The sequence below is a fragment of the Leptosomus discolor genome, chromosome 1, assembly GCF_034619465.1.
Source record: "Leptosomus discolor isolate bLepDis1 chromosome 1, bLepDis1.hap2, whole genome shotgun sequence".
NCBI lineage: Eukaryota > Metazoa > Chordata > Aves > Leptosomiformes > Leptosomidae > Leptosomus > Leptosomus discolor.
This window is the reverse complement of record NC_141391.1, coordinates 155,477,008-155,547,379: the sequence shown is the minus strand read 5'-3', so window position 1 is coordinate 155,547,379 and position 70,372 is coordinate 155,477,008. Positions and strand designations below refer to the sequence as shown.

At 48.1% G+C, this 70,372-nt stretch overlaps 2 protein-coding genes across 4 annotated transcripts in view; one reads left to right on the top strand and one right to left on the bottom strand.

Moving 5' to 3' along the window:
- The window catches only part of LOC104348278 (uncharacterized), a 23,274-nt gene extending 281 nt beyond the window's left edge, over positions 1 to 22,993 (top strand). Inside the window, exons 2-19 of one of the 2 annotated variants that reach the window (XM_086467953.1) lie at positions 319 to 436; positions 1,735 to 1,909; positions 2,508 to 2,619; positions 3,607 to 3,713; positions 4,537 to 4,663; positions 5,221 to 5,341; positions 5,612 to 5,697; positions 6,786 to 6,910; positions 8,175 to 8,234; positions 12,909 to 12,975; positions 14,127 to 14,221; positions 15,885 to 16,013; positions 17,487 to 17,601; positions 18,394 to 18,531; positions 19,037 to 19,041; positions 19,224 to 19,388; positions 19,810 to 19,898; positions 22,798 to 22,993. In XM_086467953.1, coding sequence (XP_086324079.1) covers positions 319 to 436; positions 1,735 to 1,909; positions 2,508 to 2,619; positions 3,607 to 3,713; positions 4,537 to 4,663; positions 5,221 to 5,341; positions 5,612 to 5,697; positions 6,786 to 6,910; positions 8,175 to 8,234; positions 12,909 to 12,975; positions 14,127 to 14,221; positions 15,885 to 16,013; positions 17,487 to 17,601; positions 18,394 to 18,531; positions 19,037 to 19,041; positions 19,224 to 19,388; positions 19,810 to 19,898; positions 22,798 to 22,993 — 2,030 coding nt within the window. Of the gene's footprint in view, positions 1 to 318; positions 437 to 1,734; positions 1,910 to 2,507; positions 2,620 to 3,606; positions 3,714 to 4,536; positions 4,664 to 5,220; positions 5,342 to 5,611; positions 5,698 to 6,785; positions 6,911 to 8,174; positions 8,235 to 12,908; positions 12,976 to 14,126; positions 14,222 to 15,884; positions 16,014 to 17,486; positions 17,602 to 18,393; positions 18,532 to 19,036; positions 19,042 to 19,221; positions 19,389 to 19,809; positions 19,899 to 22,797 lie in introns of both variants that reach the window. The other variant, XM_009953533.2, reaches the window with a different exon arrangement.
- A 10,730-nt stretch (positions 22,994 to 33,723) lies between these two features.
- Positions 33,724 to 69,385, bottom strand: DENND2A (DENN domain containing 2A). Of its 2 annotated transcripts, none has more exons than XM_086467928.1 (19): positions 69,315 to 69,385; positions 66,402 to 67,613; positions 65,111 to 65,265; positions 61,741 to 61,862; positions 59,135 to 59,332; positions 57,008 to 57,101; positions 55,682 to 55,732; positions 52,515 to 52,702; positions 51,670 to 51,779; positions 51,389 to 51,458; positions 50,683 to 50,760; positions 50,043 to 50,183; positions 47,739 to 47,887; positions 39,257 to 39,434; positions 38,396 to 38,437; positions 36,707 to 36,824; positions 35,853 to 36,092; positions 34,666 to 34,752; positions 33,724 to 33,755 (listed from the first exon to the last, which is right to left on the bottom strand). In XM_086467928.1, exons 1-19 carry the CDS (start codon positions 69,383 to 69,385, stop codon positions 33,724 to 33,726), a joined length of 3,336 nt encoding a protein of 1,111 aa, XP_086324054.1. The 2 variants fall into 2 exon arrangements, with proteins under 2 accessions (XP_086324054.1, XP_009951834.1); XM_009953532.2 differs by having other exon boundaries at positions 65,138 to 65,265.
- Positions 69,386 to 70,372: the final 987 nt, after the last annotated feature.

The following is a 70,372-nucleotide window of genomic DNA, read 5'->3' as shown; positions in this document are numbered from 1 at the left end:
GCATGGTTGCAGGCCTCTATTCACAGTAACATTAATTTAAAGTAATGTTAACAGAGCTAATGGCAACCCAGCTGCAAAAATGGTGGCAGAGGAGCACTCAGTGATGAAGAGGTTTATTATTCGTATTAACAGTAGAGATATTTTGCAAATATTTCACTTACATAAAACACAGCTTTAGTCTTCATGAAGTTATTTGTGAATTCACCCCAAAGAACAGCTGAAGAGGGGAATAAATTTATTGTGATGATGACAATTTTCTTTCTATAAAACCACTCAGTAGTTGCTGCAAGTAATTCAATTTTCTGTGTTTATCCTCAGGTGCTTATTTCAAGATTCAGCCATCTGTACAGGAAGCCCTGACAGAGGGGAGACCAGTTGTAGCCTTGGAAAGCACCATCATTACGCACGGCATGGCCTATCCTCAGAATCTGAGGTGGTGAATTTTGATGTTACTCATTCAACAAAGTTGTAAGAACGAGGCATATAACTGGTGGATCGGTATCAGTATTCTTGGTCAACCCAAAACCCTTGTGAGAGCAAATGGAAGCGTCAGGTTGCTAGGCATGCAGAATACGAGCTTTGGTGTAAACCGATTATATCTGGACTTCTACGGAGAGCAGAACCATATGACACATATGGGGTACCTATTTATCTCCTTATCCAACACCTTAAATTTCTGGTTTCCTTTAAAATGCGGCAGCAGATAGTGTCATCACGTGCTCTAAGACAGAGCTACCAGCATTTTTGGCTGCATAGTTTGTGCAGACATTGAAAACACTCTGCAGTCTCTTTTGGTAAAGCAAAAAGGACAGGAACGCAATAGTGAAGTGTGTTTCTCAGCACCACTCAGAGCAGCTACTGTGAGAGCTGCTGGTCCCTCGCTGCCTTCTGTGCCCTGCATAAAAAACCCCACGCCTCTACCCTTTATTTATTGATGTTCAGTAGAGTTGTGTTTCACTGAGTTACAGTGCCGGAAATCATTGCACTTCCCTCTCCATCCTTGCTTCCAGAAAGCACAGGAAGGTTTTGGTATTGATTTTACATCTTGCTTTTTTACCTGGCTGTTATTCTGCCGGACATTCTGTCTTAGAATGAAGCTCTAAAAATTTGGTTTTGGGAAGGAGGTATTTTCAGTAATTAAAGTTTGCCTAGCGTATGTAGAGATAGCTCAGAAAGGGAGAAGAAGCTGCTTTTAAAAAGGATAGTGTACAAATGATCAAGTATAAAACCTGCAAAGCTTAGAAAGACCTAGTCTGCAGCCCTGGAGTACCCTCAGGCTGCAGCTTATTGCACTGTTGTTACTCTATATCTAACGGCCTGTATTGTGAAAAATATATCCCAGTCATTTGAGCAGAGCTTGAATTACCTGGGGTTCCTGTGAAGTTCTATGATCTCAGAGAAATAACAGGTACTAGATACAGAAAGGGCCTATTTTGAGAGGAACCTTATTTTTGGTAGTCTGCTGTACAACCAGATTTGCCTGTAAACCAAGTGATTTTTCTCAAAAACGAAGCACAGGGCTTGGACATTGCTGTCCTGAAAATGGGAGATCTGCACTTCTGCAAAATCAAGTGCAAAGACTTCTGCCAAGAAGTCCATTAGGGATTTAGCTGAAATCCCAAGAACTGTGTAAAACTGGAAACTAGGAATGATGGCCATCAAACATGGCACTTTTCTTGTCTGATTGTTTGCCTCACTAGTTTTGTGATTGTTGTCGTGTTTATCTTATTCTAGCATGGCCAGAGAGGTGGAAGAAATTGTAACAACAAATGGAGCAGTGCCAGCCACTGTAGGTATTTTAAGGGGTCGAATCCATGTGGGACTCACAGATGAGGAACTGGAGTTCTTGGCAAGCAGTAAAAATGTAGTTAAAGTGTCCCGGAGAGATCTTCCTTTTGTCCTCAGCCAGGTATGATATGCAGACTTTCTATTCTGGTATTTTCTATAGCAACAGTACAGTGCTCTCCAGCTTCAAGCCGCGGGGCTTTTAAAACTCTTGAAAATATCATGTAAGCTTACCATATTGGTAAGCTCAAACATGATCCTATCTAGGGTCAAAATACAACAGAGTAAGAGAATGGCAGCCATGAAATAGGGCTCCTGAAAATTCCTTATGGATTGGCTGGCAAGCAATGAGCACTTGACTAAGAAGATTCTTTTTGGCCTGATAAGACATCATCACATTACATGTAAACTATGTGACACACAGCACAACCTGAGTGATGCACACAGTGCTTAAGGTCACCCTTGCTGCCCTTGAAGCCTTCTGGTTGGAAAGCCCTGGAAAGGCCTTTGCTATCATCAGGGCAAGAACAGCTTACGTAGCAGGGATAGCGATTCCTCTGCAGTTTTGCCTAATAGAATATTTGTATCAGAATTTCACTTGTCAGCTGGTGACAGCGGGCTTCGGTGACATTGCTGTGTGATAGACCACAACCATAGCTGCCTGCCTGTGGTATTCTCCAGGCCACCCTGTGTGCTGACTGCGACTGGTTGTCCCCCAACAGGGCTTGTCTGGGGGCACTACCGTGTCTGGAACAATGATTGTCGCACACAAAGCGGGAATCCCCGTGTTTGTGACGGGTGGCATAGGAGGTGTCCATCGGGGAGGAGAAAACAGTAAGAAAATCAATAAATTTACTTTTCTCTGTTGCTACTGTTTTACATAATTCCATCTTTTTCCCAATCTGTCCTGCAGTAACTGTCCGCTCAGAAGAGTAAAGTTATCATTCTTCTTGACCACGCTATGGTTATTTTCTCCCCAATATCTCCTTTCCAGAAGCTTCAGAATATTCCTCTTGAGCACTGGCCGGTTGTTAAGAGGGTGGGGGTTTCTCTTTATCCTTTGCTTACATGGGTTTTGTAAGGATGTTGTTTGCTGGTGCAACAGGAGCTGACTGTGCCTCTCCCACTTTGTAACGGCTGGATAACCTGATACTGGCTACTAAGCACAGTGCTGTTATTGACTCTCTCTCAGCTGAGGAGAAGGAGAGACTCACCACAAGAGACTCAGGCCTGGTCCATATTAGAAGTGTGTTTTCCTCTGTGGAAAATGGCCCAGCCTTGGCAGTGTAGTGTGACCTTTAAGTACATTCTCTCTTCTTAGCAATACATATTCCTAGCATAGCGTAAGCGCATTGCTGTGCTGGATGCCATCCCTTTCAGATGTGATACAAATTCCAGACCAGGGAGTTTCCTGAGGTCAGCAAAGCTCCTGTGGCACTTTTTTTTTTGCCAGTGATGTCAATACCAAAATCAAAATCTATTTAAATTGTATTCCATCTCCTTGAACTTTGCCCTTGCTGTATAATACCTTCTTCTTTCTTTTCTACCAAATTTTTGCATGCTGTTGATCATTGTGATCATGTGATAAAGAGCCAAGAGATACAGTGCAAGGCTGCACCTCTGCCCTAAGCCATGTGACTTTTTTGTCAGTATCTCTTTCAGTCTCAACACCTAAAGGCATAATCTAAACCTGTAGTATTTGTTTATGCATCTAAGAGGTTACAAAAGCAGGCAGTAGCATCCCACACAGATATGGCTTTTTAAGAGGGCAGATCACATCAACTTGGATCACCTACACAACGGCTGCTTGTCCCTTGACAGCTCTGGATGTGAGTGCTGACTTGACAGAGCTAGGACGAACTCCAGTTGCTGTTGTATCTGCAGGAGTCAAGTCTATTCTTGATATTGGCAGGACGCTGGAATATCTGGTAGGTAGCACGGGCTGGGGAGCCTAAAAGCAGATGATGTACTTTGTACAGAATGCCCAGTGGTGTTGGGGCAGGTATTAAGCCTAAGATTTTTAGAATGACTGTTGAGACGACATGAAGCCATATTTACAGTTCTCTAGTCCTGGGGCTATACAAGTACGAGGCTGCTCCCTAGCATAAATCTATTCATGCCCAAGGGGCTGTTCCAGCAGCTATTCCAACTGAGGCCAAAGGCAGCGCTAGCCATGCCCGGTTTGTCTGGCCTTAGACTTGCTTTTCTGGGAGAAAATTGATGGATCCAGAATTGATGTATCAGGCAAGCTATATCCATCAAACACTAAAATGAAAGCAGAATTAAAATGAGAATCAAGACGATTTTCAGTAGAGTCACTTTTTAAGGTTTGGTATGTTGGAATCCACCAGGGACAGCGGTTCAGGTGACAGCCAATGTCAATACTTCTCAATCGCAAACAGATCTCATTTATATTCCTGTCAGCTCTTGACATATTGTTGGATCACGGGTTGTTACGTTGGACTTAGTATTGTGCTAATGACAGCTGCATGGCTTTTGATCAGCTCTGAGCACAAGCAAAGGATGTGCATGTCTCCTGTGTCTCTGTCAGACAGATTCTGTCTAACCAGTTACCACATCTGGCTCTTTGCTCTGAAAAATGTTGGTGATAGAATGGAATAGAATGGCATGTATAAAAATAACCAAAACCTGTGCTACAGAAAGGCAGTTTCTAGCTGGGTAGAAGGAAAAAGCCCCGTTCTTTAGTTTCCCTCCACCGATTACCTGCTTGTCTCACCTCCACTGCTACAGGAGACTCAGGGAGTCTGCGTGGCTGCCTTTGGAGAGTCAAGGGAGTTCCCAGCCTTCTTCTCGTGCCAGAGTGGCTTCCAGGCACCATATCACATCCGAGATGAAGAGGAGGCAGCTGAACTCATCGGTGTGTTCTCAGAATGGACAGGCCCACATAGGGCCCTGGAAAAGAGGGAGACAAAAATCACTTCGGATGAGGCACTTGCTTTTTTAACTTTGGAAAAGAGTTTGTCCCAAAACATAAGCTATCCTACCTCTCCCATTCCTGCTTCAGTGCTTCAAAAATAAAGAAGCAGGGAAGTTCAGTCTTTACAGCAAGTTTTTTTAGCTAGCTGCAGCCACCTTGGCATGCTCAACCATGTTTTGTTCATTCTGGTGAAGTGGAGGGAACACATACGGTAATGTGCTTACAAAACTGGCTTCCAGGCCTTTAGAAGTAGAATCAGTTTTCTTAAAAAAAAAAAAAAAAGTTCTTTGCCCCTTCTATTTTACAGACAGACTCAAAAGAAATAGGCAGATGTAAATTGATTGGTAGCTGGAAAAGACCCTGTCCTTGGGTCAGCTAAGAACAGGAGATCCAGCTCTGTGGGTTCCTTCACCCCACATACAATGTCCTCTGTCCTTTTCCTTCAGCATTTGATTTAACCAAGGAGAACCACTAATGATCTGCCTGTCCTCTCCCAGACAGTGCTCTGAGGCTAGGCCTGAGCAGCGGGGTGCTGATAGCAGTGCCCTGTCCCCAGGACCGAGCTGCCTCAGGCCAGGTCATCGAAGAGGCCATCCAGCAAGCTCTCAGCGAAGCCAGGTGAGAAGCAACTTCAGCCCCATCCTTTGCTCATCCAGTGGTCTTGGGAAAGTAAATTACTTCAGGGACACTGCTGCAGGGTCTGTAGCACAGCTTAATGTTGGGCACAGGTAAGCCCACAACATGCTTTCAACTGTAGTTTAATCTAACCTGAAGCTTGTTTACAGGACATTTTATGGTATGTGGTTATGGAGGTAAATTATCTGCTAGCAGCAGATGCTGTTTCAGCCCAACCCTTCTCATCTGCAGGCATTTTCTTTACATTTGCAGGTCCAAAGGGATCACAGGCAAAGAACTGACCCCTTTTATGCTACAGAAGCTCAATGAGTTAACTGGTGGGAAATCGCTGGACTCCAGTATCCTTTTACTGAATGGGGGAAAAAAGTGTTACAGCATACTTCATATGTCTTCTGATAATGCTTAGTGGAAAATGCTGTCACTTTACTGACAGTCTAGCAAGAGGCAAACGCTTCTGTATCTGCAAACAGATGAGATCTTAGTGACTGCATCCTGCTTTTTCAGGAGCACCCTTACTGTCCTCATGCAGTTTTGCATTTAAAATTGGAGGGCAGCACAGACAGCAGATAGTCTAGAGCCCAAAGAGGTCCTGCACATCCAATCCCCAACCTTGCCTGCTCCATGGTGGAGTCTCAGGACGCTATTGTCCATGGTTGGCTTGCACACCGGGAAGTACCTGGGCTTCCCACAGCACTGCACTGTACATCACACTGCCTTATCCAACTCTTCATGCAGGTGCAGAGCAGGAGAAGCTTGGAAGGAAAACACCCCTGGGTGAGCAGCAATCCTCTTGCATAGGCAAGAGAAAAGCAGATCTACTGGCTGGGATGCCCGTGTAGGGTCTCAGAGGCTGGCTTCACATCTAGGCTCTGCTGCCAGCCCTCTAGGAGACCTGGGCAGTCAGGGCAGATTGGTAAGGCATTTTTGGATATTCAAGCTGTATGCACCCACAAAGTGGGGCTTTCAAAGCCTCTGATACTCTGCTTCCAGTGAAATTGCTAAAAAAAAAATAATTTAAAAAAATTGCTTAAAGAGACTTGGCAAAAATCTCAGTAGGCATCTCTTTCTGGAAAAGCTGGCCAAGATCCTCTGAGGTTTTTAGATTCTTGGCTCTAGTTTAAACACTTCACCTTCTTTCTTCTCTGTGAAGCCTCTGCTTCTGTTCCCTATCTGTCAAATGGAGGTGACAGGTTTCCTCTCTGTGGACACAGGGGGAGGAAAGTGAAAAATTTAAAAATTCAGGGTGTTCATACAGTATTGTAGCCCAGTATATGTGCCCCCAAAGGATTATGGTATAGGGGAATTGAATCTATCAAGCCCCACAACATGTATTTTCTGCTTTCTCCCTCTATGCGGTTCCTACATAGGCTTCTGACAAATCGATCTTGCTGGTATTTTTTCTTTTCCTCAAAGAAATGCCAAACAGACCTTGCTCTGATCCAGAACAACGCCAGAGTGGGCAGCTGCATTGCAGTGGCCCTGAGCAAACTGCAGAAAGCCAGAAGGAAGGGGAACCTGCCTCGGCGAGAGGACACAACCCCTCCTCAGCCAGTGAGTCCCCTTCTGCCCTCCATATAATGCCTCTTTGCTGACACCACAGGTCAAATTTATATCTATTCCCAGAACTAAAAGGTGACTCAGCCAGAGACTAATCGTTCTGCTTCATGCTGGCAAACATTCTCTCTTTAGTATTTTTTATTCTTCTCAGATAAACATCCTCTCTGCCTCCCCCTATCCACATTTACAGGGAATAAACACTGACAGTGGCCTAATCCCATTAAGTCTCAGACCATCAAATCCATTAAAACTTTAATCACCTTTTCACCTTTACTGTGCCCTTACATGCAACTTCAACTGCATTGCTCTCAGTGCCAGGGAGCCTGTGACTACAGGAGTAGGCCTGGAAGATGGTGGAAGGAGATATTTTGAGCTGCTGAGCCATACACATTTTATAAATATCTCTTTTTGTTGGCTTCCTGCTCATGATTGCCAAAGTTACAAGAGGTGCAGCATATCCCAAACAATATCCATTATAAACCTAATACTCTATTCACTCTCTTGGATTTCGTGTGTGCCACATAATTTACAGGAAACCTATTTCAGGTGGTCTTTAGAGAGCCAAAAAATTTTCTAAACCCCATTTGCAATATGATTTGTCAACACAAAAGGAGGCAGTGACTCCAGAGGCAATAACCCAGCATTTGATGAAACGAGAAAAAAACCAGCTGTATGAACCCAAAGAATCTGGAAACTCCCTGTTTGCGGAGCAGTATTGCTTTTCCTGGCTTTGTAAGACAGTGATCCGTAAAGCTTCACTGGGTACAGCAGTTTCTCCTGGGAGCTTGCAAGGAACGACTGCCTTTTTCTGCCCACTTTTTCCCATTTTCTTTGCTCTTTTACACAGCAGTGCTTGAATGCTTCTGAGATTTGGTATGTCAAAAATTGTCCCAAGAGAGATGGCTTCAAGGGCACCAACATAACCGGACCCACGCAACTTCTTATATTACTCTATCACCACACAGAGAAACCACCAGCACCTGTATGTGTACACAATGACATCTCACCTGTCATGCTGGGGCTGGCTATAAGCAGGCATAATTCAGAAAGCATCATATAGAAGAAGTATCAATTCTTTCTAATCAGGATTGTACAGACCTGTGTCTAGCCATCCAAAATAAGCACAGGCCTTCACACTGTAAATTAGATGACAGCTTTCAAGAGGGTGGGAAAAGTGACTAGGAAAAGGAAAGAAGATTTGGAAACTTTTTTCTCAAGTCCTTCCAACCACTTTTTACCTCTTTCTTCCCTCTTAAAGGTGGTGATTGGAGGTATCAACGTTGACTTTATAGCCAAGGCGCAGAACCCTGTCATCCTGGTACTGTATCTATAGCAGTTTTCTTAACACCACTGCCGTTTCCAGCTACTTTTACAGGAGAGCCAAGTCAAAGAAAGGGTGAAGGGGAGGGTGGTATCCGTGCATTATATCCACACGTCTGTATGCACACACATCCACAAACCTGGGAGGTGTAGTGCTGCATATTTATTGTGTTGTCTAGGTAGGCAATGAGGCGATACATACTGACTTACTCTGTTCCTGTGCTGAAAGTCACTATCCCTAACCACTCAAGACAGGGACAGAACAATGTATGATCCTGACAATCTCCACATATGAGTCTGGCCTCTACAGTGTACATTAGGGTACCTTGGGGTTATTCTCTGATGCCATAAACCCAAAGGCCTCTTTTAGCAGAAGAGCTGCCCAGGACACTCTTGAAACACATCTACAAAGATCTAGAAGCAATGGGTAAAGACCCTCACTGTACTATGACAACCTTTAAGGACAGACCCCACAGAAAGGAATTCCCCAGGTAAGAGCTAGCAGAGTATCCACAGTGGTAAGAAACTTTTGAGAAAAGTAGTACTGACACAGTTACAGCTAAACAAGAGACTCAACTTCCTCAGTCATAAAGGATTTGAGTCATTAAAAAAAAAAAAGAAAAAAAAAGAAGAAGATTGCTTTAAAAAAAATAGAACATTTTAAATGTTAGCAGACTCTCTCCGTCTCAATTTGGTTTGACCAAGAAACAACCAACAAGCTGAAGTGGAACAGACCTGGGACTTCCCCGTGCAAATGACAGCCATTTGCATGACCTACACAATTTTTGTTGAGCTATACGGAGTATTACAGATTGAGGTGGTAAAGCTTGCTCGAAAGTTGTTTGGTGTCTCAAATTACTCTATGCTGAATGCTGAGGCAGGAAACTCCTGCTGTCATGTGGGGCAGTCTGTGAAGACCTCTCAGTCTGATAGGGAAAGATGTGCTGGGGAAGCTATCCTTAAGGAAGTTGGCTATTCAACGATACAGAAGCAGAGGCCAACCAGTATTATAATGGTCAAGGGTGATCCATGCTGTGGCATCAGCTATGAAAGCTTGCAAAACCAAAAGTTCAACTGCTTCAGCTGTGATCTGACTGATAACATACATACCCCACACCCAGATGTCAGGACAAGGAGCTAAGCTGTATCCAAGGGTGGGCAGCCACCCCTTGGTGTCAGACGTGAGCGCAGATCCCTGGACCACCCATGGCATGGTGAGGGGCCAAGGGCAGCTATAGGCCTTGCTGAGAACAGCTGATGGGTGGAAAAAAGAAAAAAAAAAAAAAAAAGAGATTTTAATGTTGCACGAAAAAGTGAGGCATTAGCTGCCCTTCTGTATAGCAACAAGCCCTAGAGCTGATGGTCTGTTGTGGCAGCTACTCACATGCCAAGCTGGAGGAGGGCTCGGGAACTGACAGCCAAAACATTCCTGCTGGCAGCTGCTGCGGTTCGGCACAGAGGAAAAGGCACTCTCAACAACATTGCTTTGTTTCAGCTTTTAAAGAGATTTTTTCAAAGCACTCAGCATCTAGCAGGTCCCGCCTTTACATGTGCTGGGTTTGTTGCAGAGCACTGGAGTATCACTCACACCTCATGCTGTCTCAGCAAGAAAATAGCTATATTCTGTTATGGCTGTAATTCCCATATGGCTTTCAACGCTACCCAGAAGCAAAATGCTTTATAAGTGACTCGCTGACCTGCAGAGAAGGATGCATGGTCTTGCTCAGAGAAAGGTGCTGGAAGAAGCGTTATGGTTATAACTCTCTCAGGATATCCAGAAGTTGGGCAGGGTCTAATTTTGCATTAGGAATTCAAACCTCTTAGGACCCTTAGGAAGAAGGTCCTAGAGACTCTCTCAGTTCTCTGAAACATTGCCAGAAAGCATCAGCCCAGTCTTATTTCACATCACCTCACCAAGACCATTTTCATCTAAATTCTTTCATCTCAGCCAGCCCCACCTGAACACAATGCAGAAAAGATACCCACGTACCGCTCGGAGTTATCAGCTGAACTGGCAAGGTACAAGGAGAGCCAGTCATTTTTTTTTCCTTCAAAAGCAGGCGGATAGTTTCTCTCTCACTGCACCCACCTGCTACTTTAAAGAGATATTTAGCATCTTCATTTCTTTGAGGTCCTGTGGGGTTTACAACAGCTGGGTCCCTGAGTGCGTGGCTGGTACATCTGATGTTAGTACAAGTCTTGGCTTTAAAAAAAAAACCCTGAAACTCTGCCTTGGGTGTTCAGGGGACTAAAAGGGAAGATCATCATGCCAGACAATGAAAGGAGGCCATCAGTATTTTCAGCATTCCTGCAGGCATCAGTTTTGAAAAACAGATAGTGGAACTGCATAAAGTAGTTTGTGGTCATTACTGATGGCAGTTAGTACTTTCTTTTAATATTGAAATAGGGGCCAGTGTTTAAAGCCATGTTGTTTGACTTGCCTAAACAAGCATCCTTGCCTTTACTTTGGAGTGGGTTGGGGTTTGTTTGTTTTGTTTTTTTGTTTGGTTTTTTTTTTTTTAGCTGCCTCTATTTTGGATAGTGAGCTTCACTCCCCAACCTGGAGTACGGCATCCAGCTCTGGGGCTCTCAGCATAAGAGAGATATGGACCTGCTCGAGCAGGTCTAGAGGAGGGCCATGAAGATGCTCAGGGGGCTGGAGCACCTCCCCTGTGAGGACAGGCTGAGAGAGTTGGGGTTGTTCAGCCTGGGAGAGAAGGCTCCGGGGAGAGCTTAGAGAGGCCTTTCAGCACCTGCAGGGGGCCTGCAGGAAAGGTGGGGAGGGACTCTTGATCAGGAAGGGTAGTGATGGGGTGAGGGTTAATGGTTGCAAAATGAAAGAGGGGTGGTGAGGCACTGGCACAGGTTGCCCAGAGCAGCTGTGGCTGCCCCCTCCCTGACAGTGTTCAAGGCCAGGTTGGATGGGGCTTTGAGCAACCTGGTCTAGTGGAAGGTGTCCCTGCCTGTGGCAGGGGGGTTGGAACTAGATGGTCTTTAAGGTCCCTTCCCACCCAAAACATTCTATGATTCTGTGATTCAGAGTTAAAACAGACAAGCTCCGTGCTTTCAAAACCTGCACCACTCAACAGAAGACAGTTGCAGATGGAAATATCCTCATTCCTGGCAGTACCAGCATCAATTCCCAGGGAGCATGAGCAAATGTAATGGAGGGGAATTCGGGTTAGTGAGGAATGACAAATAGTGGAAAGATGGACAGAGATCATAGGTTGCTTGTAATCAGGCAGTTCCACTCAGGTGGTCTGAGCAGTTCAGGGCTTGGAGAACTGCCAGACAGAAAAGCAAAGGCATCAGGAATTAGGACTAAGTCTTACAGACTACAGAACTGGTGAGAGTCAGGGTAAACAAGAACGGCCTGGTCGTCAGAAGAGAGTAATAAAAAAGCATATTTAGATGCAAGGGCAGCTCTTACAGTCATAGGGCTGGATGCAGAAGGCAGCATTGTGTGCAAAGGACTGATGTGCAGCTTTGCACAGGGGAAGAGGTTTCCTTGGGGAGCTTCATATGAGTTTTGAGAATGCCCAAAACCAGCGATGGATTGGAGGCAGACTATTTCTTACTGTGAGATGGCAATACTTTTACTTGTTTAGGATATATAGCAGTGTTTACAAGCAAGAAAAACGTGTATGTGCAGAGGTATTCTGGTGCACCTGGGCTAACATGGGGCAGAGAGAATCTGGGCCAGGAGCTGCTGGATATGGGCATGCACATGCTTCAGTGCTTGCCACCCTAATGCTCCACTCCAGATACTCCTGAAAGCTCCAAATTATCCAGAACTGTGAAGATCATTATGACCGCCAGTGGCAAGCTGTCTTCAGAAATGGAAAGTATGTTTCAGGATTTTATGAAGCAAGAGCTTTAAAACCATTTGATAGTCAGATGGAGCCCAAGCTGATCTGAGCACTTACTGATGTAATTCTTCTGGCAGAAGATTAGAAGGAGGAGAAGACGGGTGAGGGATTGCCTGTGTTCTGACAATCTGGCTGTTTGTGACAGACTGGCAGATGGACAGAGGAATGGAAGGCAAGAGAAAAAGAGAAGTTGATAATGACACAGGTGAAGAAAGGGCATTTTTGATGAGGGAGGTGTTTCAGCAGAGAAGGGTGAGTGAAAAAGTATTCAGACACTGATACAGATCCTTCCACAAGTAAAGTACAGAGGCAGTACAGGCAAAGGTAACAAATACTGTTTACCTTCAAAGAGGAAAATAAATAAGTAAATAAAACCCCAAACCTTAAGGGGGGAGCTAAGTGTCCTGGAAGGCAGCTGCAGAGTCCATCACATCTGGATCAATATCTCTGGAAGGCCAGCACTGTTGTGAGCAGGTAAGTTCAGAGGGCTGCTCGTATCAACTGGAACGCTTGCTAGTGTTGCTCCAAGAGATCTCTTAGCAAATAAGACCAAAATAGCAATGCACAGGGACATCAAGCAGATCTCCCATTCTAGGAAGTGGACATTTGTCATCAAGGCTGAAGACTGTAGGTGGCTGTAGAAGTTTGTATTTCCCTCAATTTGGTAGCTAGATGCTTTCTGCTCCCTCTAATTCCTGACCTACGTTTCAGCAACATCAACTTCACATCACATGTTAATGGGGATGTAGCATCTATGCCAAGCAGCCCTCCCAGTTTTGCCAATTAACAATTTATTCTTCCAGGGCGGTGGGCAAACAAATGCTGGAAGAGTGAAACGAACCTTTGGCGGCGTTGGAAGAAACTTGGCAGGTGCCTAGTGCTTGGGTTTGCTTGTGGGTGCACGCCAGCTGTGATTTGTCCTTTGATATTCCTTCAACAGCACGAGCTCTTGAATGCTGTTAAGACCTGGGACACATTAGGCAATATGCTGGTCGGCAGACTGCCTGGAAAAAGACGGGGCCATTCCAAGAAATAAGAGGGGAGGGAGCTGGGATCAGGAAAAGAAAGACCCACAAATATGAAGTTAACTAGCATATAGCACAGTGACCCCAAATCAAAGTTAAATAAACATCTGTGATCTCCAATGACTACTGAACAGGCTGGCCCTCAGCATTGAATTAATGCCAGCTTATAGTTGCCATAGAAGGATGTTTTGAGCAAGAATTTGAAAGGAATAAACTTATTCAAAGATGATCACCCATGTGCCATGGAAAAGAGGAACTGGGGTACAGGAAGAAGAGAAAGGGCTACAGCCGCAGGCAAAGGGAAAGGATCATCCCGTACATGGTGCTCCACCACAGGCAGATGCAGACCAGTGTTCGGGTATTGAAATCAACAGGGGCAGATTACAAAACTATTTAAGGATTATTCTGGGGTTTTGACCTTTCCCAAATCTTCCTAACAGAAATCTACTATCACTTCAGATCACATATGGAGAAGCTTGAAGGGGGAAAAAAAGTGCCACCCATGCTACCCACTGAGGTATAGTTTGTGGTAACTTGAAGGGAGAGTAGGAAGGGTTTCCTGAGAATCCATTCAGATTCAGTGGTTCCAGCATGGGGGGGGAAACAGCAGTGTGGGAAGGCGAACAGCAGGAAAGGCCGTGCTCAGAAGCAATGTGGGAAAGCCCACATGCCTGTGATGGTAAAGGAGACGATGCCAGCAAAGTGCAGAATTTTCTTCCCCCTTTTTTCCTCCACTCTCCAACATTCCAAAAATTCCAGAGAACTCAGAGTGCCGGTGCAGCAGGCAGACATAGATAGCCCCACTCAACCCCAGCCAGTCATTTGCAGCAGCTGGGGCTGAATTTCATCTTGAACATCCTTCTAGACAAGAATTGATGGGCATTAGGTTTTCCAAGAGGGGGCTTTCCTACAGACACTCATCCTGCACAGGCTGTCACTGTGTTCACAGTACTCTGAGGGATTTATTAATATCTTTTGTTTCCATTTGCTTTTTAGACTGCTTAAGCCGTCTTGGACAGACTCCTCTCTTTTTATCAGCTGTGGGGAAGGATGAACATTCAGAGTCCATCCTGCGCTACTGTCACCACATGGTACGTTGCACAGCAGTGGCACCTCAGAAGCATGGAAGTGATGATGCTACATAAAGGAAAAAATTCTTCTCAACCCTGGCAGACATAAAAGCCACCTTCCATCAGGCTAAGGGTAGGAATAATCTAATGCTCCTTTAGATACAAACAATTAGAAGGCAAGGAGCCACCCCTCAAAACACAGGCTAGATGTATGTACCATTTGGAGCCTGAACCGTGAGGTCTGAATTCAGCCCCAGGGAGTGGTGCTTGAAGGAGAAAGAGATAAATCAGAAGGAACCATGAAAAATACTAGTAAGGCCTAAACACAGCCAGAAATATGTAAACCCTGACCCTGAGGACAGACAAAGCCATGCCAAAATCAACCTGGTTTGGATAAAGCATAAGACAGAGAAAACCTGGAAATGTGAGCCCAGACTGGACACCTCCCAGTTTCAGAGGAGTAGGGTCCTCCACATAGCTGCAGACACCCCTAACCGTGCACCAGAGGAATACCTGACTTAAGCAGCAGCTTGTCCACCGAGGTCAGGGAGGCAGGAGCAGCAGGAGCCTATCATGGGCAGCAAGGCAGAGCATCATCACCCTGCAGGGAGAAGAGAAAGCCAGGAGAGCAACCTTAACCTGGGCCACCAGGCACCTCCAAGATAAAGAGGCAGGCCTGAAGACAAGCCAGGGGTGTGAGTGGAGCCCCCAGGTGAGGCTGGTCAGGGAAAGGGTCTGTTGAGGCATGGCTACGTGCAGGGTACTGTTCATGATGCCCTCAGGCCTGTTAGTGCCCTCAGGGCCCTGGTAGCCAAAGAGAGCACGTGGGGCCTCTGTTCTGGCTACCTGAGCAATTCAGTAAATGAAGCAATAAGAACATGAACTCTTTTTTGGTTTGTAAAAGTTTATAGTGCCAGGTCTATAATCCCTCCTCTACCCAGCACAGTTTGTGTCATCAAAGTGAGCAGTGCCCTAAGGGAAGATGGACTTGCTGGCCAGCCACCAAGCTATCCTTGCCTGTAAAAAAACACGTCACCACTAGTGTTGGAAAGGAGCCTTTCCTTAAAACCTCCAACTTCCCTGTGAACTACTGGGGCAGATGCATTTCTCCATCCACATGTATATTCCAAGAAATTCCCTGGGTTCTCCAGGCAGATCGTTCAGAAGACCCACAGAGGAAGGACACCTCATAGCTATGTCTGTGACACTACTGTAAGATCGGCTCCAAGGCTGCCCTCAAAATCAGGCTGTGCAGTCACTGGGGTGGCTAACGTAACCGCTAGCTGAAGCGTGCTACCATGACATGCCAGCATGTCGGCAGGCCACCGAAATGTCACACAAGCTATGGGAATGGATGGCTGGAGCAGGGAAGGCTGCAGACCACTCTTCTGTTAGGACAGAGACACAATCTATGTAACTGCACGGCAGAGACCTGTCACTCTCATTTACTAAATGAATTCTTTAACCTGTGGCATTTGTTGCGTTGCAAATACTAAAAAATAGCCATCTGCCAGCACTGTCTAGACTGAGATACCTCTGAAATGTTGCTTATCTCAAGGGAGGAGGGAGGTTGAAGGGAAAACAGCAAGCTGGGCTACCGATCAGGTGGGCACAGAGCAAGAATGAGCTGAGTGTGGCAGGGAAGAGAAACATGCTCCATGTATAACTGTTCGCCCTGCTTTAGGACATGAGCGCCATCCTTCAGCTGGAGGGGAAGAGCACAGCTACTTACTGCGCTGTGATCACTAGTGCTGGGGAGCTCAGCATCGGCTTGGGAGATATGGACATCCACCACCAGATAACGGAGCGATATGTATGCATACCATCTGATTTGTAAGCTTTTTCTTATGAGAAGGAGCATGGACGTGTGACAAAATGCAACTGGTGAAGCTGTACCAGGAGGGAGTGGGTGTGTGGAGGGAACATGGGGAATCCGAAAGTCAACCCCGGACATTGGCCACTGAGATAGCACCACAGCAAGCTACCAGAGCGCTCTGTTGCTGCTGACCCAGATGGAGCTTCTCTCTGTTTCTGCTCCGTACAGCATCACCACTACTATCATCCGTGATGTGTAGGCTAGAAGCCTCTTCATTAACTAGTCCCAGCTAACCTGTAATTTTTGGCACCTTAAAGCCAGCAACAAATCCAGCCCACTTGCAGAAACAGCATTTCTCCCTTTAGGGAAAAATAATAAAAAAAAATGGACAGAACACTGATTAAAGCAAGTTTTCCTGTTCCATCCCCTCCCTACCACCCCTATTTTTTCTACATGCTGAGTTGTATCAACAGGCACTGTTGCTCAGCCATCCAAACCTTCAAAACATCAGAGCTAATGGAAGCAGTGATTAAGGACTGATTCAGTGAAAGCCCCATCACTGCACTCTCCTTCCCTACTCGTTCTTTTGTCGACAGAACAAAAGCCTGTGCTTCATGACTGACAGCGACATGGAAGTTAAGTGCAATTTACTTACCAGTGGGATCCCCATGAGGTGGAGACTTCCTAGGGAAAAACATGGTCATCGCTCCCACTTCCATCCCCACCCTGCCTCTCCCAAGCCTTAGCACAAAAAACCTTTACCTGACAGATTAATTCTCCTGAGCTTTACAAAATAGTTGTGGCCAGAGGAAACTCTGAACCAATCTTCTGCTGTAAAGTGTGTTCTGGCAGCCCTTCTTTCCACCAGGATTACCACAGATGTGGGAGGGATGCTGCACGAGTGCCTATAGCCCTGGCCTGGCATTCAGGCAGTGGTCGTGCAGCCTCAGAGAGCTAAAGGAGGGACTGGCAGCTCCCCGCTGTACTGCTCCACTGTCCCCTATCCCTACGAGATTCAGTGGGACCTGGGAGTAAAATACTTTGATGAACAACCTTTCTAGGAGGCACTGAGCACAGAGGACATCTAAATGACATGCGCAGCAAGCAAAGGCGTAGTCAAGTCAGGCATAGCACAGGGAATCCTGTGGTGGCATTAAATAGCAGCATTCCCTTTCCCTGTAGGTCTCTGACTGACCCACGGGTACCAAAGTGGTCCAGTGAGGACCAGCAACTATCCAGAGGGACCCTGCCAGTTGAGTCCAACTCTTGATGGCAGGGAGCAGGGGAAGGAGAAGAAGGGGAGGAGATGAGGCAAATGGAAATAGCCATTTCCTTTAGGGACTCACTTTTTTAGGTTCATGCCTGCTGCAATACGAGTGAAAATCCTACATCCCGAGTCTGAATAGCAATCATTTTGTCCCTCTGCGCTGACTCAAGCTGTCTCTACTCTGTGTCCTGGATTTTCACTAGGTGTCCCAGTTCAAGGAGAACCTGTGCCAGGCCCCGCTAATTTGCATTGATGGAAATGTGCCTCTTTCCACTATTCAGTACGTCTGCCAACTAGCTAGAGAACATCAGCTAGCAGGTAAGGAGAACTCACCAGCCCTGGCCCTGTAGCTCCTAACATAGTGTGTGCCAAGACACTCTGCACACCCTGAGCGCTCTCCACTGCTGCTTGCTGGAGATACCTAGTTATTGTCTGACGTGCTGTGTTATGCAGCACTCCTTTCTGTACTCTGCTACACTATTTCAAATGGATGAAACATTTCTGCTTTCTCTGAGTTTTTCTCGTTCTGCAGCTAAATCACATTTCCTTTAGTGTAGGTGCTACAGCCCTTGGGCACTGCCAGAAAAACAGGGAGAGCTGCTCTCTTTGCAAATGTGTATGCTTCTGCCAGTTCGAGCAGCAATACAGTTTGCTTCTCAGAATAAGTGGTAAAGCATCTTCTGAGAGGATTTCTCTTCCACTTCCCATAAAATACATTACCCCCCCTCCCCTGGTATGCTGGGGACCCTTCACAAGGCTTCCTAAGCCTTTGGAGTTATGCCTTCATTTTAAAAGCAAATCCTGAAGAAGGAGGCAATCTTCTCGAAACCTGGCAGAGGCTCCAAAACCAGCTAAGAGGAGTAACAAACTGAAGTCTGACGATACCACTCCAGAGCCAGAAGCAACTGTCTCATTGCTGAGCACAAGAAAGGAAACCTTGGGAGACTTTGTCCCAAGCATGGGGGAAATACTATTTAAGTTTCTAATAGATTACACGTATAACCCCAGTTGTGCAGATCACACTAAGCCTTCTACCCTACATCCTGCTCTGATGTAGCAATGAACCACTAATTGACTAATTAACTAACCAGTTGCAATGTTGTTTTGAAGTGTGCTATGAGCCGACAGATGAGAACAAGGCCTCTAAGCCATTCCTCTCAGACAGCTGGAAAGCGCTCACATACATTTCCCCCAATCTGCAAGAGCTAAGAGCGATAAATCGGACCCTCGGGAACCCTCTGCCAGCAGGTATTGAATACTCAGAAGGGTCAATCACACTTTTAGATAACCTAGATCCTGGAGAAGAGCATTTTCCACTCCAGCCCCCATTTCAAGCAAATTGGGTTGTAACACAGTGGGGACTCATAAGCACTCTTGAGGTCTTCCACCTTACAGCCATCTCTGAGTGGGTTGTACAGCCCAGGCCAGACAGATGATCTATCAGTGAGCACAGTGGGGCTGAGATGGCTCCTTGTTCAAACCCAGAGATCCCATTTGCCTCACTTCGTCAGCTAAACAGGAACAATCTCTGGTTTGTAAACATGACTCTGAAGCACGACGCTCTAAGGGCACCTGTCCCAACAGTACCACCCTCTGCAGAAATGAAACACCCCACCACATGCAGGTGGAGATCCAACAGCATTAAGACAAGGAAATCATGCTACAGGACAGTTTTTTGAACTCTGCAGACATATGTTTGGTCCCATGAGGAGTGGTTTCCTCAGCATAGGGCAGAGGTACCATATAGATACAGAGGAAGTCTAACATTGAAGAATTCCGTGTTTCCCATGACATAAAGAAAAAAAATTGTGTCAACCACATTTCAAAAGTGCTCATAAATATTAGTAGTCATGCTCATAAATAGGCTGTCAGCCCATAAAAAGGCCAGTTGAGGACCTTTAAAGTTGTATCACAGTTTTTCCTCCCCACTCTCTGAAGAGCTGCCATCCAGGTTGGAGGATGTTGTCCAGGCTGCAACGGCCCTGGCCCGCCCTTTGCTGGCCCACCTGCGCTGTGTGGTTGTGACCCTCGGCGCTCACGGCGTCCTCCTGTGTGGCAAGAGCCTGGGAGGGAGCATCTCGCTTCGTCCAGGAGCCCCTGAACAGGTAAGGGCACAAACAAACTCTGAGCTCTCAGTCGCTCTTTTCTGGCACCCTATAGCACCACTGCTATTTCTGGTGGCACGACAGCAGTCCTGGGAAACATGGCATCACTGCTGGCTAATGTATGTGTTTGAGGGGTGGAATACTCTGCTCTGAAAGAAAATCAAGTTGTCTGTCCATATACTGCTGGCTCCTAGCAGCAGTGTTTACAGTCAGCCAGTTTTAAACGTTCTTACTGTGAATATTCATGACTGCAAGCTTCATTTTCAGGAAGCTTCATTTAAATCGCTGATCTCTTTCAAAGTGTGAAAAAAGATTATTGCCTTTTTTTTTCTGGCATCTGTGCAGGTCTGGATGGCATCAGCTACATCGGGCCTTATCAGCTTGGGCAGTTCTCACTAACTTCCATTCTCTGCCCCCACAGACTGGAGCTGCCAGCCTCTGTGCCACCCACTACCCCGCCATCCACGTCAGCAGCGAGGAGATAGTCAACGTCTCGGGAGCTGGCGACAGGTATATGGCTCACTACTTTGTCTTCTCCACCTAAATGTGGAAGGGCCGTAATCGTATTTCTTTGAAATTCTGCAAAGGCAAACAACATTCTGCTGCTTGAGGATTAGACACTAGGGACACAGGAACAGGAGGACTGGTTACTGTGATTCCTTGCAAAGCTTGCTGAAAATGTCCCCCTAAGCACCTTGGAAGCCAGTCTTGCCGTTATTAGTTTTGCATTTCTTTAAGATCCAAGCCTTTCATGGCAATCTAGTAGTTCTGAATTAGTCCAGGCTGAGCTGCTAAAAGCAAAGTAAACCACCTTACATCAAAGCTGTCTTACTACTTAACTGCTTTACTTCCACACTTCTCCAATGGAAGTGGGACTGCCACTCTAGCTAAAATTGCCCTTAAAAGCATTTCATGAGGTTCTGCATTTGCCTCTGGCAATAGCTCAAGCTTCAGAAGAGTCTGCTGTATGATTTGCCTAGCTGTTCACACAACGCTGTACATAGGAAATGACAGGTGTTATTCCTAGCCCCACTGATCAATTCTCAGTCTGTCAGAGTAATATTTTATTATGTTCCTTGTTAACTTGTCAAACTATATCTAGTAGTCAGGTTTTTTTGCTTCTTGCTTCGTACATGGCAATAATTGATTCTATCCTTTCATTGCTTTGGTATAGACCAACAGGCTATGCGATGTATTTTCTCTTATTTTTCTACTTTTACCTATCAATAACTCAACATAGCAACACTTCTTTTTTCTGAGTAGGCAGAATGAAAAGTCTTTTTTTTTTTTTTAAACTTACGGTGTCCTCAATATTTGAGTTAGGCTCAATCAATAACTTCTTGACAAGCTAGTTAACCCACTTAACACCAGGACACATTCCTTGTGTCCCAAATTGCCTCTGAGATGAGCTGACTGCAACTGCAAGGTGGTCTTCTCCAAAGAAGTGGTGTTTGGAGCAGTAAGTGTAACAGCAGAGGAATGGGGGCTGGGAGGAACCTCGCGGGGTCAGCCTGTCCTAAGGAAAGCTCAGCTTTGCTCACTGCTTCTGGCAGATGTGCCCAACCTCTGCCAGCCCCTCCAGGGACACAGCCTCCTCTCTGTACCGTTTGCTCAGAACACAACTACTCCTTACTGCAGGACCATTTTTTTTAGAGGCTAATGTGAACTAAACATCTTCTTTAGGTTTCCTTTCCCTTTTTAAAAGCTTAATTTAAGGGAAGACCAAAGGTGAGATAAAGTGTGCTACTGCCAAACACCTCCACTGAGTTACACAGGAGTACTTGAAGTGTGTTTTTCCTTCCAAAGCTGTCTGAAAGCTAGGAGCCCATTACTGCTCCCATTCCTGAAGTAATATTGGGCTGGAAATCCTATTCCCCAGAGTCCCCAGGTCCACGTGGGAATTTTCATAGTCCTTGTGTTTGTCCAGGGTTTTCATTCCTGGTAACCTCAGCTGCTCCACTGAGTGCAGAAATCCCTGTTCTACAGAGTAAGAGTGCCAAAACAGGCTGGAAATGCAGGACATTACAGTGCCATCTCCACAGCGTATAAACTGGTAAAGCTGCCCAAGCCCAGCCTGTTGGCACTTTCAAGGGACTCTGCAGCAGGGTATGACCCAGGGCTATAACACGTTCACAGCTCAGCCCCCCGTGAACCCTCGCGCTTTTGAAGCACTAGTCAGGGGACACTGTGCACCCAGAAATAGTGGTGCGGGGCACCTCACGCCTGGCTTCAACCCTGCAGCTCTCCTACAGCCCCCGAGACGCTGCCCAAGGAGCCGTGCGTGTGTGCAGGGAGCAGCGGCTGTTGGCTCCTTGCACCTGGCTGCCGTGGCAACATAACACCGCGTGCCTGCACACGGCATCGCTAGGGGATGCTCCCCCAAATATTTACTCTGAACTTCTGGAGCTGTTGAGAGATTGAACGGTTTATGGAAATCATAATCTTCTGTGCCTTTGTTACGGACAAAAAGATGTTGAGGTAATCAGAGCACACACAAAAAAAGCCAACTTTTCCCCTTCCCCATAGATTTGCTCATTAATCCTCCCTGCCGTCACATTTTCCTGTCCTTGCTTCTTCTTCTCAAATGTCATTATCTTCTCCCTTCTCTTTCGCTTCTTCTTTGTCCTTCCCCAGCTTCTGAGCACCTTTACTGTATTTAGATATGAATAAACAGTGGTTGTTCCCAGTCAATCATGAACAGTACCCTGCACGTAGCCATGCCTCAACAGACCCTTTCCCTGCAAGCCAGGCAGGTGGCAAAGTCACACCCTTCTCCTGACGGCCTCCTTGCTGCCCTATGAGGACCTGTGGGTGACTGCTATTGTTCCAAGCACTCATGTCATTTTTACTGGGAAATCTCATATGGAAAACCACAGTGAAAGTTTACAAAAATCTGAATCTACAATCTCATTTCAGCTTTGGACATATTTTTCCAGCTGTGTCTGTTGCCCCTCTTATATACATATGGAAACATCACCACTCTTCCCACCCACCCCTTTGGGGACACTAGGGAATGTAACAAGGCACCAACAAGGAGCAGAGAAGTGACAAAATAATTAGAAAGCAAGGGACAAATAGATTATTTCCTTCTTACACTCCTTTCTTTTCTTCTGCCTCACCTGGAAAACTGAGGAGAATAGAAAATGTGTGGAATGGGAAAGTACCTCAGCTACTCAGATGAGAAGAAAATAAAATGCGAATAAATAGCACTATTTGTTACTCCAAATTTTAAAATAATTGTAAAAAAGCAAAAACATTTCATTATACCCTCACCCCTCCTGTCTGACATATTCTGCTTCTCTAAGTGTTGGTTTGGGTCCAAATGAATGCTCTTATGAACGAACGGCCGTGTTCCCGAGATCAAAGCTGTTCCCCCAGTGTTCAAAACTGCCTTTCTTTCTCTCTGCAGCTTAATGGCAGGAATCCTTGCAGGGATGCTTGCTAAACATGACACAGATACCTGTGTCCGGATGGGTCTGCTTGCTGCAAGCTTGTCTCTCCGTTCCTATGAGCCCGTTTCCCCAGAAATCAGCATTTCCAGTGTCAGCCAGGAGCAAGTCAAGAGCAGGAGCTGGCCAGAGGTGAAGGCATGGAAGATGGACTAGAGCACCATGGCTTTCTCATCCATCACCTCCTTGCACTCCCAGCATTGCTGTTTCCAGGAACGGGGCAGTGTTTTGAGCTTTGAGCTCAAAAGCTGGCTGCTGACCAGAGGACTTAGACTTTTGGTGCACCTATCTTTTGGGAGGTGACGTGTCAGTGGAATGCATTTGGTGACAACTTGTGTTGCACTGTTCACATTCATGTTTGTCTGCTGGTATTTCCTCTCCTTTTTTATTTTATTATTTTTTTAATTTGGTGGGTTACAGCAACCACAGCTTGGTTCTTCTGTCTACTGCCTGTTAATAGTATATCTCACACCTCCCCTGTCCAATGGGAACACTCCTCTGTTTTGGTCTTGAGTAAATACTCAGGGAAGGAGGCCCCAGCTCAGGGAACTTCTTCTTTGTAAAGAAAAGCTGGTTTCTATTCTTCCAGACCTCCTGCTTCCCTGAACCTCCAGTCCTTCTAGATTTTCTACTGGGGGAATTTTCTCTTCCTCTACCTAGTGTCACTGTTGTCCATTATCACGGTAGCTCCTCTGTCATCAACTCCTAGATCTTCAGGACAACGTCTCTTCAGGTGGGCCCAACAGCAACATCTTCTCTTGCTACTTACTCCTGATTTCTATCCAAGAGGTCCCATGGACCACAACCTGTGGCAAGATGCAGCTGGCAGGAGCATAACACTGTAGGACAACCTCATCAGTCTTCCCAAGCCAGCCAGCGAATGTCGCATTTTCTTGCTCTGGAGTCCAACGTCCCTGGAGAAAGCAGGCAAGACTGATCAAAGAGGGGTAACCAGGGGCCAGCTGGTGGCCTTTAAGGGATGACTGCCCCTTGTTCCACATGCCTCCCTCTGAACTTGGGGCTTCCTTCCTCCTCAGCCCAAAGTGTTGAGTCTGAAGCAAAAGAGAGCAAGCCCCTCTCACCACGCCTCCATTACTGACCACTTGGCAAACCACTGGGTGCTTGACAGAGAAAACTTCCCACACGTGGCTGGCTGGAGAGGAGCACTGGCAGGCGTGCGATGCTAACAGAGCACTGCGTCCTTGGACCAAACCATTCGGTTATACCTTCCCTTTCCTCCCAGAACAAGAAGTCTCCTGGTACCATCACAGAAGCTCAGGCTAAGGACTTCGTTTCCAGGGAGGAGGTGAAGCACAGCCCTTGTTTACAGGTGGGCGTGCAAGCTGTGTAGCTCAAATGATTCTGCCAAGTTCACAGTGAGTCCACAGCAAAGGCAGAAACAGAGCAGAGCTTCCTTGATGCTCTCCGGGTTAGAGCTGCACAGTTATCGCTCTGCCTTTAACCCCTCCAGCATGTTTATTAGCAAGGACATCTGCACTTAGATCAATTTTATACAAATGAAGTCTGGTCCACAGCCTTTTGACAACTAGCTAATATAGTCAGCTTGGTGATGGAAATGAGCTTCTCACTCTTCTGTTGTGTTACTATCTCCCAGAGATGCCTCTTCTAGATATCTTCCAGCCCCTGAGTGACTAACCTTGAGGGTGGGAAGACACCAGCTCTGCCTCTGTTTTTTTTTGGTGTTAGACAGGACCATCCGTGTCTGACAGGGGAGTGACAGGGGATGGCGGTGAGTGGCAGGAGGCCTCTGTGTGAGTCTCACAGGGATGCTTGCTGGCTCAATGCTGCTGAGCCATTCCCACGTCAGAGGTACGAAGGCCAGCGACCGCGTGCACTCATACCTGGTCCACAATCGAACACCCACTGTGCAATTACAAATGCCAAAATGATATCCAGGGGAGCGCAGGACAGAGAGGGTCCAGCACAGGCTTCAGGTACAGTGTCTGCAAAGCAGCCTCCCCCTTCCTTACAGCCTTATACCAGCTGCAGTGTTCAAGTTCGTTGTCACACGAGCCATGCATGAAAATGCCTGTGTTTTGCTAGTACACCTTTGCTGTACGTACAGAAAATAATAGCAGCAGATCTGTAGAAATCAGCTCTCCGGTCTCCTGCTTGGTCTCCTGCCTTGCTTTTGCTCACGCCCAGGGGGTGGGCTGGCAACTCACTACACCCTCCGGAGTCCTTCCTTCCACCAGGAGGATGCAGCAGGCAGGACCACAAACTGGAAGTCTGGCCTCGGAGCAGCTGGGGGTGGTGCAGGCTGCAGTGGTGTGACTGCTGCCTGTCCTACCCAGCGCTTTAATTCAGAGCTATCCACTGGCTGGAAGCGATAACTGCACCCTAACCAAATGCTGTGTCTAAAGCCAGTGTTGCCAGCCCTTCCTCAGCAGGCACGCAGAACAATTTTGAATGAAAAGTATCTCTCCCTCAGCCCCATGGATGTGCAAACATTGCCCTTTGGTAGATGGGGAGACAGGACTCAGCAGAAGGAGAGTCTGGGGGTGATCCTCACCACTCGCAAGTGGGGCTGAAGGGAATGGGATAGAATCCCTGTGGTCAGGACCATGACTACAGCCTTTTGGCCAAGAGGGTGCTGACAGGGAGGTCGTGACATGGTGGAAGGTGCCAAATACGTACAAGTATTAGGGAGCGAGGGCATCTCCTGTGGAAGCAATGAGGAAAAGTCACCCCCTCTCCCAACATACGATGTGCAGAGGATGCAACTGCGGTTGCCATGGGTAATCAGCCAATGGGCTGGTGAACACTGAAACTCATTAAAGCTAATTTCCAGTGGAGCTGGGTCTTGATACTGGCTGGTTTTTGAACCTGATGGATCGTAAAGCTGGAGTACAGACTCACCCTTCATTTCATAGAGAGGTCACCCACCGGCGAGGAGCAGATCACTGGTATCTGACACAGCACAAAAGCCAATTAAAACTCAGTCAAACACAACTCTCCCGTGTGGGCTCTGCTCTTTAATAAGAAGTGAGCTCCCGCTGCAGTGGATAGAGGCATTAATGGGGTGTCTTCTCTCGACCCAGACCACTTTCACCAGACTCGTAGCAACTCCTTACCTCTGAGTCTGCGCCTTTCCATCAGATTTGGCTAAAACTGGGCGAAGAGCTGAGAAGGCACGAGGGGCGGGCTGGAGAACTGAAAAAGTTGTATCACATCAGCACTACCTCCTTAGGAAACCAAAATGAAAATACTGACAGCTGCCTTTTCAGAGGCCAAAGGGACCTATTTTCATAGAATCATTCAGGTTGGAAAAGACCTTTGAAATCATCAGGTCCAACCATCAACCCTACTCCACCAAGTACACCCCTAAACCCTATCTCCCAGCACCACATCTGAACGACCTTTAAACACATTAAAGGATGGTGACTCGACCACCTTCCCAGGCAGCCTATTCCAATGTCTGACAACCGTTTCAGTAAAAATTTTTTTCCTAATATCTAGCCTAAACCTGCCCTGGTGCAGCTTGAGTCTGTTCCCTCTTGTTCTGTCATTAATTACCTGTGAGAAGAGACCAGCACCTACCTCTCTACGACCTCCTCTCAGGTAGTTGTAGAGAGTGATAAGGTCTCCCCTCAGCCTCCTTTTCTTAAGACTAAATAGCCCCAGTCCCCTCAGCCGCTCTTTGTAACTTATTCTCTAGGCCTTTCACCAGCTTTGTTGCCCTTTAGCTCTGATACATCCCCCCCCCTTTTACAAAGACGTTGCTTGGAAGTGTTGTTTAGCTCGAACACTCTGTGCTCGCAGGCACACGCAAACTCGTCCCTGAGTGGGGACGGGGTGGCCGTGGCAGAAGGGTGCTGGGGCGTTTGGGAGCACAAGGGAGGGGGACGGGGCCCACACAAGCAGCCAGGTTTGCTTGTAAGCTGGGAGGTGGGACACAATAGGGGCGGGGGAAAAGAGCTGTGCCCCCAGGGTAGGTCCCTGCACTATAAAAATGACTTCGTCTGGATCCTGCGGCAGGGAAGAGAGGCAGCTTCCACCTCTGCTCCCGCCTCCAACAGCATCGCCCGGGCAGGAGACCCCCCCCAAGCAAAGCCAGGTCTGGAGGATGAAAAGCCCAGCACTGACAGTCGCTGCGCTCCTCCTGGTGCTGCTCTCCTTGGCCCCAGCACCATCTCAGGCACTGCGGGGCCGGGCTGGCACCCTGGGGTGGCAGCCAGGAGCAGGGGGCCATGGAGAAGACCCTCGGCCACCTGGAGATGGAGGGGACAACCTGCCTGGGCAGGGCTCGGAGGGGAGCCGCCCCCCGGCTGGTGCGTGGAAGGTGATGGGAGAGGCTCCCCCTGGCTTCAGGTCCCCCAGGAGGGCCATGGCCAAGCCCCCGCTGAGCAGCAGTGAGAAGGACCCTCCCGGCAAGCCCCAGAGGCTCCCACCACAGCCCTCCCGCAGCCGGAGCCCAGGGCTGAGCCATCACCTGAAGGGCCACGGGAAATTCAACGGGGACACGGTAAGCACAACCTGCCCTCGGCCAGCAAGGGTCAGGGTTTGCACAGAGGGTTTGCAGAGGGACTGGGAGTGAGGGGAGGTGCCAGCCCCCCACTCCTGACACCGGGGTCAGGCAGCTTGGTGAGCCCCTCCGGCTGACTCGTCTGCAGGGCATGGAGGGACCATGCATAATGGCCTTAGGCGTGCCTAACAAAGAGCATGGGGCTGAAGAAATGGGTCCTTCCCTCTGCTTCACAGCTCTGTGGGTTCCTCCAGGGTGGGAGGGATGTTGCTGGCCCCCAGCGCTTGTTATAAACAGGGAGCCAGCAGCGGCTCTGGCAGGTCTGTGCAGCACAAAGACACCCAAACCAGGCAGGACAGCCCCAAAACGCACCGCCATGCCGCAACGCAGGGAAAGGAGAGAACCCTCCCGGCACAGCCTTGAGCTCCCAGCAGTTTTACCACCCAAACACTTGCAGTTGTTTGGCTATACCCCAATGCCAGGCAGCCATGGCTGGGGTTTTGACAAAGCAGGGCTGGCGGGGGGGCACCTCCCCTCCGGGCAGAGGGTTGTTGCATCCACACAGTGACCCATGGGCTGCTACCGTCTGCCCTCCCGTTGGTGGGATCTCCCTGAGCAGCTCATCCAGCTCTCCAGCTTCAAAACCGAGTGTCCCCCCCCCTCCCCGTACACCTCAGCTCCAGCACCCCCACGCAGAGCCTTGCAGCCCAGCAGTCCCCATGGCACTGTGGGGACATACAAAGCAGACAGGACTGAGGGCAGCAGTAGCAGCTGCTGAGCTGGGTAGAAAAGCTGCTTTTGGGCCACTCCTCATGAGCCAAGTGTGAAAGTGCTGGCCACAACATGGCCTCACAGCACTGCTTGGCTTGTGGTGCAGACAAGGGAGACGGGCAGTGACAACCCCGAACCCCCATCTGGTACCTGGTGAGGCTTAGAGCAGAGCTGATGACCCCGCATGCAGGCGGCGAGCAGCTCAGGAGGCAAGCGCAGGTCTGGCTGCACTTGTCCCCATGTACTGCCCCCAGAGCTGCAGGGACAGACCTGCTCCAGCTCCAGCCCCTGAAACACTCCCTGGCCCCCAGAGCCCTGCATTCACCACCCCAGCAGTGCTACCACGAAGCTCCCCTCACTGCGCCGATGGGCACAGCTCCTCGCAGCACTGCCCGGAGGGAGGCACAGCCCTTCGCAGCCCGCGGGAAACCTGCTCCGTGGGCTCAGCGCAGCATCCCGCAAACAAGCAACTCCTCATTTATCAAGCTCAAACCGCCTTTCAGTGGGACACAAGTAGCACTTGCTTTAACCAAGAAGTGCCGGGTGATGCTGTGCTGGGGGATGCTCTGCTGGGGCAGGAGCGGCAGCAAGAGGGCAGAGGCAGTGTGTGTGTGTGTGGGGGGGATGTTGTGGCTGTGAGAGCCAGCTGCTTAGTGTGCTTGCTACCAAAAGTGGTAACGAACTGGCCCTTAAACTGCTTCCTCAGGCCCTGGCTTCTCCAGCTCCTTGCATGAAGCTGCTGCTCTATAGCTTGGTGAGCAGCTCGTCCCACTACTGCAGGTTTTACTGCATTACTTTACAGTTTTAAATCCGTCAGCAAATGCTCATCGCAGTATATGATATCATCTTCTGCAACTTGGCTTGGCTTTCTAACAAGAGCCTCTCCAGCCTGCCCATCTGGGGGAGATGAGACTCTTTTGAGCTCATCTCACCCCCAGTCATCTCACTGCTGTCAGATTGAGCATGCTGGAGCAGACAGCCCCTGGCAAGCATAGTCCCAGAGCTGAGCAGTTCATGTTGCCCCAGAATGACTGAATGACCAGCTGTGGGGCATGCACACCCCAAAAGGGAACCTTCTGACTTTACAAGAGGCTGCTCTCAGGCAGCCCAAGCCTGAGCAGAAATCACCTCTTCGAGCCTCTTTATTGCACAGGCTCCTTGGGGCTGGGGGTCTCAGCAGTGTGACCACTGGGCAATGACACAGATGTGACCGGGAGGGGGTCCCAGGCCAGGGGCCGGGCAAGGCTGGACACCGGCTCTGCTGTCACCGCTCTCCCTCCCTCCACAGCACGCCTGCCACGGCATCCAGTCCCGGCCCTGCCAGAAGCCCTCTGACTGCGGCGGCTGCCTGGGGCTCTACACCTGCAAGCTGCCTGCCAGCACCTGCGACCTGAAGGCCGTCTCCAGGCAGAGAGGTAGGTTGCAAGCCCCTCCGCTGCTGGTACCAGGGACCCTCACGCACAGCTGCCTGCAAGCACAGCCCTTCAGCTACACCCCTCCAAACCAGATCGGACCTACACTGTGCAGGGCAGGGTCTCGTCTCTTGACTTGCACAGGCTGTCTGGCTGGCACTGGCCACCATCAGTGATGAATGAACAACTGTATAGTGAAGGGGTCATTCCCATCAGTTTCTGCAAGAGCTGGGATTTACCTCGAGCCCTGAGCTCTCACAGGACACCAACAGGCCGTGCTGGGAAGCCAAGGTGGGGAACGGGCTCAGGGTTTAGCCAGTGGCTTGGGAGTCAGCACATGCAGCTCTTCCGGGCATCCTAGGCTCTGCAGAGCTACTCGTGTCAGCATGTGAGAGTTGCTTAAGTAACCAGGGACTGGCAGGGAGCAGAGATCACAGCTTTTAATGTTTAACCTCACAGAGTGAGTGTCGTAGAATCATAGAATGGGACTTTAAAGATCATCTAGTTCCCACCCCCCTGCCATGGGCAGGGACACGTCCCACTAGACCAGGTTGCTCAAAGCCCCATCCAACCTGGCCTTGAACACTGCCAGGGAGGGGGCAGCCACAGCTGCTCTGGGCAACCTGTGCCAGTGCCTCACCACCCTCACAGTGAAGAATTTCCTCCTAGTGTCTAATCTAAATCGCCTCTCTTTCAGTTTGCAACCATTACCCCTCATCCCACACTAGCCTCCCTGATCAAGAGTCCCTCCCCACCTTCCCTGCAGGCCCCCTTTAAGCACTGGAAGGCTGCTATAAGGTCTCGCCCGAGCCTTCTCTTCTCCAGGCTGAACAACCCCAGCTCTCTCAGACTGTCCTCACAGGGGAGGTCCTCCAGCCCCCTGATTGTCCTCTGGAGCTGCTCAAGCAGGTCCTCGTCTCTGTTACTGCTGAACGCAGTACTCCAGGTGGTGTCTCACGAGAGTGGAGGACAGAAGGAGAATCACCTCCCTTGTCCTGCTGGCCACACTTCTCTTGGTGCAGCCCAGGAGGTTCTCCAGTACTCTTTGGTAAATCCGTACTGCTCCCAGACTGGCCTCTTGCCTTAGCATGTTTGTCTACACCCACGTACACACAGTCATGGAAAAGAAACTTGTGCAAGGCTACAAAACACACCAACATCAGCTCTGGTGGGGGAACCCCCTGGCTGTGTGGGATGTATAGTAGGCAAGTACAATGTTCTGGGTATACATATAGTGTGTGTGTGTGTATATATATATTATATAGGGCATACCCAGTGTATGTGCTCAGTTCAGAGTCTTCTCTGGGCATCTGGTGCTGGCAGCCTCCATGGGAGGGCACTGCGCTATGAGGACCTGTGGTCAGACCCAGCACAGCCAGTCTTACAGCCTTTCTTCACAGGTGGGCTCCTCCAAAGCATCCAGAGTCCCGAGTGACACGGCGCCCTCCTCATCCCAGAGCAACACGGCTCGACATAAAGCTGGAGAGGCTGTCCGGCAGCTGGAGACCAAGGCTCTCTGTCCGAGTTTCATTTTAAATCCTTAATGACACAGCTGTAAATGTTTCTTTCATTGCACTTTTCATGCTGCTGCTTTTTAACATCCCCTCCCCTGGATATTGTACACTATGTAGGCTTGATTCCCTCTTTTCTGAGAGCTGCCAGTGAAAGCACTGAGTGGCCACAGAGCCCCCAAAATGAGACAAATGGGGCTACTTCACAACCCATTTTCATTTGAGCTAGTAGGAAATCGCAGTAAAGCTGCCAGTATCTTGGCATGCTCACACGCAAGTTCAAGCTGAGCTAAGGAGCCTGTTGGCATCGGGCATCCCGGGAAACCTGCCCAGCTCCTTACCACGGCTCCCACCGAAGAAGGCGAAGTCCCACGCTGTCAGAAACACCACTTGAGAAGGGGAACACGGAGCCCCTGGACACAGGCTTGGCAGTGGGGGACCATGTAGGACACCTACTTCTGGAGGCCTGAGCTGAGCCACAAGATCAGCTTCATTTAGCACCCGACAAAGCTTTGCAGGCATCCTGGCTGCCTTTGCATGTGTGGGTGCATCCCAACTTTGCATACCCCCGGTTTTGCTACCATTAAAAAAAACTTTAGAAAGAAAACCAAAACACAGCATTTGATTCACCTTGAACTCCACTGCAGTCTCCTTTGGTGCGCCACCACCACCTCCTGTGACAGACCAGGCTCTAAGTAGCGTCCATTTTCAGCTGTGTGCTCAGCACACGTGAGGGGCAGTCCCTGATACCCCCTGCCTGACCCTTGGGGTGCGTGTGGGTGAGAAATGCCGCTGGCTTCTCTGACCTCTATTGCTTCAACTGTTCCCACACATGAGTTGGGGAGCGTAGAGATGCAGGTGCTCCCTACCTGCCCCCTGTCCAGCATTTATGGTGCTCACCACAGACCCACAGGAGGGTTGAGGTGGGAAGAGACCCCTGGAGGTCATCTGGGCCAACCTGCTGCTCAAGCAGGGCCACCTAGAGCCATTTGCCCAGCGTATCTGGTCCCCAGATAGCGGCACATGTCACAGACATAACAAGCCCCACTACACTGGGAGCCAGCGAAGCACGACCTCTCCAAGCACTCACCCCCCCACCTTTCCACCCACCCAGCTGCCTGCTCCCGCCACAACCCATTTCCTCTGTCCTTAAACACAGCACAGAAGTGGCTGCCACTGTATGAAACTTTGGAAACGCAGGCTTCAAGATTCAGAGCAGCACTGGACTCACAGTTCCCCCTCTGTTACCCAGCAGAGGTGAGCTCCTCTGAACCCCACTGCTGGTCAACAAGACCCTCTCACCTGGGAAAGCCCCCTCACCCGGGAAAGCCCCCTCACCCGGACCACTTTCAAAACCTCTGGCAGCCTTGTGGAGCTCAGCATAGCACAACTGCCCACAGGAAAGGTACCCACATGCAGCTCTGACCCTGCAACCCCCCATGAACTGGGGAAGAGATTTCCCTTTGGCCCACAGCAGAGCTACCCTCTGGCTTCCTCTCTAAAGAGCAGAGGAGACCCAAGGATGCTCCAAGCTGCTCTTGACTCTGCCCTCACAAGCAGTGCAAGCGAAACACCTTTTGCACCAGCTGGAAAAGAGCCCCCAACCTCCACACACCTCCCCTGACACCTCCCCGCCTCTCCTCCCCACCAAAACAGAGAGGCGAGCGGGAGGTCCTACCCCCTCCCCAACCGGGAGCACAGAAGGCAGCAGCAGGCACGCTCCCCTTGCCCGCTTCCTACCGCGCTCCCCAGCAGCAACACCCGAGATGGGAGAGGAGAGCCCCTCTGATGGATCTCCCAGGCGAGACCCTGCAGGTGAGCTCCACTTTGGGCTCCCCCTGCCCGTGGCCAGGCGAGGGAACGAGGCCACTCGGGCTGCGAGGCTCATGGGGAAGCGAAGGGCTTGGCCAAGGCGAGGGCTCAGCTGCTAGATGTCCTCTCCAGCTCACGCTCGGTGCCAGGGTGGGCCGACACAGCTCATCCCCCTCCCCAAAACACCAAGGGTCCGCACACCTTTTACACCACTCACTTTTAATTACACTGCGTAAGGAAAAGCCTCTTCTCGTGCCAGGAACCCCTGACACAGCCACCCAGGGAGCTGGCTGGCCCATCAAGTCCTCAGTAGGTTTAGTGGTTCCCCCTCACCCTTCTCCCCTTGCTTGGAAACTCCTCGTGGTCAGTCCTGACATCATTCCTGCAGCCCTCAGCGTCCTTGCTTTGCAGAGCCCTATTTCCACACACCTCTGTTCCTCCCCTCCTCCATGCCTCAGCTTTGCCTGCTCAGTCCTGTGGGAGTCCCGCTTCAGCCTCCTGCAGCACCAGGCAGAGAGGAGGCAGGGCAAGAGTCATCGGTTAATAATTGTTCTAACCCCAATATAAATAGAAAAATATAACAAAACAAAGAATTGACTAGCTAAGAGATCCAATACGCTGGGATGCCTGCAACATGCCAGTGCAGAGTTCCGAGAGTGCTTGGTCCAGTGCATGGTACTGTAGATATCCAGAAACCTGTCCCGGCAGCCCCGCAGTCATCACATCTTCCTGTGGCACCACAGGTCTGTGCGAGCGCATCCCGGCCGTGGTCAGCTTGCCCCAGGCTGTTGGCTCCTGGGAGCAGACTGAATGGGAACGGTTGGTAATAGCCTGATTTATTGCTGTTAAATGGTAAAGTCATTCTCTTCTGCGGAACGAGGATGTGCTTCGCTTTTACTTTTTGTGGAGGAATTTCATTTTGCTACCTGGAGAGACAGAGAAAGGAAAACGGACTCCCCACAGTGACAGTGTCATTCCTCACCCCACTGGCCGAGCAGGGCTACAGAGAATCGCCCCTGCTGCCAACCCTGGGTCCTTACCCACAGCCCCCTGCCCTGCAAGGTGGAAGCAGGTGCCTGCAGAGCAGGCCATAGCCCTGCCCACCGCCCGGGAGCAGCAGCGCTGCAGACTGGGACTCTGCAAGGCCCCAGACACACCCTCCAGAGCCCATTTGCCCCGCGGTCCTGGAAGGTGAACGTATTACTAAGCTCACCTGGCCAGAGCATGTGTGGGTAAGAGGCACGGCACACCAGCCCCACAGACACTGCTGCTCTTAAATGGCCAAGGAAAGACAAGAGGGCCAGGGATGTGATCTGAACAGAAGATCAACCTCTCAGCCGTGATGTCCAATGACTTATTGAGGACTTCTAACCTCAGTCTGGAGCTCTCGTCTAACTCCCCTTACAGTGGAAAATAGATTCAACCTTAGGATACTCCTGGGCAATTCCCACCGCTGATCCCTAAGGGCAAACCTGAAGGCAGTGGAGACTGTGTCACGCCCCCCATCAGGACCTGCATCCACCACCCCCAAGACACTGGTTGCTCCCTTGCCTCCTCAGACCCACCCATATGCTTTGGAAGACACAGACATAGCTCATGGCCCAAACTTTGGTTCCCCACCAGCCTCCAGGCTAGGGGGCAGAGCCAACAGTGCACCAAAGCAGGGATACACGGCCAGGCACTGATCATTCCAGGCTCAGAGCACTGCTCTGCAGGAAACCATGCACAGTCACTAGCAGAGCCCTGACACCCTTCAGCAGCTTCTCTGCTGCCAAACCTGAAGGCAACAAGAAGCCTAAGCCTCCTGAGAAGCCAAGAGTTTCGCTGGTTCCTTACCTAGGCCTTTCAGGAACCTATTGACTCCACTTTGCTCCCCACTAGGAAGTGTTTCCAGGTACTCCTGAGCCCGTACCTCAAACAGACCTGCAGAAAGAAAGAAGTCAACAACTTCTATTTTGCTTCCCTATAAATAAAAGTAAGAACGTTCATCTGAAAACACACCATCCTGGCTTACCAATAAACTGTTGCACATGAGAGGGAACAACCCACCCCACCTCCTCCGCCAGGTGAGCGTGGATCTGGGACGGCAGCTTAGGGCCATGTCTGTAGGGCTCCAGCAAAGAAGCCCTGCTACCACCTCCTCTCCCACCACTGCAAGGCTGACTGAGCTTTTGTACCTTGCATAGGGAGAAACAAAACCTCTGTTCTCTGTGCTACGAACACAACTAAGTCCAGAAAGTGAGACCATCTGGGAAATCGTCAGGCGGGATTTACCATGCTGCAGAGCCTCTTTTACTCAGCCACCTATTCCAGTGTCATCAGTGCTTGGGAGCAAATTGCTAAGCCAGCACCGAGCAGCAGCAGAGATGAGAAACTTTAGCTGCCACTAGATCCCTCAGGACTGTGGGATAACAGGAATGAAACAACAGAGGCAGCTCTGGGAGAAAACATGAGTATCGATATTTTCTCCTAGCCAAAAGAGCCATAACCAATCCAGCCAGTTCTTCCTCTAGACAGAGCAAGGGGACATGAGGTTCCAGCAGCATACCCCTTCGGTGATGGTCCTGATGGGAATTCGACATGGCATGAAGAGGCACACACATGGAGGATACTGCTTATGTCCCTTACTGCAGGGCTGAAGCGTGCCTGTAACCCCAACCCCAACAAGAAACTACCAGATGATGCACAAAGCGCCCCTCTTCTCCAGCAGCCAGTGCCCTTGCACTGTGCAAATGCTATGTCTCACCACACTCCCATGAGGTGATGTGCCCCTTTGGGAAGATAAGTAAACAGAAACAAAAAATCCCCAAGTGACTCCTTGAAGGCCACGCAGGGATGTCAGAACAAACCACCAGCCTGCGCTGGTGCTTCTCCACCACTTCCCTCCCGGTGTCCCCGCGCGGACACTGCAGCCTTCAGCCATGGCGCTGGGGATGGAGCTGGTGGCTGGTGAACACCTCCTGGCTCCCGCAGAAGCAACAGCAGAGTTTCCACAGGAGCAGAGCCCAGGCAGAGCCCCTCACCTCTGACTCCCTGCTTCCGCAGCTCCCGCTCCTGAATGAAGCCCCCGAACATCTGCGTCTCCATGAAGACCTCCAGGAAGCGCCGGAGGCTCTTGGAGGAGACGGACTTGCGGAAAGCCTCGCGCTGCAGGGTCCGCTCCTCCCGCTCGGTGGGGGTCAGGAAGAGGGAGTAGTGGCCCACAATCTCCACAAAGAAACGGACAAAGGCCTCGGACACCACCTCGTTCAAAGGGCTGGTCTCTGAGGAGAGAACAAAGAGGCAGTGGTGAGGACAGTGCTGTAAGGATGCGCTAGGAAAAGCCCCGGGTACAAAGTCCCTGTTTATTTTTTTTTTCAGATCCAGCCTGAGTAGAAAAAGCCGCTTAAAAGAGACAGCATCCTAAGAAGTGGTTGCCATGGAAGAGGACCGGGCTGCTACTACTTCGAAAGCCACCATGGAGATGCCCATGCTGTCCCCCAAAAAGCTGTCTCAGCCCAGTTGCCTGTGAGCTGCATGGCCACCTCGGAGACTGCAGCTCTGTGGGTGGACTGTCCCCCAGAGGAACCTGCATCACTCACACGGTCAGCAGAAGAGAGAGGCCTGTGGGACCACTCGGAAAGGAGTACAGGTGGTCCCTGTAGCCGTAAGGGAAGGACGAACAGAGTCAGGAAGGGGCAAGTACCGCTTCTCTTCACACAAAGAGAATTGTCCCCAGTGCAATGGAACGTTTAATACAGCTTCAACCAAAATCCTGACCTACCTCCAACTTCTGTGGTGTTAAATTCAACACAAGCCTAGTTCTCCCCTACGAAGTGACAGGAGAAAAAGGAGCAGGAAAAGACGTGGTTTTAAGCTGAAAGGCACCGTGCTTTACCCTGCTTGCCATTGACAGGGCCCTCCTCCTTGTCGCTCGCTAGCTCGTTCCTCTGCTCCAAAATGTGCTCTAGGGCAGCCTGCAGCTTGCGGGGCAGGATGGAGTCCTCATCTTCCATCTGTAAGACAAAGCCACCTCCTCAGGGCCTGGCTGGCTCCTGCCCTCCTCCAGCTCCTATCCCGACCCCAGCACGGCAGGGGGAGCACTAAATGAACTGTGAGGAGAGGAGGAGGGAGAAGGCGTAATATGCTTGGCATTTTCCCAGCACTTCCCAGTGCAGGACTCTCAAAAAGCACAAAAGGAAAGAGAAAGGGGGTGTCTTTTCCCAAATATTCCCCTATTCCAGAAGGATTTCAGGTGTCTGACCTGAGAGGCTATCAGTCCGGGCTCACCCATGGCCCCACTGTCTGCCTGCAAGCAGTTGCACCACCACAAAGAGGATGTATCTGAACAATGCTGGCGGGCAGCCAGGTGAGCACAACCCCCTGCTCAGCTCTGCTCAGGCACCGATCCTGTTACAGAGGCGTAATGAGTTCCCACACAGCAACGAAGCCAAGGAACTGCTGGTGACTGTGTGTGAGCTCCTACCAGCCCTGGCTGAGACAGGGTGATTTAGCTTAAACTGCCAAAAGAGAGGCGCAAGGTAAAGCCTATCACAGGATCGGACAGAATCACAGAACGGTCAGGGTTGGAAGGGACCTCTGGAGGTCATCTAGTCCAACCCCCCTGTCAAAGCAGGATCACTCAGAGCAGGTCACACTGGACTGCGTCCAGGCAAGTTTTGAATATCTCCAGGGAAGGAGACTGCACAACCTCCCTGGGCAGCCTGTTCCAGTGCTCTGCCACCCTCAAATTAAAAATATCCCTGCAGCTAAGGTAGCTAGCAAGGGAGAGCTGCACTGAAGGAGCGGCCTTCAGCCACACGCTACTCCCTGCAGCAGGAGGTGCACTTGTCCCATCCTACCCATGGGGCCCGAGGCACGGCAGAGAGCGATGCAGCCAGCACTGCTCAGAGATCTGCCAAAGAGCTCTGGGGCAAAACTAGCTTCCCGTGCCACAGTATGTTCGCTTATCTATCCTCTTCCCTTCGGTATCCCGCTCCTCCACTCCACAACAAAGGGAAGTAAAGATCAGGAGGCAATCTCGTCTGCAGAGCAACATACAGGCTCCCGTGTACCGGCTTCCTACTTGTGACCCATCCAGTGCAAGGACTGGAGTGAGGAACCACATGCTCCCAGGTCAGGAGGGATTTGAAGAAATCATCAAGGCTCCCTTCCCCACTCAGGGCCAGGTACACCATAGGAGATGGACTGACACACACAGCCTGGAAGAGTCCGTGCTGCTCCTCGGCAGACAGTGCTGAGCCAAGGCCTTCCAACTCTGCCCTCAGCCTTACGGGATGACACTTAAGGACCCACAGTGCTCAAGTGCCACCAATTCCCCTCTAAAAAAAAAACAACAGAGAGATAATGCACAATGATTCAGTCCTCAACAGCTGCGGTTTGGGACACTGATATGACACACGTACACAGCAACCCCTGTAATGCTGCCAGCCACAAATCCTGCCTCAGTTTGCATGGAGAGTAAGTGACCCATCCAGCCAGACAGGTCAGCAAACACAGATGGAGCTAAGGTGTGGTAGAAAAAGGGGGGGAGAGAAGATGAAGGATACGAAATAGCTCTGCTCACCTGTCTCAGAAACCGGTTATTTACAAGGTCAACGACGAGGACCTAAGAGCGAAAGAGCAAGAATAAAAAGAGGAAGTCACTATTTCCATCATCAAAGTGTATTTTAATCTATAACTGCTCTGGAGGAAACGCTTTGGCCCTGCCCCCGCTTCTCCTACCCACCACTGCAGCTGGAGGAGGCCCCAGCACACGAGCCAAGAGCAGAGCCCTTGTTGTGGCTTTCTAACGACATCGCCACAAGCCACAGAACAGCTTGGACAACAGCAGGCCGTGCTCCAAGCCCGGCCCACCACTCCTCACTGCCATGTCAGGGTCAGAGCTTCATCTTTTCTCCCTGTGGGCTGCACTGCTGTCACCTGGGTGGGCAGGGAGGGAAATGCCTCCCCGACCAAGTTCAGTCTTGCTGTGTTCACCCTTGTGCACCATGAATCTGGTTCTTAATTATTTAGTGCTTTCCTTAGATGTCTGTGTTAATCAGAGGGGGAGCTATCCTGGCCAATCTGTAGCATTCATACTCCAAGCCTGGCAGACTTTGTGCTTAGCCCCTCGACAGCACTACGCAGAAACCAACAGAAACTTTAATAAAATCATCTTCTACCTACAGCAGGCCCATGGTGGGAGATTCCCAGCCCGCCACCTTCCCAAGCTGCGGACAAGGCAGAGCGCAGACCTCTGCCTCCCCAGGGGATGTCCGCCTCCTCCCTCACCCCACGCTTGCAAGAGCCAGAGGACGAGAGCTCGGCCCCTTGACGCTGCCAGCTGCCAAGGCAGGCTCTCAAGAGCAGCCTTTCCAGGACGGAAGACAACTCTGCCCACCAGAAGTAAGTGCGAGCAAGGCTGCGGTGTGGGTGCATGGCTCACCTCCTCCACTGGGAGCTCCTTCAGGCGGGGCAGGGAGCTGGAGAGCAGGCCGATGAGGAAGGGGGTGGGCGAGCACACTATGTCAATCATGGAAGGCGGCAGCACGGGGATGTAGGTGTGCTGCCAGGTGAAGGGGTACAGTAGGGCCACTGTGGCGTGGCAACACTTGGAGAGAGTGCTGGAAGAAGAAAACACAACCAAGGGCAATGGCTGGTTGTCAGTCAAGTCAGATAAGTGGTGCTTCCTAGAAATCAGGGCTCTTTCAATTGTTCCCTGATTGATCTCTGTAATTACTAGGGGCTCTCCCAGATTTCTGACACCATTTTTCAGCTTCAGGAGCAATAACTTGAGGTAGGAGCCCAGGTTACAAAAGATGATCCTGGCCCATGTGCATGCGATGAGACAGGTCTCACCGAATCCAGCATCTGCTACTCCAGTGCCCTGATGGGAAATATCAGACAGACATGGTGTCTTCCATGCCTCTGCCTTTCATTAGGGAAATGAGTTTATTTTCCCACAGCGTGCCTTTGTGGCTGTGCCCAGGGAAAGCCCCAGGTCTGAACGCACAGGGGCTATACTGTCCAGCGCAGACACCACACAGCCGTGGGGTGCAGAAGACAGCTCTGCCACTACAGCAGCTATCTGTTGGGCTGCACTGTGGCCCACTTACCTGCTAGCCATACTCTCAGCTTTGTCAAGGCCTGCTCAGACCCCTGGCAAAGCCCTGTGCACAACCTGCAGCCACAAGGTCCCCAGGTGTTCCTGCAGGTCATTCCAGCCATGGTCCACCCCTGCCCCTTGGCCTGCTAGCTGCGCAGCACACAGGCTTTGCCTTTGGGCAACCCTTAGCAGAAGCAATCACATGCCAACAGTGTGCTTTTCTGGTGGTCTCAATCATACTGATAGCTCCTAGCAGCTATGCCAGAGCACAGGGGAAGGAGGAAGGCAGTGGTCTCCAGCTGAGGCTAGCCAGGCACCCTGCAGCCCGTGAGTCTTGCCAAGGCTACTCAGAGACATGGGAGAGCGAAATTCCAGGAGGGGAGCACACGGCCGGCCTCTGTAGGAAGCTGCCCGTGGCTCATGGGACCACAGCCTTCCTTCTTGCCCCTTCAAATGCCACCAGCAGCTTGGCTGTAAGTGCCTTTGCTGACAACTTGCAAGAGGGTCTGTTCAGATACCCCATCAGCCCTCTGGCAGGAGGCAGGCAGGGTCTGCAATCAGACATGGTGGAGCTCGCCACAGGGCACCAGTTACTCATCCATTCTGGGTCTGGAAGCATCTGTATGCATCATGGGAGGGGGGAGGCTCGCTGCTATAAACCACGTATATAACGTCATTTTGTTTTACTAGCATCCAGGTCTCAAAAGGCTGGAGGAGGGGAGGGAGGCTGATGTGGCCAGGAAGAGTCATGTCTCCGAGGAAGGACGCCCAGCTGGCTCCTGTTAAACTCCACGGGGGAATTTACACTCAGCAACCCGGATCTGGCAGTTTATTGCTGACTTGAGTGGGAAGGGGTTTGATGGGTGTGCACTCGAGCTCTCTCTGAAAAGTGAAGCCTGGTTTCCCTCACCCCCTCACTCCAGCTAAGCCTGGTGGATTTGAATCCTGTGCTGTAAGGCTAACACATGCTGAGCAGAGCGGCGTGGCTGGGCTACAGCTGGCTGGCTTTCAGCAGGTAAGTTCAGTTTAGCAGAACACAGTCGTGGTTGCTGGGACATCAGTGTGACTGTATGAAGAAATCAGGCAGTCAACATCATTAAACACTTTTTGGAGCTAAGTAAATCCCAGGGGAGAGAATGGAATCTGCTTAACGTGAAAATTATATCTAGGACTGCTACAGGTAGGGAACGGGCACTTGGGAGGCATGCCTGGGACGTGCGCACTGAGGAAGCCTCTTCAGAAGATCGGGGCAGTTTCCTCTCCCTGTGCTCCCAAAGGCTTGTCTTTTCTTAAGGGGTACTCTATAAAAACAGAGGAGTACCCTTCAGAGGATGTGTCACAGACTGGTATGTCACTAGCCATAAGCCTTTAAATGGGAAAACCCCTCAGTTCCACATCCTTGTTTAGGAAGGTCTTAGAGTATCCCCCTCCCTTCTCTGCATTCATTCCTGCTGGCTGCCCCTCTGTGGCTGCTCTCAAGCTGTGCCTGCCCTCATCAGCAAGCCCATGTTTTGCTGTGTCTGCCACACATGCAAGGTAGATAACGAGTCTGAGAGAAACAAAATTAAAATAATGAGAAAACACAGAGCTGGTAAGAAACAGGAACATTTACCAAAAAAACCCTCAAAACCCAGAAAAAATGCAGGAACAATATCAGTGTAGATTATTTTTCTTGTATCTTTCATACAAGCTAATCTTGAAAGGAACTGCAACCAAAGTGAATGTGCCATCTTAAAAAGTGTACTCCAAGTTAAGGAGATCCTTTAAAAACTGTCTCCTTTGAGGCTGTGCTACTTGTACACCTAAACACTTCCGGCCATGTTAGCTGATGCAAAAGCAGAGGCTTCTCTTCCCCTCCATTTCTGCAGAGCATATTTTCCACTCCTCAATTTCCGACTGATTATATCCTCAAGTAACAGCAGCAGCATGATGGTGAAAGCTGGAAGACCTCCTTCCATCACTTGTGTGCAGCACTGTGGCATTACCCTTAGACCACCACCACTGGAGTTCCTCTTCTTTGAGGAGAGGTTGAATGTGGAAGTGTTAGAAGTTTTACCTTTGTCAGAAATCCTCAATCTTGAAGGCACATCCAACTTCCCTGCCTAAAGGTGGAAACTGACTTCATCAGCAGCACTTGAAAACCAATGGAAAAATCTGTGTGATTCTAGGTAGCTCCACAGAGGAACAGCAAGCAGCTGAAGTACACAGTTATTTATGGCATGGTGAGATATTATGGCATGCTGTCTCCTACTATATTTATGGTGGCTTGTTCTTCCCTCAACCCTGCTCTCAAGTCCCAGCGAGTACACATGGTACGTGAGAGATTAAGTGGGAGGAAAGATGGCTGAGGTCCAGTTAGTGGAAGTCACAGACAGAGCTGTAAGTCTGATATTGTATGCCCCACGCAGTGGGAAATAAAGATAGCTTCCCCTTCCACCCTTCCATCTGCGAATGCCTCATCGCCTCCAGGATGAATCCTAGTGATCTCTGCTCTGAAACATTTCTCACCGTGGAAGACATTTTCAGGTAACAGTACTAACAGTGTTGAGGTCCGTGAGCCTCCTTTGAAGGCAAAGCAGTTCAGAGATGGATACAGAGGAGGTAACACGGAGATGTCTCTTCCACATGTGAGTCCGTCAGACTTGCTCTGCAGATAGTCTCAGGGAGCTGCAGCTCACCAGGAGCCCAGCAGATCCTCAGTCCTTTGGAATGACTGAAGCCTAAGCTCCCTCCTTCTCTTGCATATAGCACTGCAACAAGCACTAAGGGACTGCGGATTCACACCACAGCTAACTGAGCCTTGCAAAAGAATCTGGTACGATCAATTCCCTTTATGCCATCCATGTGACCGTGTGCTCTTCAGCCAGCAGCAACGGGGGAGACTGCCCAAACTCACCACAGTCTTAATACAGCCGGTACCTGTCTGTGTAGAAGGTGAATACAGCCACCGAAGTTCTGGGCACTGTTCAGATGGATGCCTCTTTCTGACATGTGCACAGCGTCAACCACAGTTGATGTGCAGAACACAACCAGAGCAGTTTAATGCACTCTCAAAGGACTACCTCAGTGTCGGTCAGCCCTTTGAGGGCTCTTATACCAAACAGGCAGCCAATGCCTTTGGGTAGCTACAGCCAGTGTCCCTGCTGACATCCTGATATCCCAGGATACACGCACCATAACCATCATGATGACTGCTGCCATTGGAATAATACTGACCCAGGGTGCTGTGTTTTGCTTGGTGCACTTCAGATGCCACCAGGAACGAAGAGGTCTACCCAGTGTAATTGCAGCGTGCTCTGAGGATTGCCAGGCACTATCCTCAGGCCACAGAAGTTCAATGCCAGTTGTTCAAATGGGACACAGACACCACTTCTTAAGGCTTTCAGTCTCAACAGTAACCCTGAAAATCCTGTAGATCTTTAAAGTACACTTTCAAGATCCTGAGCACATTTTCATGGGTTCATTCAGCCTCCTGTAGGAACATGGCTGAGCTGCATGTCTGATGTCATTTGCACAGGAGCTTGCAGGAGAGACTGAGATATCGCCAGATGAACACAAAGAACCATGTCAGATCCCTCTGTAAAGGGTTGATTTGGACACAGGTCGACACACAGGTCTCTCTGGCTGAGCACTCCCTTGGCCAGAACAATCACATTGCAGCAACTTTACTCGAACAACAGGCCTTCCCACCGCACAGCATCCCATGCAAAAACCTACCACACAGCACCCTGTGAAGCTGCTGCTTCTTGGTAGCCACCTTGAACAGAGGTGGCCAACACAGCATCTGAACACAGAAACTTCTCTGCCTCTCCTGGGAAATTTTGCTTGACTTGCTCTAAAGAAACACCTTGACAACTTGCAACAGCTTCTAAGGAAGGATACTGGCTGCTCAGTTTGGTTGCTTTCCTCCCAAACTTTAGACTGACAACAGGGTTTCCAGCTTTCCTCCCAAACTTTAGACTGACAACAGGGTTTCCAGCTTTCCACTCCAAAGGCAAGCACTTATGCTAACACCCCCCCCCCCCCCCCCAAGCTGAATCCCTCTTTGGGTTTAGGATACTCCATGATTTCTGAAAAACACTATTGAATCAATCAGCCTTTTGGAGTTTAATGCCAGGAAGCCCTTTGCTCCCTGCACTAACCAAACTGCTGAAAATATGCTGGCATTTGGCAATTTAAGATGGTTTGATGATGTGGGTTTTTTCTTTTTTATAAGCTCTGCTACAGTAGGATTCATTTTACAAACACCTTTGGATTTCTGACACTGTGCCACATCTGGATTTACTTATGACGGATCACAGATCTGGTTTACAATACTGAACAGGCGCAGGAGCTTCCAAACATTGTCCCGTGACTCTGCACAGCATTGCTGCAAATCCCGCCGGGGGGACGTCAAGTTCCACCAGTGGTGGGGACCATCACTGCCTCCCACCGAAATGGCAGGTTAGTGCAGGTGAAGAAGCCAGCTCTGAAGAAACAAATGCTATTTATTACCTGACATCCAAACTTCAGCCTTGGGTTTCTTCTTCTCCCTAACCACAATACAAAAAGGAGAAACCTGGGAGGCTGGGATTCACAGTCCCGGGTTTGTTTTTGCAGCACACGGAAGAGGCTTCTTTTTGATAATTAATTACCTTTTACTGGGGATGACCACATTTAAAGTGTCTACTCTAATTCTTTGAGATCTGCCTTTGATAACAATGACCACTTTGTGTTGTTGACACAGCTGTGGTTTCTGGCAGGGACAGAGGCAATTGCTCAAGTTGGTCAGATCCGCAACAGGCTTTTGAGGAGATCTGGAAAAACAGGGCCTTGATTTTCAGCCCGCGTAAGTTTTCCTGATTTAAAAAGCCCTCTGAATCTAACACATCTGCCCCTCAGGCCAGTAAAAACTGCCCAGCTCTGGGTGTCTTGTGAAATCAAGGCACTTTTATTTGGAAGAGGCATTCTAAAAGGTTGGTCTCCAGTGCCTCAAGCTGCGTGCCAGGCAGCATCACTTGGAAACAAAAGCAGCTCTCGTATTGCAGTGCCTAACCCATGCCATGGCCTCCACAACCCAGGACTAAAGTTTACAGTGCAGGAGCAAACAAAAGCTAGAGTAGACTACTCAGACCAACATAGTTTTAACAAAGTCATTTTCTTGGGTTGCGAGGCGATGTATCCAGTTTCCACAGCGATAGAGGGGAAAAAAAAAAACAAACCCAAAAACTAGTAAACCAAATTCTTTCCTTTTCCGCTGCCAAGCTTTGGATTGACAGGTCTTTAAAAAACATTCAATGTTCATTCTAAAGATGGAAAAGACAAAGTGTTTCACTTGCTGTACACTTGTTAGATGCATTTTTTGGCTCAGCTTGAAAACACTTCACAGTTCTCACAGTATTTGGCAAGAGACCTTTTAGCTTTCTTTTCCCACAGACTGATTTTATAGCAATTAAAAGACATAAGGAAATAGCAAACATGGTTTTCTCTGACACTCACACCCAGACACACCTTTACACACACATACAGATTATTATTGATAGTGCCCACATGAAGAACTGCAAAGATGAATGATAAATGTAATTTATTATGCATCTTTCACCATGTCACCTGCAGTCTCCCCGTTAATCCGTGTCAGCTGGATTATTTCTAGCATTCCTAACCTCTGAGCAGTTTCCAACAGCTGCTTTTACCGTTTTTTTTTTTCCTTCTCTTAAGCTGTTGCCAAAAAGCATTTCTTTTCTTTCCTCTGAAATTGGCATTTTGAACCCTGCAGTAAATACTACTTAATATTCATTGAGTTCAACGTGTTCCTGTCCCAGGAAAAGTATCATTTGGACAGAAGATCCTGTATCTACATACCAACAGCTTTCAGAACATGGAATTTCTACCAACAAGTAAAAGACACTGTTTACCTTATGAAAGGGTCACCAATCCAGTGTAGTCATGTCACTGGGCTGGATTAACATACAATAGTTTAGTTAATTTTGAGAGTTATTTTCTTTGTTTTCTGTTTTTCAAGTTTTTCTCTCCACAAAGATGACAGCCAGAGAAACTTTGTATTTCGTTGCAGGAAAAGACTCTCCTGAAATTGCTCAGAGCAAGGTCTTCTTAAAAACATCAAAAAAGTCTTGTAGAGAGCTTGCAAATCTACGGTGAATATTTGAGTCTGAGCCCTGTGGCCTAACAGACCCTGGATCTTTAAAACATGGCAATTCTTTTTTCAGAGAAGCAAGCTGTTTATGGTATATTTAGAGATTCTGGAAGCTATAATTCCATAATGCTCACCCATTCTCTTCTATAGGCAGATGCACTCATTCCTAAGGACACCCTGGATATACAGACAAAAGATACAGGGGAAAAAAAACCCACCAAAACCCATGGAAGTCCTTGGAATTAGAGATACTCTGTAATACACACCATGCTCAGAGAACATGGAGGTGTGCTGTCATATAAAGACGTGATAGGAAAAGATCTGGTAAATAAAGGTTCATTCTAAAGTGATACCTTAAACAAAAAAAAAGTTCTCTACCATTTATTCTTACCCCCTAGCCCTCCTGTACAGATCACAATGTCATCTGTGTCCTTACAGATTTTCTCAAAATGTAAAATTTGTCCTACAGAGGAGGAGAAAAACCTTTGAAAACAAAGCCTGTCATCATAAACTATCACATAAACCATATAAGCTACGTAGAAATACAGCGTTTGGACGAATTCTCTCATTTTCAGTGCAAGTCTGAATGCTCTGCATGAAATGTGTGGCTTAAGAATCCAGAATACTAAATATCCACGCATATAATGTATCAGTGATTATAAAGAGGCCAATCTTCCCCTCTCTGACCCAAGGCAGCTGCCAAAACCTGCAAGCAGCCAGTGCTGCCTGGATGCTACAGCTTCCCTCTCTCCAGCCTTCCTATTCCCGTGATGAGACTGCCTGAGCTCTGCCCATGGAGAGCCCCGGATCCCTGCAGGCTAAATTTTTCCCTTCACTTTCCTGTAGAAGGGGCCTCCCCATTCTTTGCCCCAGCACTCAGTCCCAGAGCTGCAGCCTGCTGCCTGGAAGTTGTGAAAACAGACAGCTTAGGGGCATTGTACACTCCTGAAACCTGAGCATGCTCCTAAGTGTCATTACTCATCCAGGCAGCTTTTCTTTCCCCAGCCTTGGAACTCTCCTCCCTGAATCCTCAAGTGCTTCAAGGGCTGGAGAGCTGCCAGCCACCAGCTGCACAAGATCTTAAAGAAACCTGGGTCCATTTTCATAATTTAGCAGAGCAAACAAACAAAAAAAATAACTAAAAAAGCAAATTGAGCAGATTCAAAATAGAAGGGGGAAGTCCTCTGTCTCATTCCCCCTCACTGCATCCTTTACTTTTATCCCCCACAAGAAAAAAGTCTTTAGAAACTGATATTAAAATACAAGCTGAAGATTTGAGAAGACTTTGTGACATCAGGGAACAACCCAGAACGGATGGCGATCTCTGCCTGAGGCTTGATCCCTAGAAACTCCAGCACAGCTCAGTGGGGAACACCGCAGCGCCACAGAGCAAAAGGAGGGGGGTTTGCTACCTTAGTACCAGGAATCTGCTCTGAAACCATGTGGAGGAAGGGGAATTTGGTTCTCCTTGGGGACAAGAAGCAGCACGCTTTTAGCAAGCCGCAAAGCAAAATTATGGTTCGTGGCCTGAGTTCCCCACTCCTGGGAAGTACAGCCCTTCTCACATCAGAGACAAAGTTGGAAAAGAGCAGAGAAGAAAAAAAGAACAAAGCAGAGAGCTCAGTCGCTCCAGTCTTCTCAGCCTCCCTTCCTTGGCAGCATTTTGTTTAAGGAAATGCAAGAGCGTACCTGAGCTTGTCTGCGATAAAGATCACCCTCCTTTCCAGAAGCAGGGAGGCAAAGACTCTGCTCAGGTGCCGCACGCTGAGGGATGTGAACAAGGACTCGAAATCAACGTGCTCAAGCCTGGAGTCAAGAGGCCGCCGCAGCTCGATGACCTGTTGGCAAGAAAAAGACCACAGGTCAGCTCTTGCTGTCCACCCATACTGTGGCAAGCAGGGACAGCTAACAAGCGTTACCGACTGCTGGCGAACACTGCACAGCTTTAAGCCCTCAAACAGTCTTTCCTTGTGTTACCTCCCACAACCTTTCTTCCAGATGAAGCTGAAGATGATCGGGAGTCCACTCCAATGGGCACAGCATGAGACCAACCACAAGTTCTCCCCACCGGCCTGAGGACAGGCAGCTCTTCATAAGGAGGAAAACTAGTTTGTGTCCATCTAGGAGTGGTTTCCAAGCTTTCTGGCATTCAACCAGCAGAATGGCTTGGAGCCTTTCAAATTTGCACTCTTATTTTTACAGTTACAATTTATTTATTTTTTTACTGCAAGAATCTGGATGCCTAACCTATTGACTATAATTTTTTTTTATATCAGTTACAGAAAAGAACAGCCTGTGGGCAATTTTGTTTGTTCATATCTACTTAAACAATTCCTGTCACAGCACCTTAGCACTTCATACTCCTTATCTTAGACAGAGACTTATCTAAATTGTCCTTGAAAGCCTCCAATACCAGATAGTTCATAAATCCCACAAGAAAATTACACTACTTCTGAACTGCCCTGACCAACACCAAGCCTGCAGCTGAAACATCTCCATGTCAACTTACTTCAACTACTACTTGTCTTACTGTCAGTAAACACTCAGAGCAATCAGTCACCTTTCTCTCTGCAGGAAACTTCTCATATATTGGAAGGTTATTGTCACATCTCCTCCTTTGTCCTTTGTTTTCTATATTAAGCAAACAATATTCTCAAACTTTGCCTGTATTTTCTAAACCACTTAGCAAGTGGAACTACTTTTCCTGGGTTTTCTCCTAGTGTTCATATTTTTTTTGAAAATTATACTCTAAATAAATTCCACCAATGCCGAAAAAAATGCTTTCATTTATTATTCATCCCCTCACTTTCTTCTGCAATGCAGGATTTTGTCTAAATAATACTATACTGTTACTTCTGCTCCCTTTTTGTCCCACTACATCACCAGATCCTTTTCTGAAGTACTGTTGCTCACTCAGTTACTTCCATGTTGTGTTAGACTACTTATTTCTTCTTCCCAGCATTTTGTTCTTGTCCGTACTGAATTTCAGACCGAACCTTCAATTTAGCAAGGTCATTTTGAATTTTAATCCTTTACTCTCCAAAGTGCCTGCAAACCATCCCAAGGCTGTCATCGACCCATTGTGTAAAGGTGGGGTTTATGCGATCAACCTGACAATTAATGAACATTAAGGATCCTAGAATCAAAACAGCCAAAACAATCTCACAGCCCGACAGCACACCATTGGGACTCTGCTCCTCAACAGCAGATTTTTAACCAGCTATGCATGTGCTCTGCAGTAATTTCATTCCATTTGGACTGTTTTCAGTTTGGTTGAGGAGAATGTCATCATGTAGTGCTATGCTGAAAGCCCTCAGACACAACCTCTATCAACTCGCTCACTTTCTCTCACATTCAAGGCATACCAAGCCCAACACGATTATGTTCAACTGGGCTCCCTCCACCCACCCACAGTCCTTCAATGCTGCCCCCAAAACCCTCTCACTGTCCTCACACCACACTGTGGGAGATGCACCACATACCCTCAACTCCATGCTGTGAAAATGCCATTCTGAAAGGCTGCAACGTTGTCCTTGTGTGGTTTCGGGTATTTTTTCACCAGAACCCTGTGCCTGTCCCACACGAACAGTGGTTCTGTATCAAGGACGCTGGAGCACACGCTATGAATCCTCTCTTCAGGAAGTTAAGTGTGAGGGGCCTCGAGCAGATCCAGGGTCATATGCTCTGCAGCGTGAGGTCCGCCAGTATTTGCCACTTGGCCTCAAGGCTGATGCCCCGTTTCATTTTGCCATATTAGCACAGCTAATGTGTCCTCATCTTCATCTTTACCATTTGATTTCCTTTCCAATGGCCACTGGAAGAGCCTCCCTGCCAACCCCTCTGGGTCCCTTACCTGAGCTTCCCCCGCCCCACAGGTGCCAGACAATCTGTCCTCGAAGATCCCCAGTGCTATGTCACAGTCCCAGCTGTCAGTTGCCAGCCCTGCACCATTTGCTGGCCTAAGTCTCCTCCTCCCTAGAGCAGCGTCTTTACCTCCGTTCCTGAGCCCGGCAAGAAGTTCTTGACGGTAATTGTACGTCCCAAAGCTGGGAAAGGTGCCTCCATGACACTCCTCATGAGAGGCTGCACCAAGGCTGGGGAAATGCCTCGTCTCTTCTCAACCTCATCCAAGATCTGAAATAAAGGCATGAAGACACAGAAACATGTAAATCAGGAGGACGGAGGTAACACCAGCTATGAAGTGCACCAGCATCTACATTCTCTCCTTAACCCAGCATCGACATGAAGCCTTGAATAGTAAGGAAGAATTTAGAGGTGCAATTGAGGATCCTTAATTTCCTTCCGCGAGAGGAACCCAGCTCCACTGAGGTCACTGGAAAGCTTACGATTTCAAACTCCCCAAGACCCTCGGAGTCAGAACTCCACCTTTTAATCTCTTGGTGCTTGTGTTCTGGTAGTTCTGGTGAAGGAAGAAGGCAACAGCTGACAACGTAGATTTCCTTTCAACTGTGTTTTTGCTAGGTTCTGGAATCAGCATGTGGTTGCCTTGCCAACACCATTTCAGGCCCTTTCTTCAGCCATCAGCTTCCCTGATCCCCATTCTTCTGGTGGTGACTTCACTTTCAGATCCCTCTTGGCCTACAGCACAAATTCCCTCTCTCTCCCTGCTCACCTTAGAGAAGAGATTGAAGCATCCAAGGCGACTCACAATGCAGTAAACTTCTGGGAGACGCTTCCCTTTCCCACTGGGCTTTCAAGACAAACAGAAATACACACACAAAAACCACCAGGAAAATGTCAGTTATAAATGCTGTGAAGATAGAGCAACCAGTCTTTTGGTTCTGCAGGCTGGCTGGCTCAGAAACTGGCAGACATTTGACAGCATGCTGCTGATGACAATACTTTAAGTCTGGCTCAAACCCTGGTAAGCTAGAAACAGCGGGGAGAAATGGGCATATCCACAGTGTGGTCCCAACCCTCCTAAATCAAATGACTAAGACAGGGTAGATTGCTCTACAGAGACAGTTCCCAGCCTACAGGACCAGCACAGGTTTAGACAACTGTTTAGTAGCTATCTGAACCCAAGGGAGACAAACCCTATCTTCAGCTTAGGGGTGAAACAACAGTCTATGGTCATAACATGAAGCACCAGTGTAAAGAAAAGGTAAAACAGCTCTGCCTGGAGTGGAGGATGGTACTCAGAGAAGGACTTTGGCACTGAGCAGAGTAGCAGAGAGCAAAGCTGCTCTGCCAACGCTCTTTCTTTCCATGCTGCAAGAGAAGAGCAGTAGCTTTCCACTTTCCAGAGCAGGTGCCAGTAACACCAACCCCACAGAAGGCTGCATCTCTAGGAAAAGAAAAAAACCAGACATAATTACCAGCAGCCTCCTACAGTATCCAAATCGCCTGCTTCCATCTTCTCCCGTCAGGACAAATGAGAACGTCTCACTACAGAAAGAGAAACAAGAATGACAAGATACCTATCACCCACATTAAAAGTCTTTGATACACAAATCCAATAAACCCACAATATTTTTGCATTTCCAATACAAACCTCTCAGGGCTCTGCCCAATTTTCTGCCATAACAGCTCTCATATTTAATTAGTTTGATATCTAAATCTGTTTCTCACGAATCAGGATACAAAGCATAGTACTTACCTGGCAAACTGATGGATGGGGGCCCAGTCCTTTGCATCAGGGAAGCAAAACTGGGGAATAGCTTTCAGCTGATCTTCTGCCTCGCGCATGAATTTGAACGAGCGCTCAAGCTAGCGGAGCAGAGAGAAGGAATGTTTCCAATTAGTCATGTGGGGATGAAATGACTTCAAATATTTTTCCTGTGACAAATGAAGAGGTGATGACAGAGGCTAAGCTTCTGCCTGGAAGATATTAAAATTTCTGTGATTCTGGCTCACCTAATCTTTAGATATCTTAAAGAAGTCTGTGCCCCCAATTCCACCCAGCCCTGCATCTGTAACACCTGCCCCTGCTATATTTTGCCTCTAATCTGGGACACATCTTCCAGCAAGCAGTGACAGAACTGAAGTCTGAGGGGAGCTCTGGTTACATCCCATTTACAAACACGCTGTCACACTGGCTCTATGTTTCTCCCACTCCTCGTTCCCCGTTTTGAGCCAGACTATTGGTGAAATCTGTGCCTTCCCTTTAAGAACACGTGTCTTCTCCCAAGTGTCAGTTTTCTTTAAAGAGAAGAGGGGGAGAAAGGGAATAGCTACATAAAAGTCATAGCCAGGGGCAGCAAAAGATGTAAATCAGCTGCTCTTTCAGCAATGAGGAATACCATGACAATTCTTGGGGGGGGGGGGGGGGGGGGGCGGTGTGTGACTGCAGCCCCTCTATCTTCAGTCTCACTGAGTATTGATACAGCAGAGGGGTTACTGATATGACTTGGGGTCAACAGAGAAGCTGTGGCTTCTCCAGCTGTGCAAGTGAACCGCACACTCTGAGACATGTCAGCCAGACCTTCCCAACAGGCACCGCACCTTCAACGGGAACTGCTGGGTAACCTCAGGGATGTAAGCAGTCCCAGCCTGCTTCTTGTGCAGTGACACCACAACGAAGTACTCAAACAGCTGCCTCTCTTGATATTCGATCAAGTCCCGTTCCAAGGTTTGGTACCGCGGGGTTTGCTTCAGGCGAGATTTCACATGCACCAGGCGCTGGCTGTGAGCTACGAAGGAAAAGATTAGAGATTGTGACTTTGTCTAGCTCTTTGCACAGAGCACCAATAGCGCTTTGCAGAGACTTATGGATAAACTCAAAACCACCTCACTGCACTTACTTTGTCAGCAGCTCAGTAAGAGACGGGAACCATTTGGAAGCTGCACTATAAATATCGACAGAAACGGGACGTAATCTTGTGAGTGCCATCACCCTGAAGAGCTTTGGCAGCAGAAGGATTTCATGGCTAGCTTTTACAGCTGAAGACAACCCAAGCTGAGATCCATATGGGATATGGTGAAAGAGATAATGTCTGGGCATTCATCCTAGCATTCATTTATGCATCTTTCAAAGCCAGCACAGTTAGGTGATTGATCACCTCTGTTCAGAGGAGGCTGTGGGTAGCAATCCCCATGGTTTTACAAGACCAGCACTGGGGTCAGGCTAGGGCTCCACTGGCTGTGTAACCCTGGGGACTCCCAGCTTCAGTAACGCAGGCCAGGCTGTAGGCCAACACGCAAAAAAAAGCGTGAAAAGAGGTGCAAATGAAAAAGGCTGGCTCATGCCAGTACTTCCTGGGCCTAAGACTAATCACTCAGGACCATGTTTCTACAAGTTCACCCAAGACAATGGGAACACAAGAAAAACTGCCAAGCAAGCTGTAACTGCAACACACATGAGCTGTGGGACAATAAACATTCCAGCACAGAAAGTAATGAAAAGCTGCCTGCTGAGAAAAGACCAGATGAGATTCCCTAAGACCACCCCCCTGCTTTGTTTTACAGTCGTATCCCAAATTAAATCTCCATGACGTCTCCCTTACCCCTACTACAAAAGAAAGAATTAACTACAAGCAGAGACCACAGCACATTCTCACAACTGTGCTTTTTGAGAATGTGGGTGGCAACACAATGTTTTGACAGAAACAACAACCACAGGGATACTGCAGGAACTCCAAATACATAAGATGTCTGCTTGGGAGACAGGGCTTCCTGAGAGATGGTACATACTTCAGGACAGACACTTGACCTTTTGTCTGGTAAAGTTGTGCCACTCGTGGACTATTCCAGACAATATAATTTAAAGCAACCTTGAAGTGCCTCTTAAATCAGAGAACGTAACAATCCCTGGACAGTTAAAGCCCTGGGAAGATGGTTTAGGCTCCTTTCTCTCATCACCTATTATGCTATTTGCTCAAAGGCTGTAATTCTTCAAAAGTTTTCAGAAGTGGTTTCTGTTTTACCAGGGACTTCAAAAGGAGCAGTGTCACAGTAATGCAGAGTGCTTCTGAAAAGCTTGCTTAAGTTCTGCGTTGTTTATATTCTGTACAACCTACTAAAGATACCAGGATTTTACTGCTCTCATCATGGCAGAGTTTGTCTTCAAACGTTTTTCCTTCCCAAGGGTCAGCACTTAAGGCTCTGACATACAGTCTGATGATTTACCGTGTCTCAGATGATGTACAGTGACTTGCTAAGCAAAGGTAACTAACTGGCTGGTGTGTTTGGTCTGTTAAGTAAAACATACAAAATTGAAAGTCCTGGATAAAAGAGACTTGCTAAATCATCTCACTTTCCTATTTAAAAATAGGAAAGTCAACAGCTGAACAAAGCATAAAGCAAAATACAGTTGTAGCTAGAGCAAACAGCGACTGCCGGAGCTCCTGTTCACAGTTATGTAAACTTGCACAGTCACTCAGATCCAGGCATGGATCTGGACACTGTTCAGAGTCCAGTGCTGTTGGACTTGAGGTGACTTCATACCATCTCCATCATCGCCCCTATAAGCAGTTCCTAGCTGCAGTTATACAGATGTTACAGAGAAGCCGAGGGTGATGCACATGATTCACTATGGCAACCAGTAACAGACAAGAGTTTGAGTCTTCCTGGCCACATCTACTCTGTCTTTCTCAGCTACATCTGAACATGGGCTATATTTCACAACATCGTGTTTCAAGACAGTTGTGAATGTAATTTCTGCGCAATCTGGGCGCAAACCCTCTCTCCCTGTCTCCAGGCTAGCCTGAGAACCTGTCAAAAGGTAGGCAGTGGCAGGAATTCCCAGCTTGATCTTACTAACACAGCAGTACAGATAAAAGATTTCCCAATGCAGAGGAGAGCAAGAGCATACAGCAGGTCTTGCGTGGGAAGCTGTGCTCACAAGAGGGAACTCAGTTTGAGGTTTCTGTTCTAAAAACCCTGAAAGAGGGTAAGGACAAGCACTCCTAAGCGCAACACACTGTGGTTGACACAGAGCCCAACTGCTGTTACACCCGTCTTTTCAGCTTGGAAACCAACCTGCTACTCAGATCAGGTGAACGTGTGAGTCAGCAAACTTTGGAAACTGAGGAAGTTTCCATCTTGCATTCTAACTCTGCCAGGAATCTGAATTTGCCATATAAATTCCCAAAAGATTGTAATGCCCCCAGCATGTCATGGGGCTAATCACCAGTACAAGAAGGTTTCAGAAGAGTATTATGGAGACCACTATACCATATAGCTTTACCGGAGGGATGCAAGCAATGCGGTGCTTTATCCCAACTCAGAGTTTAACTAGCAATAAATCATTCAGTGCAATTCTGTTTTCCTGGCTAGCCAGTCTGGCTGGTGGTTTTTCTCCACAGTAAACATGTAGTGGGGTTTCTGAACACTGTGTCCCATGCAATACTGCTTCCATCAGCCTGGTCACGCATTTGTGACTGTGTACTCAGAAAAACTTCACTGTATTTCCACACAGCGTCCAAGCCACCCCCAAGGAAAGTCAGCGCAAAGAGCTTTGGTAAGAATCTGAACAGATGTTTGTTTTGGACCCCTATAGTCCCCTGCCCATGGATTTTCTTCTGCAGTATCGAGATCTTTGTTTTCTCACTGTCTTCTGAGTGGAAATAAGCTCCTTCTCCATAAGGAGAACACAGAAGAGAGATCTTGACCCAGGATCTCAGAGCAGAGCTTACCAGGAGCCATTTGCTCTCTTCACACATTTGCCTTACCTTTCAGCTTCTCTTCAGTATCACTGTCCGATTCACTGTTTTCATCTGTAACTAAGAAAAAAGAAAGGGGAAGATTAATTACATAAAGCCTATTATAACTGTGCATTTCTTATCCCACTGGCATGAGAAAGCCAGGCCTGGCAACTGAGAGGTTAAGACAGTATAGATCCCAAGGGTGCACATACCTACAGACATTCAGCTTACCAACTTTGGTACCTCCCCATTCATTCAAGGAATTAAAAAAACAAACAAACAAACAACAAAATCAATTTTGCACAGCCAAAAGAGTTGCATAAACAATAAAATGCAGAGAGGTATTTTATCCAAGTCTGTCTAAGCACAACACTAAGGCAAAATACTGATCAAGATGCAGTAGTTTGCAGGACAAGGGACAAAAACAAGCAAACAAACAAACAAAAAAACAATTGCAAGACTGAATCAGACTCCAGGTCTATATGGTCCAATAGCCTGTTTCTATCAATGATGCTTTAGATGCTTCAGAGAAGTGCATAAAAAAAATGATGTAGAAACAAGTCTGGGATGCTTCTCCTGAAGGTTCATACAAACACACCCATTCACCCTGTGGGTGTAGACCTTAAATAAAATAGGATAAACCGTAACAAGTAATCATGGGTAACAACTAGAGCTGGTGGTCACCTTTTGCTGAAAATGAGGGGTTTGGGAAAAATACTGTGTTGGAAAGACATAATTTTAAGTTTTACAGAGATGAGATGTTTAAAAGTAATTGTTCTGAAGTACCTGAACACTTCTGGCAAGTTGTTAACAGACAGTGGGAGGCTAAAAGTCTCAATCTTGCTATGACGGAGATGGTCCTACAGTCAAGTCTAGAAACCCTGATTCCCAACTGAGGCTATTTGTTTATTGGGATGCTGAAGGAATCAGGACTGTTTCAAAATCTACCATCTTCCATTGGACAGTTCATTAAAGTGACACATTCCTGCAAAATATTTTGACCTCAACAAATCAGTCTCTTTGGACAGAACACTCCTCTCCAAAGCTTCCAGCCTGTTCCAGAAATAAACATCAAAAAGGGCGGACATTTTTGGTGCAAACTATAAGGTTATCATGTAAAGCCATGGAATGAAAACGAAGCAAGAAAAAAAAAAAAAAGCTCCATTTTAATGAAAGTCTTTTGGTAGAGGAATGGCCTTTATCTTCCCAAAAGGAAGGGTAGAAGCCCCAACTCAGGCTCACGCTGGATGGCAAGAAGCGCTAGAAAATGTCACATAAATCACTAAGCCAGTTTAAACTCTAAGACAAGTCCTCCAAAAGCCTTAAATGTATGATGATTCAAAGTTCCTTTACCTTTCCCTGAATTGCTCTCTGTAGACTGCGATAGTCTCTTGACACGTTTCTTTCCCCTTCGTGCCTCATAAATGGCATTGATTTTCAACACAAGCTGCTCAGCAAACACACAAACAAACAAAGTTATTTTTCTCTCCAGACAAGAAAGAAAGTTAGAATTTCATGCAACGTGCTCCGCTTCCCAACCCTGGCCATACTGAAACTCTTCACTTGATGGCCCAGAACTGACAACTACCAGCATCTACCTTGCACAGCAACCTGCACTTGCGCTGCCAACGGCCACGCTTACTCTGGTACAGAGGCAGTACAGTCATGCTGGCATGGCAGGAGCCCAAGGTAACAAACCCTGATGAAAGGCCAAGCCTTAATGCACTTCCACACTGTGGAAGCTTGACAGTGCCCACCTCGGACTCTTCATACCATGGTCTACGCTCCAGGGAGCACCAGAGGGTCTCTCGGGAACCTGCCCTGGGCTGCAGGTTTGAAAGCAGAAAACAGGCTGGAAGATGACAGCAATGTCTTTATGCCTTTAACAGCTGTCGTGGGATGTGTTCAAAAAGCCTTCGTAGCAAGCATGGGGGAAACATCATACAAAGAATGCTGAAGAAAGTGAGATGGGTGGGCGCCAATGATGCTGAAGTACTTTATCCTAGTGGTTTGCTTTGCACATCCTTTAATCCTTGGCCTCCCAGCTGACTAGAAGAGAGGACATTTCAGTGTTGGGCATAGTGGCTCATTCAGGGCCTCTCGTCTCCCTGTCCATCCCTGAAGGGGAGCGGAGCTGCAGAAGGACCATGCAGGGTTCCCCAAACCTCCTCGAGCAGAGCTGCCTCCTTGTCAAGGTCCCAGGCAGGAGCAGCAGGACATGGCCACAGCACTCAAATTTATTCCAGAAAGTCTGGGATCCCTGCACACATGCCTCAAGAGCTCAAGGTGAGACAGGCCCACCACACACTTGGTCAGGGAACTCTGAATCCAAATATTTAAGTGAGAGGCAGGATGCTCTGATGTGGAAGTACAGCCTCCACCCAGCTGCCCAGCTCAAGTCTCAGGTTGATCTTGCCACTGACACAGTAAATCTCCGTTCAGAGCTTGCTCCGTGAGACTGCTCAGTGGCACTGCCTGGTAAACACATACTTGTAACCTTCCCTTCAGTTGACATAAAAGTATGTGTGAATACACTGACAGAGCTCAAGCACATGCACGGATGTGTAGGCATACTGGGAAAGAAAACCCTAGACATTTGCAGTCTTTGGCTCACTCCTGAAGAGCTGTGGTATAGAGAGGGCATTCAAAAATCAGTTATGCAAACACAAACACAGATCTGGCAACGAGGAAACAAGAGAGATACACAAACACATCCCTTTTCCCCAAATGAAAACTGTGGGTTCAGAAAAAAACCCACCACAGACAGTCCCTGGTAGCCTCTGCTTGTCCTGCAAAGGCTGGGATAAGCAACTGTGTTTTTATAACTCTGTTTTTGAAACATTCAATAGATAGACTGCTGCCAAACCTCATTTGGACTGAACATGCTTCCTGCTAGATCTGAAAGAAAATAAAATTGAAACGGAGTCATGCTGTATCCAAATATGAAGCAGGAAACGTTGCTACAGAAAATGCTTATGACTACAGACAACTCCTTTTGTCACTCAAGTGTCAGTTGTTCACCTACAATCACATTCTACCTTGAATTAGAATCAGCCAATGCATGAATCAGACCTAGCAAAGAACAACGGATTGCCAGGAGGGAACACCACCACAACACACAGACAATTTCTGACTGTCCTATCCATCAAGCAAAGAAGGAAATACAATGGGCTATGTCTTTTGCAAACATATTCATTGCTTTTTCTCCCTCTGACAAACTTCAACTTTTATCCAAAAATCAAAATACTTTTTTTTTTTTTACTTCTTATTTCATCTCTCCTGACGATCATAATATCTCAGATGGAAAAATAACTTCTTCAAAACTTGTTGAGATGTTTGTGACCCTTCTCCTTCAGGCCAACTGCCAGGACAACAGCTATATTGCAGGGATGTTGCATTGGAAATGAAAGAAAACATTGTGTCATAATCACATTCTTGCCTGGAAGAAGCCAAGGAAAAGACAGAAAGCCCTAGATTTACCTTGGGAATCTTCCTTCTCCTCTTGCCATTCTGAGGGTCTCCTAAGGAAAAGAAGGTGTCATCTGGACTGCTGGGGGTCGAGGGAGGGCTGATTTTGGATGGTGACCCAGTCCCATCACGGCTCAGTTTCCTTATGTCTGGCAGTTTGAAACTCCGCCGCTCTGAGTTTTGTCGGAAAAAAATGGGCTTGGAAAGCAACTGGAAATGCAGGAGAAGGAATGAATGAACACAGCACCTTACACACCTTTGCTTCATTGCTAACACTGTCACAGCAGTAAATCCAGTGGGGCGGCCACAGCACTCAGCTGGCAAAACAGCCCAAATCCTGAGAATGCTCACAGATTTCTGCACACGCGAGCAACTCGCCCAGCTGCCGGGCTAGACCAGGACTGTCTTGACCAGCAATTTAACCACGCCGTATTAATTTCAGACCAGAACGCAATATCAGGGGTTGGCCAAGAAGCCTTGCTCCAGTGTGAAAAAAAATCTCCCAGGACTTGTGTAATCCAGAGGCTGGGACTGTAAACAGGACAAGACTAACCAACCGGCCAACCACAAGCATTTGGGATAAGGAGCAGCTAGTCAGGAGGAACAGAGAAGCAGTGAGACCAGACAAAAAGCACTGTCAGTACAGTTGTCTTTGACAGTAGCCAGCATTAGATATTTCAGAGGAGGGTACAAGAAACGCCATGATAGACAATTAGGGAGACTAGTTTCCTCCTAAGCTCATTAGCAAGTTCAGTGGAAGCACAACAGTAGATATTTAATTACCAGAGTAAAATTCTTAAAAGTCCCTGACCAAAAACAGCATCAGAGAAGCAGAAAGCCCAGCTCCAGACAAAGAAAGGCAAACTACTTCTCATCAGGAAGATGCCCAATAAGAACTCTTTCTGTCTTCTCCTACAGAATTTCTCAGCAATTATGACAAGGTTAAGTCACACTTTTGTGGGCACTGTATCTGTACTCCCAGAGCACGTACCTAAGTGGCACTAAGCGGTGTGGGGGTGAGGTATCGAAGCTAATTCTGATCAAGTCACAGCAGCACCACAGCTGAGGCAGCATAATGGTCTGCCTCCATCAACAGACACACTCAGCAGAGTTATTGGCCAGACCCATTCATTCACTCAGGTCAGCTCGGGTGTCTCTGGATGGTTTGGCAGAAGCCGCTCAACTCACAAAAACGCTTACGACCCACAGAGAAGTCACACATTAAAATGAGTCTGGGAAGAGCCTTCGCACTGAAGAATCTCATCCTGCACTAGTGATACAGGCTACTACTGAAAGTCTGTCCAGACCTATTCCTCATCAGTCTCTAGCCTGATTCACACTGCAGTTGCAAACCCGTTAGGTGCTAAGAGAGCTGCAGCACTTCTTTTCTGACTGATGCACATGTCAAAGCACTGTAGTGTAACATTAATTACTCCTACTCAGCTCTTTACTAAGTGTTTCCTGCTAGGAACCGTATCTATGGTGAAAGGCATTCCTGTGTAACACTGCAGCCCCCTTTTGATAGCAGAGGTGGGAAATCAGGGTGCACAGGCCATTGCAAAGTTCTCTGGGGAAATCATCTTCATCCCAACACTCATACATAGACCCTTGCTTCTCTAGACCTAACTAGCAACGAGGAGAATGGATTGAGAACTACAGAACGATTTTAAGTATTGAATTATCCAAAGAAACCTCAGTTGCTGATTAAGCTGGTTAGAAAACAGCGACATGTCAAGAAACGCTGCACGTCAAACTTCTGAAAACGTTGGGTAACAGCTCTAATAATAGCTGCAACTTGGAGAGCATGGGAAAACCCTTTCATCACAAAAAACATGCTTAGATCCCTGCTATCCACGCTGAACCCAGTTGTTGCCAAGATGACTTCTCCTTCACACTGCCCCCTCTGCTCCAGGCTTGGATTATCTAAACAGACAACAGGAACCAATCAAAACAGCTCGGAAGGCTGAGAGCAGGGCTGGCCTTGGTAAGCCCCGAGCTCTGAGCAAGAGGTGCAGACCAGTGTTTTACTTCTTCTTTTGATTTCACTGCCAAGGAAGAAAGCAGCACCAGGCTGTGCTTCTGGTGGGGACGTCCTTTTAGTATCAGCCCCCTAACCAGGGGATTGGCATTGCATTAGTTACCAGCAACCAGTCTCATCAAGGGGAGAGGCAAAAAGAGGTACCCGAAGGGAGGGGGCTGCAGAGGCGCCTTAGCATCGGCACGGGCAGACTGTGTACTGCCCCACTGACACTGAGCTGAGCTGACTGCAGGGCTTGATTACGCAAGCACTTAAATGCCCTCTTTGAAGGCAGCATGAGTTTTCTTGCACTGTATTAGCAAAAGGCCTTCCCCCCTACCAGGGGAAGGTAGCCCTAGTGTGAAAAATGGTGAAAGCCAACAAACCATTTGTATAAGTGAATGCTGTTTTTCTACTTTGCTAAAGGGCAATAAATACCCTCTTATCACACTGTACTCTGACCAGTGGAAAAAGACAAAATGGAAAATACTCCCAACATGATGAAAGTCAAATCGGCAAAATTCCACTTTTTCCACACAGAACCTGGATTTCACACAAAAACCTCCCAGAACAGGAGAAGTGGCCACTTGAATCGAAGTACCTTAGTGGGAGTCCCGGGTACAGAAGAGGTGGGGGATGCTGGGAAGGTCAGGACACATTTTTTTCCCAAACAGCGGCTGTTGGTCTCAATGTCTTCATAAGGGTTTTCCTTCGATGGCGGATCTACAGCAAAAAGCCACAAGCAAGAGATTGTAAGTGCATAAAATCCTTGACGTTTGCCATTAAAAATCTGTTTGGGGATCTGCTGGCCTTCTCCCACCTCCCACATCAGACATAAAGACCTGTTCTCAAGCATTCCTGCAATTGCTTCATTCTCTCCGTAGCCCTAGAAGTCCAGCTGCTCACTGGACAGTGTCCAAGCCCTGATTCTGACACATGCAGCCATAGGAACGTATCACAGATACTACAGATGGAAAAGATGCAGCGAGTCCTCAAGTCCATTTCCCTGTCTTCAGAGGAGCTGTGAGGTTCTCATGCACAGCAGTCCATAGTTATCTTTCCAGTCTTCTGTTTAGCATTGTCTCCAAGTGAAACTGAGAGCTGAAGGCTAGCATAAGGGTCCTCTCACCTCTGTTTAAACCCCATGTTTAGGGGGATCTCTAGTCACCATTTAATTGGGGTTGAAGCAATGCACTGCTCTTGGGCTGACTCTGCAGAAAGATTTAATCCACTCTCTGAACGCGGATGTCTGTCACACGATATAGGTTTTCAAACACATCTACCAATCACGGATGCCTCAATCTCACATGCCCCACTTGAGAAAGAGGGGGCACCTCACCTAACCTAGGCCATCCAAAGTCAGCATGCTTTCTCCCTGGAGGGGGCAGGGGGGAAGGGACACCTCGACAGTAACATTCAGCTCATTCTTACCTAGGATCACCTCAACAACACAAGGCTTGAATGACCACACGGAGGTGTCCCTTTATTTCCACTGATTCTGGAGATGAGGCACACAACTAATCTGAGTTGTAAACACCCAAGATTACATATAAGGAACTTCTTACATCCCACTCTTCAGCTCTGAAAAAGCTGGTTGTGACATATCCATTTGAGCATCTAAGAAATGAATGACAAAGGCTTTGCCCAAGCATCTGCATGGGAAGGCGTTAGATTTCTCTCCTCATTGCCATCATTTCTTGCCAACTCAGTGGACAGCTGGGTCTCAAAGCAACCGCCTTTCTCTTACTGTCATGTAATCTTTGGCTCAGAGCAAAGACTGGAGGTCAGCGATGCTGCAGGCCTCTGAAGCAGGGACCGGTAACGACTGTAAGATCTAACTGGTGCGCTCCCACCTGCCTGCCCCGCTGGGGCAGGAGTGCAGCTGAAGCCTTCAGACAAGGACAGAAACACAAGTCTCTTCCAACACTGTCTTCTATCCATGGCTTGGTGATACCCAACCCTACAGTGGTGGCTCCGAATTCACCAAGGAGGAGAAGGTAAGCATGTGTGACACCAGCAAAGCAAGTCTGCATGAACATTTTGTTAGCAAACATGCTCCTGTCCCTGAAAGCGGCTCCACTTTCTAATTTCAATGGCACACTTCAGTCCTGAAAATACACTTCAGCTGTCACATAACTGGCTAGACTGAAGAAAAAAGAACAAGCTTGGGTTCTGCTGCCCAGCCCATCCTCAAAGTGCTCGGCAGCATATCCAATTAGCATCAGTCTAGAAGAAAGAACACCATTTCCCTCTTTTTGACAAAAAACCCTTGTCATCCATCTGCCCAGTACCATTTCCAATATTCGAGGTAAGCAATGGCAAACAGGTAAAAAGGTGGTGCATGAAGAGAATCTGTGTGACTTGCTGGGAAAGGGAACGGTTCTTCCACCAACAGCTGAACCCCCTCCTAAGTCACACATATGAATATGGGGCACATGTGTGTGCTTGCATGCCCTGGTGGATACCCATGATTACTTGTGGGTCAGCACTAGTGTCCTCGGGCTGAAGTCTTGGTTCCCCCTCCATTGGTGTGGTTTTCACATGTTGTTGGTTTTGTGGAATATACCCGCCTGTGGTCTTGTGAAAAACAAAACTGGCTTTTTTTTGAGTTATCTCTGTCCACCCCTTTTCCCAAACTTCCATGGTTACACCACCAGGACTGCAGGAACCAATTAAAGATCACTGACTCCAGGCAAAGCCTAAATATGCATCAAGAAAACAAAAAAACAAACATGCCCCATTAGCTGACAATTACCCATAACTTTGTTTTCTTCTAATCCTTGCAACTAAAAGCTGGAGGGGAGAGGAATTTCAGCCTGGTATTTGAGGTCCCTGTAAGCTTGGGACACAGGGGTGTGCTTGTGTTTGAATGGATGGATGTGCCTATACAGCCACTTTGTAATGCTATCCATGTTATTCCAGCTGACAAGGTGACCCTTACTCAGTGGTTTCTGAGACCTCCCACCACGCCCCAACACAAAAAAACCCCCAGCAGCTGCTCAGGCACTCCCTGTTCCTTTGGCCCCCCAAGTAAAGAGAAGAAAAAAGCAAACACGAGGCCTCTAGCTCCACAAATGAGGCAGACAGCTTCAAAAATGTCAAAAAGGACAGATTGGCATCACCTTGTCTGCCATCAGTCCCAAAGGAACGTGATTCCTTTGAGAGATCTATCAGATCTCCGACTGTACTCATATTGAAATAACACTGCCTAGTCTGCTCGTGAGAAAGCGCAGCTCCTCCCATGCCGAATAACACAGACCACCTTTGTAGGATTACAGCTGTGTGGTGAGAGTTGATGTAGCTATTCCCTTCCCATCCTGCTTATCTCAGCCAAGAGCTTTACATAGCACCAGCCTACAGCTACTAAAACTTATTAAGGCTTTTTCAAGAGGGCTGCTTCTATTCTATGTTCCATAAAAGGTCATCTAATTCACAATATTAAAAAACACTATACAAATTGAGAGTTACAGGAAATAATCTTTAAAATGGCACTGATCTGCCACTGAAGTTAGAAAATGAAATAAGACTCAATGTCAAAGATTATGGGACCTCGTTTCTTAATTTCAATGGTACCTGGAATCATACACAATCCTATTTCTGAACTGAGGAACTGACTTCAAGGTTATGGTTTCAGACTGTTCGCATTATCTCAGCGGTGACAAGCTCACCACAACCAACAGACCAGAGCTGTAAGAATTAGTCCACAGGACAAGAGGAAGACATAGACATGCCAGCAAAAAATAAAAGCTGGTTCCCACATGCCTCAGGTTGATCTTTGAAGCTGATGAGTTTTGAAATATTCCATCCATTTTTCTTATTATTTGCCAATAATCTGTGTAAAATGTGTCTTGGTTTGCATTTGGATAATGAACATACTTTATTCACCACCTCCAGTGAGTGCCTGTTGACCACCAGTCTTCTCAGTTACCCAGCATTAGCGGTCAAATCCCTTCCCTGTCCATAGCTCCTACCCAGTATGTCCTGTCCAAAGGTCCTACCCAGGATGTCTTCATAGACGTTCTCCTCAGATAAAGTGCGTGTGAGGGCCAGCTTGGTCTGCGCGTACCAATCCACCCGGCCATTCTCAGACGATGACTGTAGCAAGTCTTCGAACTCATATGACTTCCTGCACCATTGATGGGAGGGGAGAAGGAGCAAAGAGGAGAGTGACACAGTTAACCTGCATTTATAACCAAACCATGGCTAATTCACTTCTCCAACATAGAAACATAAAATCATTTAGGTTGGAAAAGACCTTTAAGATCACAGAGTCCAACCATAAATGTAACACTGCCAAGTCCACCACTTAACTACGTCCCTAAGTGCCACACATGCCAGTTGGCAAAATGAATCACCGGGAGGAGAATGTTTCACAGCCTCATCCCATATAAAGCACAAAAGAGTCACACTGAGACTGGTTATTTTTACAAGCCACACAAATAAAGGCATTTCGGGGTTGCCATAGATAATCTTGGTTTGTCATGGCAATAGCACACCGTGAAGATGCAAGTGTTAAGTGGCACATCTGCAACACTGCACAGAACCGTAGGCCATTAGAGGTCCCATTTATGGCAGAGATCCCACCCTTGGCAGGAATAAGGGGGCCCCAAAATCAGCTCTCTTTTTGAGCAGTACAGGAAAGCAATACTCACATGCAGGATGGTAGAAAGGGTAAAAACAATTAAGTGTCCTCCACTAACAAACCTGGAACATTTCCATTTCCTTCCTGCACCCAACCCAGGAATTTTTAGGTGAGAGTTTATGCAGAGGGCATTAGAAACAGCTGTGCATTTTACACTCCCCATCCCAAAAATGTGTCACAATCATGTGGGAGGGGAGAAACGGCAAGAAAACACTCCAGAAGAATATATACACATCAGATTCAATTAGAGGAATAGGTTTACTATGAACAGTGAAAATACTGTGGTAGAGTCTAGAGATTATCATTCCAGACCCTGTTCCAGACCAGCTGTGGTCATTTTGTAATTAAATAGATTTTCTGCTAAAAAACCAAACCAAAACCCCAAACCCCAATCTTGGGCTTGAAGGTTAAGCCACGTAATACAGTGAACTTAAAGCCCAATCCTGTGAAGTTGTGCTGGCCACTCATATATTCTCAGAGAGATGACTGAGTGCTGGTTATGGCCAGCAAGGCACTCTGGGGATTGAGTGGCCAGGGAAAATCCATCTCTCCCAAAGAGATATGGGAAGGTGGGAGTCCACCATCAAGATCAGCACCTTTGTGAAACACAGCCCAAATACCTGTGGTCGGCGTTGTTCTTGTGCTTCCCGCTCCAGAGCCTCCTGCTGACAGCTGACGGGGGAGGAGAGGAGGGTAGAGGAGGGGGAGGAATGGATGGCAGAGGGGGTAAGTTTCTCTTATTCCTAGCTGCTGGCACCCAGTCCTCTTCCCCCTCGTGTTTGAAAGTCCGCCGGGGCTTTGGCAGCGGGTTGATGAAGGGTTTCTTCTCTGGCACCCCTGGCTCCGTGTACACATTCTCCACTGTGCCATCCTTGGATTTCGCATGAGAAGTTCTCACCTCTTCTAGAGTCCCAAAAATTGGCTCACTGATTTCAGAGTCCAAGCCAAGAAGCCTTTTGTTGAGCTCAGCCCCACATACGCTCTCATGGCCCTCAGGAGCAGTGTGTCCCTGTGCTGCCTTCTCCTGCAAGCACTGTGGAGAATAGTAAGTACCAGGCAACTGTGGCTGCAGCTCTGCTGAGCAGTCTTTCAAAGCCTGCTCTAGCTTCTTGACCTGACTAAGCACTGAAAGGTTCTCCTTCTGGACTTCCCACTTCGCACCTTTCACCTCCTTGCATTTTCCAGGGCTGGACTCCATTTCCTCATCCTTCTGCGCTTCCCCCTTTTGCTCTGCTGCCTGCCCTGTGCCCTTCTGAGTTCCTGCTTTCCGCTCATTCTCTTTGCCTGCCACTTTGCACTCCAGTTCTCGGTTCATAAGTCTCTTAGTCTCCACTTTTCGAGTCACTAGTGCTTCCCCACTTGTCTTCTCAGTTACACAGGGCACTTTGTGCTCCTCCTTAATTCCCTGCTCCTCCTCCCTGCGAGGAGCAGACTGCATTTCCTTTTTACCTTCCCATTCTGAAATTTTGTCCTTGATGCTGAAGGACTTATTCCTCAAGCCAATTTTTCCAGGTGACCGTATATTCTGATTGTCTCCTATCTGTTTCCTGATGATTTTACTGTTTTCTTTAACATTCAGATCCACAGATGGGTCACTGATGATCATTTTGGGACTAAGCATGTTCTGACGAAAGCAGTCTAGCCTTGGATCCAGCATCAAGTTCTCCAAGGCTCCCAGTGGGTTCTTCACCACAGAAGAAACTGGTTCAGCTTCAGGTGTTAAACCCAGGGTGACAGAGGCACTTTCAGAACATCTCTCATCCAAAAGTCCACACAAAGGACTTTCTAATTCCTTCACAGCTGCTGTGTTGTTTTTATCTGCAAGCTTGATCCTACACACCAAAGACAAAAAAAAAGAAGAAACATTCACCTCCATTGCTCACCCTTGGTTTAGTCCATTAGCTTCACAAGCTCTACTAGTAAAGCTGATAACAGCAGAGGATGCTCAAACCAAGCACTAGAGAGATGGGCTTGTGAGGTAAGACGCTCAGGGAAAGGACCTTCTAGCCAGAACACAATGCTCTCCTCTTGTTACAACTAAGACACAGTTTGAAACTAATTCTTTCTCTGTGGCAGAAGTAGGTGGCAGGTGAGAGAAGTAGTTTTTGAACATCAGACATGCTGATACCAATGAGAGGTTCACCAGCGTTTGTGTGTGTGTGTGTGTGTGTGTTCAGAAGTGCAGTAGAGTTTTGGACATCATTTGCAGGTCCACTGCAAATAAATGCAAAACGGACCATTTGCAAACAACAGCCAAATTGCTGCTGTTAAACAGAGGAGAAAACGTATGATACAGTCGGCATTCCTCTAGGGACTGCTCGGAGAATCTCTTGGTCCATCCAAATGTTCCCCAAATGCATATTAATACACATTAATGCACAAAGACTGCACTTCTATTACTACATTTCTATGGCCCTACCATTCCAGGCCACAGGTGGGCTTGGGCTTCCATGCACCCAGACACACTCCCTTGGCCTAGAGCATGTGATGTAGCACCCAGACACCAGATTCAACATTCTCAGAGCAAAGGACTAGACATCTTCACTGTTCGAGTCCAAACTGCACCAAAAATCTCTAATATATTTAGTCTAGGGATTTTCAACTGTGTGATAACACAGTATCATGATATCTTATCAATGAAGTTCCAGCTGAAGAGACAGTTATTTCAAGACAAAATTTTTCTGAACCAAAGCGCTTAGGGGTTTGCCTGGGCTTGGGAAAGAGCACCAGGACAACACAAGGTAGTTACTGGGATGCAAACTTGTATCATTAGTCCCATTTAACCATGATCCGAACACTGAGATTCAACTCTGGAAATTGCTCCATTAACTTAAATGTTATCAAGCGTGCCCCTTCCAGAACTTAGTACTCTTCTAAGAGCACCCATGTGGATACCCTGTGTGCTGGCAGGCCTTGAGCTTTGTCCTGGAGTTAAGCAATTCAGCCATCACACTCAGTTGTAGTGCAAATCCAGCCTGGGATGGGTTTCTGAGCAGAAAACGGGACCCGAGCCAGACACAATTCTTCCCTAGACTCACAGACATTTAACTCCTGCCTGTTTCAGTGACAACATCGTGCTTTGGTTAAGAGCTGGCACTGTGAACACCATGGCCTTTCCCAAGGAGCAGGGCATCGCAGTGCCACTAGTGGTTAGACTGCACAGTAGAAACCAAGGTTGGACACTGAGAAGACCTGCAATGGGTGGGGACAGTAGGGCTTGCCTGAGGAGTCTGCGGAGTCTCCAGTGTCGAAGGTTCCAAGCGCAGGGCAAACATTGACAGGGTTATTGGCAGCACAAACGGTCTTGCCTTGGGGCAGACCTCTTCTAGCGCTGTGAGTCTAGGACATTACCAGTCTGATTGGATGCTAAAATGCACAGCATGACAGTCCTGAGACCTTCAGGGGGGTGTTTTAATGTGTGAGGAGAGAGGCACAGCGCAGAGCAGAGAGGATGATTCCTTCCTTTGGTTTTATTTCTGAGGATAATAAACACAAGCAAAGCACCCCGACACGGAAACATGGAAAGCTCTCACCTCTCAACAGACTTGCAGACACTGCTTTCAGACTTGCTGCTCACATCGGCCGCCTTGCTAGCTGTCATCATGTCAGCACACAGCAGGGCAGCAGGTCACCTGCAGACAGACACAAAGAAGAGGCGTTGCTCTGTGCTCAGCATCCTTCGCTCTTCCTTCTACACACAGATACACACACACACACACACACACATGCAGGTTTCTCCTTGAATCCAGAAGAGCAGAGGCAAGACATGACAGCTCTCTGAGGACAGCCTTGGTTTCCTCCTCTGTGAAATGGGAAGAGGGGTGATAGCATGAGCGCTCAGAAGCCCAGGGAGGAGTTGACAGCTTTTGAGGGCAAAAATTATCTTTGAGTCATCATCAACTGCTGCACCACGATTTGAATACGGAACACGTTTTATGAAGGCTTTCTCTGTTGACAAAATCTCAGCGGATACATTTTTTTTTTATCCTTGCAGAAGACTAAAACAAAACCCATTTTAAAACAACCTGTGTTAAGGCCACATGACTGAAGTGGTCCCTGTGTATGCAACACTGTCACAACGTCCCCAGCTTGGGACAGAAAACATTCTAGGCTGAAGAGACACTGCACTGCAGCCACTGGTTTCCTTCTCTCCAGTGGGCCACGTTAGGCTGCTACGGATCTGATTTTGGAGGACAACTCGTGGGGGTAAGATAAATCAGTCACAGAAATGAGTAATTCTGTTCGCCTCATGATTTCTAGCATTCCCTCTCTTTCTTTTGAGTACTGCTGCTACCCGGGCAAGACAACAGACTCTGTCTTCTTTTTATTGTCCCACAATACTCTTATTTATTAAACAAAAAATAAAAGAATTTCTCTGTTACTCTGCAGCACCATCTCTCCTCACTTCTCAGGGCGGTCTGCCTGCTCTGCAGCACTGCAATGACAACAGGCTCTCTGCTTTGTAGGCAATACTTGGAAAACCTGAAGCCTTTCAAATTTGTCCACCTGGCTGGTCTGCGAGATGCCGCCCCGCCATGCCTAGCATTTGGCAACAAGACCGAGTGCCTCAGGAAATTCAGTAGGTTCTTGT

Bases quoted from the DNA above. Each gene is read 5' to 3' on its own strand.
- DENND2A (XM_086467928.1), bottom strand. From the start codon at position 69,385: ATGATGACAGCTAGCAAGGCGGCCGATGTGAGCAGCAAGTCTGAAAGC. The intron at 51,459-51,669 runs GTAAGTACTATG...CTCTTTCTGTAG, and splicing joins CCCATCCATCAGTTTGCCAG to TGAGACGTTCTCATTTGTCC. The intron at 33,756-34,665 runs GTAAGGAACCAG...CTGTCTCTCCAG, and splicing joins TAGGTTCCTGAAAGGCCTAG to GTAGCAAAATGAAATTCCTC.